Source organism: Mirounga leonina, unplaced genomic scaffold, assembly GCF_011800145.1.
Source record: "Mirounga leonina isolate KUSES-001 unplaced genomic scaffold, KU_Mleo_1.0 Mir_180, whole genome shotgun sequence".
Taxonomy (NCBI): domain Eukaryota; kingdom Metazoa; phylum Chordata; class Mammalia; order Carnivora; family Phocidae; genus Mirounga; species Mirounga leonina.
The window spans coordinates 4,515,966-4,577,806 of NW_023270469.1; the positions used below are offsets into that span (position 1 = coordinate 4,515,966).

Consider the following 61,841-nt stretch of genomic DNA (forward strand, 5'->3'; position numbering starts at 1 on the left):
CTTGTCAATGGGCTGGAGGGAGTAAGGATATTTAATCATTTTTCTTCTGCCTTTGTTTCCCACATGACTGGGAAAGGAAGGGACACAGGAGCCCCAATCACACCCAAGAAGGAACGCCCCCACACAACCACAGCCCTGCCCCAGGACCCACAGGGCCTCCCCTGGACCACTCAGGTGGGCTGGCGACACAATAAAGTCATTCTGTGTTTAAAAAAAACCCCACAGTCCCCAAATGGTGTCACTTAGACTGAGTTCCCAAAGCGGGGTTTAACACATAATATAATTGCAGTTTCAACCTCCCCAAAAGGGTAGTCTCAACCGGTCCATCAGAGATTTTTCACCTGGGTCTTCCCCACTCCCCGAAGATGAGCTGATCTGCACAAGACATTTTGCTTTTTCTCCAAGAAAACTCTGTGTCGAGAACAATTACTTTTTATTTATTTGAGGGTTTTTTTGCCAATAACTTTTTGCCCCCACCCTCCTAGAAAAACTTGCCATCTTGTTCCACTCCTGGGGACACCTCTCTGCAGGTAGGTGGAGCTGTCCCACTCATGAATCCTTCAAAAAAAGGGCTGCAGGCTCCCCGCTCCTCCCAAAAGAGCCAACAACACGTAGAAGCACCAAAAACTGCTCTTTATTCAAGTCCGAATGTGCAGCAAGCCACCCCCCCCAACGACATAAGCCCCTCCCTGCAACCCCAACCTTGCCCTGTGCATCTCCCATCCCCCTATGCGCCTCCCCACCCCTCTCCAGAAGCGACCCTCCTCCAGCAGGATCCAGCTCGGCTCAGGAGGTGGGCTTCAGTTTCTGAATTTGCCCACCAGTGGTTTCGAGGGCCAAGCCCCCAGGCCCTGCTGGTCCAGGAGGAGGGCCAGCTGCCTGCGAGCATCCTGGTAGGGTCCGGCCTAGGAAAGGACAGGAGGAGGGTGGAGAGCGCGTGCTTGCTGCGGGAGGACAGAGAGGGCTGGAGGGGTGGCCAAGCGCTGACCTTGGCTGCCTCGTAGGTCTTCAAGGCCAGGAGGCGGGGCTTCCCGAGAGCTCTGGCAGCCTGGCGGAAGGCCCGGAGAAAGGCTGCCTTGCAGAGGCGGGAGGGGGGCCCGAGGCCGGCACTGCGGATGGACAGAGAAGGCCGGGAGACTGAGCTAAGGGGCCCACACCATGCTGCTCACGCCATCTCCTTTCTGGCCATGCAATCTTGGGGGGACTCATGGGTGTCACAGGGTGAGTGACAGAAGCACCAGCCAGGGTTACAGGTCACAAAGCTAGGATCAGAACCCAAGCTGGGACCCAGATGCACCGTCCTGCCCCAAGGGCACGGAGCCACGGACCCCTCACCACCATGCTGCCCACGGGCCTTTCTTACTCAGCCTTCACACGCCCGGTGACCACGTCCACAACCTCGACATCGGTGTCCCCCAGGCTCCAGTTGAGGCTCAGGCCATGGCAGGTGTTGGGGGCAGGATCCAAGGGGGCCACGGGGGGCCCTGCAAACAGGTGCAGCGTGGTACGGGCATAGGGGGGTGGCAGGCACGGCCCCAAGACCCTGTCTAGGTCGGGCCGGGTGTGGATGGCCCTGCTCAGAGTTGGGGGGTCGTGGCAGGGGTCAGCTGGGGGGACAGAGGCACAAGACAAGGTCTGCGTCACCAACACCCTCTCCCACACACCACGCAGACGCCACCTTCCGCCCTCACCCCCAGAGCCCCCAGGGCCCTCACCCAGGACAAGGCTGGTGGCGTAGAGGGGAGGCAGGAAGTGGGCGAGCAGGGCACCACCCAGCCCCAGCACGGCCCAGCGAGCCAGCTTGTCACTGGCGGAGAGGCAGCCCACATGGGTGTCCCGGAGCGCGGGGGCCACGTAGCACACAGGCTTCAGCTCCCCGCGGACGTGGGCCTGCAGGGGGGAGGGCGGGCTGTGCAGGAGGCCGCCCTCAGAGCTTGGTGGGAGGCTGCAGAGGTGGGCAGAGGGAGCGAAGGCGTAGGACACAAGAGTGAGGCTGCTCTTCTGTCCCCCCCATACCGCCCTTCCCCACCCAGCTGAATGGAGGGCCCCGCCAGGGCTCCCCACATACTAGATGTCATGAGCGGCTCCCTTGGGGGTATTGCTGACATAGAGGTGCAGGAAGATCCGGGGCTTGAGGGCAAAGGGGGGCCCAGACCCAGGCTGGGGGGCCAGTACCGACCGTTCCTGGCCCTTGGGGCCACCCTGTGTCACCAACAGGAGCTGACGGAACAAGAACCTGGAGGAGGCAGGCGGAGGAGCGGTTCGGGCTGTGGGGTCCTGCGCGCTGCGGGTCCTGCAGCCAAGCGCCCGCCCGGCCCACCCCTCACCTGAGCAGGGCCCTGCGGGCTACCACCAGCCCGTGAAAGTCGTGGAGCTGCCGCCCGGAGAACTCCAGCCAGCCGGCGTAGGTGCTGCTGCCTGTGCCCAGCGCCACCAGCTCGTAGATCTCCTTGGCGTAGCCCCTGGCGCCTGGCACCTCTGTAAGGGAAGGGGGCAGAGCCACGCTGGCAAAGGCAAGGGGTCCGTGGGGTGGGGGTGGTCCCGAGGTGGGGGCAGGGCAAGCCCTACCTCTCTCCAAGATGACGGCAGCCACAGTCCCCTTACAGGCCCTGTATGGGGAGGTCTGGTCCACCAGGCGGTCAAAGCCAGCGCTGACCACGGCCGCACAGCGCTGCTCGTGGGTCAGGATGTTCTCTGCACGTTGGGGAGAAGGTGGAGGTGGGGACCCCACAGACTGTACCCCTCCCCTCACCACAGGGCTGGGGACAATGGGGGCCCACCTACCTACACTCAGAGGGGCGACTGGAGGCTTGCCTGGGGTCTTTGGGGGCTCTGGAAGAAAGACAAGGGGGTGGGTTACCATGGGTACCAGGGCCCGCCCACCTGTCCTTGGTCCTTCTGGAAGCCAAGACGTTCAATTGGTGGGAAAGAGGGGGAATCATCTTCCAGCAACCCCAAACTCCTGGGCTGCCCCTCTAGCAGTCCCTGCACCCCCAGGGTGGGCAGGCTTCAAAGGAATTAGGGCATCAGTCAGCTCATAGTCCCCTCTCCCCAGCTCCCTGCAGGCGAGGCCCTGATGCCCAGATGGTCTCCGTGACAACCCAGCCCGGCACACGCACCCACTTGGGTCACCTGTCCCCCTTACCTGGGCTCCCCAGCTGACTCCAGATGTAGTGGAGGGCAGAGAGCGCCGCCTGCTGCCTGGCCTCCGACCTGCTGTTGGCATTTCCCGCGGGGCAGAGCAGCCCATCCAGCTCGGCGCGCATAGAGAAGGGCAAGCAGGGGTCTGCGGAGGGAGGGGCCCTGAGGCAGCGCCCCGCACTCCATCCCCACCACGGGCCCACCTGAGCCACAGCCCCTCTCAGCCTGCTTCCTCCTGACCCCACCCCTACCTTCACCCCGAAACTACCGGCCATCAGGCAATTTTGCCATAAAAGAAAACCAGGAGAAATAAGAGGAGTATTCCTCTTATTTAGAACGGACGTGACGACGCATGAAATATGAATCACAAAATCAAAACGATGACCACAAAATACAAAATGTTTGAACGCGTTCAAAATGCGAAGCGTGGGCTCATGGCAATACTGCACGAAGAATGGGTTTCATTTTGTGGACTGGACCCCCGACGTCTTGTCTTCAAAGCTTCTCGTTCACACACAGCCTTAAACACGGCTCCTCGCTCGGCAGTGCGCTTTTGCTTTTTTTGATGAAATTTCTTTTTTCATTAAGAGAGGAATCCGTTTCCCAGTGCGGGACTGCGTATTTGTGACGGAGCTCTGGGTTGTGTTGTGGGAGTGTGTACGCTGTTGTTTGCTCAGGCATACTGTCCCCTGTGCGGGGACAGTCCAGAATTCTCAGGGATATGGGGCCTCAAACTCTGTATGGACCTCTGTGAGCGCTGAGATTTATACAATGTTAAAATGAGAGTTCTGGGTCAGTGGAGAAAGGAAACCCAACTGTCAAAACTATCAACGCCTTTTTTCTCTTTCACAGCAAAACATCTGTCCTGCACACAAAGGTGGGCCGAGGAACTGTGTCACGGGACAGGAGATTAGAGCCCTGCGCAGCTACAGAACAGCTCATGCTTGAGTGGAGGGGGAGGAGCAGATTCCCCTCAGAGCAAGGAGCCCAACCCGGGGCTCCATCCCAGGACCCAGGGATCATGCCCTGAGCCAAGGGCAGATGCCCAACTGACTGAGCCACCCAGGTGCCCCACAAACACACCTTTGATATAGAAACCAACACTCCAGGGGCACCTGGGGGGCTCTGTCGGTTGGCTGTCCAACTCTTGTTTTTGGCTCAGGGTCGCAGGTCTCTGGGTCGCAGGATTGAGTCCTTCATTGGGCTCCGAGCTCAGTGGGGAGTCTGCGAACCCTCTCCCTCTACCCCTCACCCCACTCGTGCATGGGCTTACTCTCAAATAGATAAAAAAAATCTTTAAAAAAGAAACGAAACCAACCGATCCAGAGCTCATACCCAGACCATAAACCCTAGATCACCCCAAGGCAGATACTGGGCAACTAGGGACACCCTCCTAACCCCAAACCTTATTTGGCGCCTTGTCTTACACAATCCTAAGCTTACCCAGCATACGTACCCTGCCTCAACCATTCCGTCCCGAGAAAACCCCAACAAAGGCTCTGCAGTTTTCTCTACCCACTCTTCTGCCTCCTGGCCAACCCTGGTCCTGTCCCCTGTGAACCTGCGTGGTGAGCGTGCCTCCCGTTCCTAGGGACCTGTCCTTAATTCTTTCCATCATGACAATCACCTCCGTGCCTGCTGTCTTACCGTCCCTGATTAAGACAAGTTCCAAGTACATTTTTAATGCATTACCTTTTTTTGAGCTGTTCATTTGGGGTTCTCCTAGGCAGTCTACAAATGTACCCAGCATCTGAACAGATTCTCTTACCATCTCCTTAGAAACTGGGAAGGCTCTGCCTTAAGGTTGGGAGCCTGAATGTAGGACCTGGGGTATTGCTGTGTGTGTCTGAGTCAGAGCTGGGGGGACACACGGAGGAAGAGGAGAGGACATGCGAGCGATCCCGTCTCCTCGCACTGTTGCCATTACCAAACTATGCTCGATAACATCTTTCGGTCAGGAGCTGGCCCTCACTTAGGGAGCTCCAGTGTTGGCGTGGCAACCTGGAATTTCAAGTAACTGGCCCTCAAAAAAACCCGGGCTGAAAGGCTGGGTAGTGAACCTCTCCAAGCTTCAGCTGGGGATGACGCTCCCCCTGCTGTGACCTCGCCAGTTAGATGTCTGGTGGAGCTGGTGCTCCCGGCAGGTCCGCCTCGCTGCAGGCCAGCTCGCGATCCCGCCTACTTCATGGGACGTTAGCCCAGGGAGCGCCGCGGTCGCACGCCACCGGGCCTCACCTGCGGTCTGGTCCTCTCGGAAGATCAGGGAGACGCCCAGACTGGCTGCATACTGCGTGAGCAGGGCCACGGCCTGGCCCTGCGGCGGGTCCTTGAGCTGCAGGCCCAGCTGCCTGACCGCCGTCGGGAGGTCCCCGGCAGGCCCTGCAGGCGGGACAGAGACCCTCGGGGACCTCCCCATCTGTCCCCCCGGTTCTTGCCGTGCCCCGGCTGCCCCCAGGTCCCCGAGTCCGGCCCCCTCCCCAGGCCCACCGTCCCCTGCTGCCGAGGCCTGGGGCTGCCCGCCCCCCTCGTCGTTCTCCGCGTTGGGGGTGACCGCGGGCTCCCGGGGATGTTGGCCCAGACTGGCCGTGGGCCGCCAGGAGCTGGGCCTGGGGTTGATCTGCAACGACGCCGCCAGACGGGGCTTCCTGCGGCCACCGTCATCCGCGCCTGAGGCCGTGCCGGCTGCCGAGGCCATGGCCGGACACGGGGCCCAGAGAGGACGACGGGACCGATCTCACGCCGCCTGCGCCCTTTTACACGGTGCGGCGCGGCTCCGCCTGAGGAGCACGTGGCTCGGCAGCCGGAGCAAGTCAAGCTCCGCCCCCGCCTCACTGCTGGCCAATGAGAGCCTGCAGAGCTGCGTCCGACGCTGTGCCCAGCCAATTGAAGGCCAGTCTCCTGAGCAGCCGCAGGAGCGGCGGCAGCCGGGACGCGGAGCACGGATTGAGCAGTGTGCGGGCTAACCTCCCGCTTCCAGGTGTTCAGGCCAGGGAGCGGGGAGGGGAGGAAGGCGGGTGCTCCCATGACCCTGTTCTCCAGCCTGGGGTGGTCCCGGAAGTGAAGACCTGGGAAGGGGTTTGGGGATGTGGGTCTAGGGCCTCCCCCTTGCTCTCGCCCCAGGATGCCCCAAACTGCACCCATCGCACCAGACCACCCCCAACCGCTAAACTTCGGCGGGAGGTAAATGTCTTTAGCTGATAAACGCAGGTATTCTCAATTGAGGCAGCCTCACGGCATCCGTAGGATCTACGTTTAAAAAGTGTCCACTTCCTGAAGCCTCTAGCCAAAGTTAACCATTTGGCACCCCCTTCCTTTTGTTGTTGTTGTTGTTGTTGTTGTTTCAGAAGGGATTTTAAGTTGGCTTATACAAATACCACAAAACAGCAGTTTTTTAAGGTGAGGGACTAGGAATGAAGGAAAAATAACAAAAACAAGATGAAGTTAGGAATGAAGACGATTGGCATCTAGCCTGCTAGGATGCAATACACTACAGTTTTAAGGGGCCACATGTTTAACGGAGTCTTAGAGAAGCCAATGAACAGGAAAATAGGACCAGTTTCTTGGTTCACAGTCTGAAGGTTTGTCACTGTTGCTCCTGCAGCTGGTGATCCCTACCTTTGGGTCATGACGATGCTAACCAGGTAGTGTGGATGCTTGGCCTATGAGAAGTTGGTGGAACCAGGAATATTTGACTTGGGAGGAGCGGGGCAGGGCAGATTCACCCTCTCAAACCTTTCAAGGAATGGCATCAGGAAGAACAATTCTGGTTTTGGGTATAGTCCAGAGAGTGGAAGCAGGCCTATGTAGATAGAAGGGACATCACAGCAGGTGCTCAGAAACAGAATGATGGCTGCATACAACCACAAAGAGACAAGAATGGGGTTACGAAGCTCAGAAACATCGCCCGCAGGAAATTGCATGGACAAATGGGCAAACAGTCATACGATAGACTGTAACCCAACAGTAAGAAACTACTGTTACATGCACAACATGGGCGAATCTCTTAGGCATTTGAGTGAAAGGAGCCAGGCTAAAAAGAACAACTTCAATATGATTATGTTGATACACATTCCGTGAAGTGGAAAAATTAGTCTATGGTGATAAAAGTCAGAGTTGTGGTTACTTCTTGAAGGGGATATTGACTGGGAAGTCGCACTGGGAAGGGGAATTCTCTAGAAGGGCAGAAATGTTCTCTGTCTTGATCTGGGTGGTGATTATGGGGAGATACATGTATGTAAAACTTGATAAGCTGGACACTTAAGACTTGTGCAGTTTACTGCACGATAAGTGTATGTCGGTAAAAAAAAAAAAGTAACAACTTGTTTAGGGAAAGAAAAGAAGGAAGGAAAAAATGGATTGGCCTCACAATGCAGAAGCTAGATGGGTATCTCTTAAGGGTGATACAGAATAGTGGTATGGTAGGCAAAATAACAGTCCCCCAAAGATGTCCGTGTCCTCATTCCCACCGCGTAGGATTATGTTACATCATATGGCAAGGGGAGCATTATGGTTACAGAGGGAACTAAGGTTTCTAATCAGCTGAGTTTAAGATAGGGAGATTGGGAGCACCTGGCTGACTTGGCACGTGCAGCATGCAGCTCGTGATCTCAGGGTTGTGAGTTCGAGCCCCACCTTGGGTGGAGAGATTACTTAAAAATAAAATCTTTTTTTTTTTTTTTAAGGGGAGATTGTTTTAGGGTAATCAATCACCAGGATCCTTAAATAGGGAAGGAGACACAGGCCGAATCGGAAAGTTGGCATCATGACAAAAACTCAACTGACCGTCGTTGCTGTGAAGATGGAAGGGGGCCAGGAGCTAAGGAATGCAGGCAGCTTTCAGAAGACAGAAAAGGCAAGAACCCAGATTCTCCCCTAGAGCCTCCAGAAAGGAACACAGCCCTGCTAAAATCTTGGTTTTAGCTCAGTGAGACCCATTATGAAATGAGTCTCACTGACCTCTAAACCTGTACAATATTATGTTGTCTTTTTTTTTTTTAAGATTCATTTATTTTACAGAGAGAGCATGGGGGGGGGGTGGGCAGAGGGAGAGGGAGAGAGAGAATCTCAAGCAGGCTGTGTGTGGAGCCTGACATGGGGCTCCATCCCAGGGTCCTGACATGGTGACCTGAGCCACCCAAGCACCCCCAATATTCTGTGGTCGTAAGCCACTGAGTTTGTGGCAATCTGCAGTAATAGGAAACAGCAGTTTACAGCAGTAATAGGAAACCAGTATAAACGGTCCTCAATTTTTTTTGCATATATAACCTTAAAACAATTTTGAAAAACTATACATCCCCAATTTTTTAGTCGCAAGTTTAAATAGTTGCAAAAGCAGCGATTTCTAATTTATTATATATTATAATTATCTTTCCAGTATGTTTCCACCAAAACCATGGAGATGCAGGCTTCACTTATTCCATTTATGAAAAACGCTCTCCAAGTGACCTCATTGGCAAAGCCTACCCTCATAATCAAACCAGTCAGCTAAAACAGAATTGCTGCCTATCAGAAACAGTCTGACTTCATTTTTTTCAGTTTAAATCAGAGTGCTGGGATTTTCTCAGGAGAACCATCTCATTTCATTCCTGCTTCCAATTATTCAAGTACTTACCAAGCGTCCACTCTCCCAGGTGTTTGGGGTACAGCAGTGACCAGCCCTGAAGAATTCCTGCCCTCATAGAGTGACTTCTGCCTTCTAAAACAGCTGAGAAGGCACATTGAGAAGTTTTAATGAGATAAAGCATCACATTTTCCTTTTTTTAAAAAAAGCTGCTTTATTGAAACATATCTCACGTACAGAGAAGTGTACAGATCATTTGATGAATTTTCACGCCCTGAACACATCCACGTAACCAGCACTGAGATGAACGTGGTATTGTCAGCTCCCAAAAGGCCCCTTCTGCATCCTTCCATCACTATTTCTTACTGAACCCACTTTTCTCAGTCTAATGGGGACTCTCTCCTGTAGGAACTCTGCTTTTCGGAATTTCCTGCTCGTTCGGCACCCATCTCAGGCAATACTCCACAGTGTGGAAAGGCAAGTGTCTGATCTCAAGCACCTCCCAGAGAAAAACTGTATAGATGGATGCTGAGATTTTGGAAATTGATTTTTTAAAAATAATGGTTCTCCAAGTGTGGTGCCTGGACCAGCAGCATCAGTAACACCTGGGAACTCATTAGAAATGCAAATTCTCGAATCACATCCCAGACTTACGGAACAGGAAACTCTGGGTGTGGGGCCCAGCAAACTAGTTTAATAAGCCCTCCGGGGCATACTGTTGCACACTCAAGTCTGAGAACTATTGGGTTAAGATAATGGTAAGATTTATGATTGCACGGTAGTTCTTAAAAGCGTGTCCCCCAGACAAGCACAATCAGCATCACCTGGGAATTTAGGAAGGCAAAATATCAGGTCCCACCCCACCCAGAAACTGTTTTACACCGCATTCAGGTGATGCGATGAAAGCTAGAATTTGAGAAGCATATGCCTAGAGCTATACTTTTTTTTTTTTTTAAAGATTTTATTTATTTATTTGAGAGAGAGAGAATGAGAGACAGAGAGCACGAGAGGGGAGAGGGCAGAGGGAGAAGCAGACTCCCCGCCGAGCAGGGAGCCCGATGCGGGACTCGATCCCGGGACTCCAGGATCATGACCTGAGCCGAAGGCAGTCGCTTAACCAACTGAGCCACCCAGGCGCTCTATACTTTTTTTTAAAATTTTATTTTATTATGTTATGTTAGTCACCATATGCCTAGAGCTATACTTGCTTGACCACTGGGAGCGCCTCATGCACTCCAGGGGTTACCGTACCCCTAGTTGTAAAGCCTGGCTTCATAGGGTATGAGAACAATTCACTGGATTTCTAGTCACTAATACAGTGCCTGGCTCATATTGGTGCTCAGTGAGTGTTTGTTGAATGAATTAACTTAATACTCAACAACAAGCCCTGAAACAGGAAGTCAAGCAGATACAGGATTCGAACCCGCGGCCACGCTGGCCTTACAACTGTACTTCCACTGCGCAAGGCGGCGCCTCCACTCCCATTCCCCCTCCGCCCGGGAGGTGGCGCTCTAGGGCGCCCGCGGAGGCCAGGCTAGGAGGCGGGACTTCCTGCCTTCGAGGGAGTACTTCCGGCCCGGCCCGGAAGACCGTTAATCTCCGCGGTGTTGCCGTTCCATCCCGGGCGTTGGAGTCGGGGTGTAGTTGGCCGGCTGCCTCGTGGCTCGTGGGTCGGCCGGGCGTCCCGCGCAGGTCCAAGTCCTCGACGAGCCCAGCGGGGCCTGGGCCACGTAAGCGCGCAAGCGGGGGGTGGGGTGGGGGGTGGGGTCCCCCGGCCGGGAGCGGAGCTCGGGCTTGGCCTTTGCGGGGTCCGCGGGCGCCACGCTGTGTGACTTTGGGACACATCGCCCCACAGCCGCCCGGCGGGTCGTCAGCTCCTACCTCACGGAGCGGGAGGACCCCACAAATGCAAAGCGTGGCGGCTGCTGTCCCGCACACGGAGCGGCTCCCGCGGGGCCTCTGCGGTGGCCGCGGGCTCCACCGGCGCCCTCTGCCTGCCCGGTTTTGTCTGAGGCTCATCCACTTCTGGGTTTGTTCTTTCAGTTTATATGTACTAGTTGTTGCACTGGAGCAAATACCGAGGCACTGGGAGGAAATGGAGTCCCTTTCCCGTGGGGACTGTTAGAGCAGTTGGAATCCGATAGTTTCGTCTTTAAATGTCTAATCACACACGTGCTCTGGGGGAGGGGTGCGGGTGTTGGGAGGCGAGGACCTGCGGGAGGCTTGCGGCCTGAAAATCTCAAGGATGAGTGGGGTTCTGTAGTTGCACGGGAAGGGCGCTGGCGTTCATTCTAAGCGGAGAGATGGTCTGCAGTGAAAAGTATGGTGAGGAAATCCCGAAGGAGGTCAGAGTGATTGGCGCTCAGGCGCGAGAGAGGAGCTGGAGGTGAGCTGGAGCCGCCTGTCTGGACACCTGCGCACGCTGGCTTATCAGGGACGCAGCCAGCGCTGGGAGGTGTGGGTGCCCCTAAGTGCAGTCAGCACCGCGCGTCCTGTGGTAGCCAGTGTTTCGCACAAGGATCCACCGAGCACTTCCTTGATTCGTGCCCCCTCCTGTTACGGGAAAGAGAGTGAGGGCTGCAGCCGGACGCCAGGAACTCAGGAATGAATCAGATCCAGCCCCTGCCTTAGGAGAGCTCCCAGTCTCAGGAAGGAGATAAGGCTGTACGTGGAGACCGCCATTAGAGTGAGGCTGCTGTGCCATAAGATACACCTGTTCGTTCACTGAGAAGCACTACTGGCTTTTACTGCATGGCGGGTGTTTTGCGCGGTGCTGAGAGTACGTGGATGTGTGCAGGTCACAGAATAAATCAGCCAAATGCAGTGGCAGTTCCAAGGGAAAAGATTTTTGTTTACCAAGGCTAATGCTGGTGTTGGCTCGTGGATGCCTGGGAGTGGAGTGGTGCAGAACTTGAGACTTTGAATTGGATGGGAGATCAGGCTGTTGGCCTTGGGGGCTTGCTGTTCCCCGAGCTTCAGTTTCCTGAACTCCAGAATAGGGAAAACAGACGAGTAAAAGAGCTAGCCCATCGCTCGCAGCTGCTGGTGTTCAGAAAGTGAACCCTGCTGTTACTTTTGTGGTTAATAAAAGAAGGGGGATGGTGTGGCTGCTTTTTTTTCTAGAGCAGTTTGAATTTGGCAAAACGCTTTGACGTAAATTTACTGTTATTCAGCACAGGGTCAGTTGCATTTTCCACAAGGTACTATGCTTGAAAGTGGGAAGACAGACGAATAAGACTCTGTCCTGGCTTTGGGGGAACTGCAGTTGGCCTTGAGAGTGTAACTTGGGGTGTAAGGTGCATGGTCTACCAACAAGTGATTGGAATTCGGGAGAGCTACGGTAGAAGCTGCCCCCTCACCACCTGTCTGACTTCATCCCTCTCCCATTCTCCTCCCCATTCATTCTGTGGCCTCCCAGCTGTTTCTCACACTTTCCTGCCCCAAGACTTCGGCACTTGCTGTTCGTTCTCCCGGGACCCCTCGTCCCAGTTGTCTGCATGGTTCTGTTCCTCATTAGGTTCAGGCCGTGCCAAATGCCCCCTTCTGAGCGAGGCTTTCCCTGGCTTCCGCTGCCCATCACCATTGCCATCCCCTGCCTCATGGTTGGTTGGTTGGTTGGTTGGTTGGTTTTAATATTAGTACTTATTAATATCTGGCAGTAGGCTGCATATCTATTCTTTATTATCTATCTTCTGAAATAAAATATGAGATATAGTCCTGTTAGGGCAGTTTTTACTCTCCCAGGAACCCTGGAAAGCATGCTCAGATTCAAGTTTCCGAGAAGGCGTGATGTGTGGTTCTTGTTTTCCAGGATGGACTTCCCCAGCTCCCTCCGACCCACGCTGTTCATGACTGGCCCCCTTGGTCTGAGTAATGTCCCTGACATGTCCTTCATGTGTAGCTGGAGAGACGCCCTGACCCTGCCAGAGTCACTGCCCGAGAACTCTAAGGTGAGCGCAGCGGGGAGAGCCCTGGCTGTGGCCCCTTCCTGGCCCCCCCTTCCCAGCACTCACACCAGGTGTCGGGCTCAGGTGGGGTGGCATTGGCACTAACCTGCCAAGACACAGGTGAGCCAGAATCTCCACTCGGGGTTGCCGGGGACGGCCGCTCTCCACAGAGGGTTTCCTGAGCACGGGCTGCCGCCCCTCCCTCCGTCTTCCTCTCCTGCCTTTGCTCAGCTGATGCCCACTGATGAGCCCCTGCAGTGCTCAGGGGGGCCTCATTAGGTCCCGGGAATCTAGCGTGAGGAAGTCAGAGGCATCCCCTGCCCTGTGGAACTTAGGGTTAGGGCCAGTGGGACCAAGCGACCAAAGGATAGAATCATCACCCTGTGTGATAACAGCTCAGCCTGAAACCCAGAGGATGCTCACATAGCACAGTGCAAATGAAGCCAGGGGAGGAGAGGCCTCCTGGGACAGGAAGGACAAGGGGCTTGCCCTGGAAGCCTAAGCCATCTGGCTCCCACTTGGAGACAGGCTGCTTAAGGATGATGTCAGGCAGATGGGGGGGGGGGGGGGGCGGGTCCCTGGCAAGGAAGGGCTTAATGTCCATTCAGTCCCCTCTGGGAGCCCAGCTTGCTCGCGCTTGTACCCCTGAGTGTTGGAGCTGAGTGGTCTTGGGCCGGCTCAGCCCTGGGGAGTGGAGTGGCCTGTGGGCTCCCCGAGTCAGCATGAGGTGTCCTGAGTGGAAGTGAGAATCAGGTGGCACAGGATCAGCCAGTAATGGCCCAGGGCTGGGGGCGAGGCGGGGGCGGGGGACGCAGCTCAGAGGCACGGGCTGGCCCCAGGCTCCCAGCCCTTCTCCTAACCCGCTATTGCCCAGGGCGAGCCTCCCCGTGCCTCCACTGCTTCACCCCAGTGACTGTTGTACCAACGAGTTAGTAAGACACATGCTTACAAATTAAAAAGAAATGAAGAGGCACCTGGCTGGCTCAGTTGGTAGAGGATGCAGCTCTTCATCTCAGGGTCGTGAGTTCAAGCCCCATGTTGGGCGTGAAGCCTACTTAAAACAAAAATTAAAAAACAAATAAAAAATTAAAAAAAAGACAACGTGCCAGCGCCCGCACCTGGCCTGGGACTGCACTCACTGTGTTCCTTTCGGGCTTGTGTTTCCTCAGAATGAGGCGCCACACTTGGCCACAGGCCTACTCTGGGAGCCAGAGACCCCCGGACCCCTTCCTTTGCTGCCTCCTGGTCCTGGTAAGGGTCTTGGGCCCTGGGGCTCCCTTCCAAGCCATTCCCCCTGTCACTTCTGTCCCCCACCTCCCACCCAAAGGCCTTCCCTCTCCCTGCTGGTGACCTCCAGTCATCTGGGATACCTGGCCCCACTTCTGGGCCATCTCTGGTTCCCGAACAAACGCCTTCTCCAGCCTCACTCTTCCCTCAGATCCCTGGGACCCTGGGGTGACTGCCCAGGACCTGCTTTTCCGGGGAGCTTTCCCGTTCCGAAGGAAGCCCCAAGCTGTGCTGGACGTTACCGAGCAGGTGAGTAGCCCCACAGTGGGCAGTGCTGAGTGGTGGGGGCTGTGCGCGGTGACCCAGCCTCCTCTCCTGTAGCTCAGCCGCTTCCTGTGGGACCATGGGGACATAGCCTTTGCACCCCTGGGGAAGCTGATGCTGGAGAATTTCAAACTGGAGGGAGCACGGGTGAGTAACCCTTGTCCAGCCAGGAGAGGGGGCTCCCTACTTGTTGTCGGGGTAACCTCGGTTGTGCGAACTTGACAAGGCCTTTCCACACAGAGCCGTTCTAAGAAGAAGACAGTGGTCAGTGTGAAGAGTCTACTCCAGGACCTCGGTGGACACCAGCCCTGGGGGCAAGTGGCTAGTGAGAAAGGACGGGCTGGGAAGGCCTAGCTGAGGTGATGAGGAAGCAGCCAGGGCACTGATCCAGGGTCCCCTCAGAGTTGTTTCCTCTGCCCCACGTGGTCAGGGGCCACAGTTCCTCACACCAAACTCCAGCTCTAAGTGGAAGGGGGAATTAGATTTATGGGCTGCAGGCATGGTTGCATCTAGGTGTTCACATAATGTTACTAGGGCTCTATCTCTTTATTTTCTCCTTCACTTGGCTTTGTTTGGCTTAATTCCTGGACATACTGTTCCTAAGTGGCAGTGAGATGGCTTATGATCTCAAGGAAGAAGCTAGTGTTTTTCCTGAGGCACCAGCAAAAGCCCTGGGAAGGGTGTGGTTGGTGTGGCCTTTGTGTCTGGCTCCTCCATGAGCCGATCACTGTGGCCAGAGGCAACCTATGACCACCCTAGCAGCAGGGACTAGGGTGGAATCATTTCCCAAAGGAAGAGATTCTAGGTTGATAAAAATATGCATCTACTGGCCTGGCCTCTCTTGGGATGGGACCTAGTCCTCCTCTCGGTCACCGTCACCGCCTGATCCTCCTGCCGTTCCCTCGTCCCCAGCTGCCCCTGGGCTTTCCTCAGCTACCGACAGCGCCGGTTCTCCATTGTCGGGGGCCCCGTCCTGGGCAAGTCAGTGGCCAGCCTCCTGGGGGAGCTGCTGCACGAGGAGCTGGCTATGCGGTGGGAGCAACTGCTCCTGGACGACACATTCACCGGGGGTGCTTTGGCCTGGGTGCCCGGGGGGACGCCGCAGGTGGGACAGTTGGTCTACCCTGCGGGAGGTGCTCTAGACACGCTCTGTATCCTTTGGTAGGGGGCAGGAGGGGGTGGAGGAGGCTCCCTCTGGTGGAGGAGGTGCTCTCGGCATGGTCCAGGAGAATGGCAGGATGTTGGGGGACTTGCAGTGACCGGAGCTCATAGACTTGTCCTTAGCCAGAGGCCCAGGTTTCCAAGAGGTCAGTCTGCCCCCAGGCGGTGACCCTCAGGCTCTCGGGGACCCTGGCCACATCCAGCTCCGAGGACCTGTCCGGCAGGTGGTGACCCGCACTGTGCAAGGGGAATGTGAGTCCCCTGGACGCCTCCCTCCCCCTCTGCCTCCCTCCCTCCCTGACTGACTTGCTACCTAACTCTGACCCTCTCCATCCCACAGCCCTGCTGGCTGTCCGCTCTGACTACCACTGTGCCCTGTGGAAGGTCAGCAAGCAGGGGCGGGTCGCCCCTCTCCAGGTGCTGCAGGTCGGGAAGGGGGCCACAGGGATCAGCCTCAGGTGAGGGGCTCAGTCAGGCTGGTGTGCGCGGAGCTGGGTGTGGGAACGGGGTGGGGGGGGTCCGCTGACCTTGCTTGTGCCCTGCAGCCCTCACCTGCCTGGGGAGCTGGCTGTCTGCAGCCGTTCCGGAGCCGTCTGTCTGTGGACCCCCCAGGATGGGTAATGCCCCTTTCCTGTGAAAATCCTCCACCGCTATAAACAGCTCGCCCCGAACCCCAGCCCGTGCTCCCCATGCAACATGTCCTGGACCCCGGCCCCCCGACATCAGCCCGACATGGCTGGCCTATCTCCCCAAGGCTGCAGCAAGTCTACAAGGACCCCGAGACCCTTGTGTTCTGTGACCCCTCTCCTTGGCGTTGGGCAGACTTCACCGCTCATCCCCGGGTGCTGACTGTGGGGGACCGCACTGGAGTGAAAATTATTGACACTCAGGTGAGTGGAGGGGACCGTCCTGGGCATAGCAGTGGGACAGAGCAGATACGGGGCCGGGGATCTTCCCCAGAGGGCATGGAGAGCGGCAGGGCCATGAGCCTTGCCCGCCTGGTGAGGGGACCGGCGGGGGTCTTGGCACAGCCCCGGGCTGAGGGAGGGCTGACCTGGGTTTCTCCCCCAGGGCCCACCCGGCTGTGGTCTGCTGCTTTTCCGTGGCGGGGCAGAAGCAGCCTGCCGGAAGGGGGAGCGGGTCCTGCTGAGCCAGTACCTGGGGGAGTGCGGCGCCGAGCCTCGACTGCCCACAGTCCAGCTCATCTGTACCCAGGTGAGCAGCGCCCTCCCCTCCTCTCCCCTGCGCACTGTCAGAGGGGACAACTCAGGCAAGACGGGCGTTGGGAGACTCTGAGGAGTCTGGGGTTGGACTGCGTAACGGGCAGGAGGTTAAGGCCGCACGGGGAGGGGCCGCTGAGCGGAGCTTTAAGGGGGCCCCACGGGGAAGGAGGAAAGGCATGGGGTGTCGGGCAGCGGGCCGTGCGACGTGGGCCAGTTGCCCTGTGCGCTGAGGAGAAGGGGAGGCGGTCTGAGGGTCTGTGCCCCCCGCCCCAGGAGCCTGGGGGTGTTGCCGGTGTGCCTCGGACACAGGTCCCAGGGTTGGACGGGTTCGGGGAAGGCCTGGGGCAGGCCAGGGGGGGGTTCTGTGCCACCAGACGGCTCTGTACCTCTCCTGAGGGTCCCTCCCATGGGGTGCTCTGGGGGATACACCGGGAAATGCCCCCCATGTGGTGCTACCTAGTGGGGACGGGGGTGGGGGCGTCAGGGGGGTCACGGGGCCGGGACGGCTCTGGGGCTTGAAGTCCCCTTGAGAGCCACACGGAGCAGCCTGTCCCATCGGACACTTTCCTCGTGCCTCAGTCACGGCCCCTTCGGTCATGGGTCCCCCCCCACACACACGCCCGTGCACCCGCCCTCATCGTGGCCTTCCTTGGTGGCTACAACCCCCGGTTTGTTCTCCCCTCGGTGCTGCCCCCCTCGGTCACAGCCCCCCCCCGGTCAGAGCCCCCCCCACAACTGCCCATTCAGCCCCATTGTAGCACCCTTCAGTCTGGCCTTGTCCCCGCCACACGTCTCCCCCTTCACAGCCCTCCCCCTGCCCTGTCTCGTCCCCCCGCCCCAGTCCGGTTCTTCCTCAGTCACAGCCCTGCGTCTTGCTTCTTGTCGTCTGTGTCCTGTCGCCCCCAGTTCTCGCTCTACCTGGTGGACGAGCGCCTCCCCTTGGTGCCCATGCTGAAGTGGGACCACAACCTCCCCTCGGCTCCCCTGTGGGCCCAGCTGCTGCCCCCGCCCTGCCCCGGCTACCCCCAGCCGCTGCTCCTGGGGGGCCAGGGCGGGCACCTGCAGCTGCTGCACCTCGCAGGTAAGAGTCGAGCAAGGGCGGGAGGCGGGCGGGAGGCGGGCGGGAGGCGGGCAGGGCCTCAGCCGTCTCTCCTTCCTCCAGGAGAGGGGGCCTCTGCACCCCGGCTGGCGGGGCCCCCCCAGTCTCTCCCTTCCAGCAGCGACTCCCTCTCCGCGTTCCCCCTGCTGGAGCCCAAGAGTCAGTGGCGCCTGCAGGAGCGTCTGAAAGCGCCAACTATAGGTGCGCTGGGGCCAGGGAAAGGAGTCGAGGGGGGCACTCCGCTGGGCCTTGGCGTCACCGTCACTCCCCTCTCCAGGGCTGGCTGCTACCATCCCATCGTCGGCTTCCAAGCCAGTCCTGTCGCTCTTCCAGCTCTCGGCGGCTGGGGATGTCTTCCACCAGCACCTCCGCCTCCAGGCAGACCCTGGGCCTCACTCGCGTGGCCCCGCAGCCTCCTGGACTCCCCAGGCCACTGCCTGCTGCAGCCGGTGGCTGAAGGCCCTGCTGGACGTGCCCCCGGCCCCGCCTGTGTGGGCAGCACCCACCTTCTCCCACCGCCGTCTGCTGGGCCGCATGGAACAGAGGAAGGTGGAGCAAAAGGGGCGGGAGGGTCTCCGAGCGGCCATGGCTGCAGGGCGGCTGCTGCGGCAGAAGGACCTGGGCTCGCTCCCCTCCGCGGGGCCGCCCCCCGCCCCCGAGCCGGGCCCTGAGGACGAGCTGAGTGCCCGCTTGGAGGCAGCCTGGGGAGGCCGCATGGCTGCCTGGTGGGATGGGCAGCAGGCCAGGAGCCCGGGGCCCGGCGGACGGCCCAAGCGGCGCAAGCGCCGGACTCCGCTGTCCAGTGCCTTCTCCTCGCTCAGCGGCCGCCTGGAGCTCTCAGACGCCACCAGCCCCCCTCACAGCCCAGACCGGGCGTCCCCTGAGGCCAGGCCTCGGCCACCGGCGACCCCGCCCTCCCAGGAGTCGACTCAGGAGCCGTGGGCTCGGGGGGTCCCCTCCGAGCGGCAGCAGACTCTCCGCGACTACATGGCCAGGCTGCCCCTCCGAGAGGCCCCCCCTCGAGGCGTCTGCTCCCCCCTGCCCGGGACCTCCAGCAGCCGGGCCACGCCCCCCCGGCCCCAGACCCTGCAGGATGGCACGGCCCAGCTGCCGCCAGGAAGGAACACCCGGGGAGGTGCCGCTGTGTCCTCCTCCCAGACCTCCAGGCAGCAGGCGCTGCGGAAGAAGCCCCGCATGGGCTTCTGAGGGCCCGGGGAAGCCGCTCCCCCGGCCCCCGGGAGCCCTTCGTCCTGGGCCTGCCGCGCCTTCCGTGCTTGGAAGCTGGGGAGTGAAAGGAGCGCAGGATGCAGGGCGCAGACCTTTCTGCTTCCGGCGCGGCGGGGACAGCAACACTTGTTTCTCCTACTTGCGCTTTTGCTAGAAGATCATTCCAGAGGGCACGTCGAGAAGGCCCCAGTGGGCCTGTCCTGAAGGTTCGTGTCCTTGGGATTCCCTCCAGGGGGCGGGGGGCCGCACCGCACAGGAGCCGGGCCTGCCGCGTCCCCCACCCGCCCTCCGGACGCCGGGGTGACGTAAGGGCGTCAGCCCCCCGCGCCCGCGGGCAGTCCGCAGCTGTTTGTGTTTGTTAAGCAGTTTCTGCCGTGATCCGGTGTTTTGTAGAGGGAGACGCTTTGGCCCCACGTTTCGGGAGTGAATAAACTTGGCAGCTGAACGGGGCTTGGCGTGATCGGTTTCTCGGGCCACAGCGCCCCCTCCTGCCGCTTGTGATGTGTGATGCCTGAATTCACTTCCCTGAGCGTGTGGCTCTGTGGAAGATTTTGCCCCCCTCCGGGGAAAACAGCCCCTCAGAATGTCACAGGACACCAGGATCTGATGTAGATTTCTCATCACACGGGAAGAGCGTACCTGGTTAAAGGAATCACATAGGACTCGCGGGGATGTGAAATAATCCAGTAACACTGACTCACTGTTAAATGTCTGTACTGGTCAGGACGCAGCCGAGGCCACAGAGCGGGGGAGGCCACGTCCTGCTTTGAGAGCAGGAGAACGGCCGGCGCACGGGGGCTGAGCGGCAGGTGCACGCGGCAGCCGAGGCGCCCGGCGCTCTCAGGAACTGCGACTCTTTGGAAGGAAGGGGAGCCCAGCCAGGGGGGTGACCTGTACCCACAGGGGGGCCCCAGCTGCCGGCTTGCTGTCCCCGTTAGCCTAGGGGCAGGAGGGCCACCCTGGGGTTCAATCCAAGCCAAATTCAATGTCCTCCTTGTCCTCTCCCGCCTCGGGTTCGGCAAGCTCCGTCTCAGGCCGCGCCTCATTCTCATCAGTGGCCTCACCTGAAGAGTTAGGAGAGAAGGTAGCTGTGTTCTTGGGACCTTTGTCAGCCCCTCACGTCCCCCTGCGTGCGGGCCTCGAGTCAGGCGCGCAAGCTGGTGTTGGGAAAGAAGCCTGGCTACTGGCTAGTGTCGCCTAGGAAGCGCCTGGGCTCATCAGAGGCCCAGAGACTAACTTGTCACCGCGCCCCACCCTGTTTGCTCGTTACCTGTGAACACTGCCCTGTTTCCCCCACACGTGCCTCTCCCTGGCCATGTGCGTGGCCCCCAGCACCAGGCCAGGCCGACCGGTCAGCTGGTGACTTGTCGCACCCAGCCAGGTGCTCTGGCCGCCCCCTGCCCAGTGGGCCTCCCCTTCCCGCCAGCAGCACCCCGCTCAGCATTCACCCCATCCTCCACCCTCAGGCCAGCAGTCACCCTCATTTTGTCCCACACTCCTGTCGTCGTGTCACCGGAGCTCACCCTTCCTCAGAAGCCTGGGTCTGGACAGGCTGAGGGTTGGGCAGTGTGGACTGGGGTGAGAACAGGTTCCCGAGCCCCGCCGAGACCCACATGGCCATCCTCGGCCCAGGTCAGCAAGCAGCCATGAGCAGGGACACGATCTACAGCGGTCTCCGTGGTCTGTTGTGAGTGGCCTCCAACCCGTCGGCTGCTACCCTGGGGTTGGATAGCGGCAGTTCCTTCCCCCCATCTAAGCCTGGACCCCTGTGGTCTCGAAAGTAGGGTCGTGATACCTGGGAGAGAGGCTGGAAGTAGGTCACTGTCCCCGTCTGCACTGGAAGGGGGTGGTGTGCCATCCTGTTGGCAGGTTGGGGGCATCGGTGGCTGGCCTGAAGCTTCCTCGCCGGGGAGCTCCTGGATCAGTGGGCGTGGGGACTTGATGTCTCCCCTTGGCGTTTCTGAGTCCCTCTCGGCTGCTGCTTTACATATGTCGGTGAAGGGTGTCTCGGCCTTCCTCGCCGGGTCCCTGGGGATTGCGAATATGTTCGAAAGGGCGTCTGGGATGTCTTCTGGCACTGGGAGTGAGGAGTAGTCCAGTTCAGGGTCACTGTCATCACTCAAGCTTGAGATGGTTATAATCTTTGGAAAGCGCATCTGTTAAGAGAAAAAAGATGTGTGAACGTTTCTGCTTTCACGGTAGTCACTGCAGAATGCCCTGTGCTGACACTGCTTTTTTATTGATCGTAAGATACTCTGCTGTCACATACAAGAAGGGCCTGAGGGAGCCCCGCACTCTGCCCTTGGGACGTGAGACCTCAGGACCGATGCCCCTTGGCCAAATTCCCGAGCCCCCGAAGGGGTGGTGAGCTCTCCCGCAGGGCTCCTCTCCGGCCCTCCGTCGGGGGTCCAGCCACACTCCCCTCGCCCGCTCTGCGCCCGCCGCCCCAGCACCCTCCTGGGCTTCCAGGTCTGCTCCGCTCGGAGCCTCGGCCTCCGGCTGGCAGGCGCCCCACCGGACGTAGCCCCCTTGCAGAGGAGCCCTCCACGGGAACTGTGGGCTCGTGCGTGCTTCCTTCCTTGGCGATGGGCTCGGGCCCAGAGATGGTGTCTTACACTGTCCTCGCAGTGCCGGTCCGTGTGGGAGAAGCCCCATCCTGCCTCGGACACTCTCCTCCCCTTCCCCGTCTGTGTGTCGCTATGGGACAGGCATTCCGAAAATGAACGCCTCCCACGTCAGAAGGACAGAAGGTTGTTCCCAGGCACTCATGTACGATGAGCAGGTGTTAAAAATCAGTGCCAGATGTGTGTTCTGGAAGACCCAAGGGCTTAACCGTAAGACCTGACGCGAGTGAGCAGCTGCACTTGCTTCGGAGAGGGGAGACCCGGGGGTGCGGGGGTGCGGGCCAGGGGCGCCTGACGTGCACGAAGGAGCCGTGCTTTGTGAGTAACAGGACCGGAGTGACAGTGACATAGGGCTGACTGTGGGGACGCGGGGCTGATGACCTCGTTCTGGCCTTCCGGAGGCTCGCCTGTGTCAGCGTCTTCCAAGTCGGGCAGGTCCTGCAAGAACAAACAAGCCCCTGTCACCCGGCGGCAGGCACAGGGTCGCGCAAGCGGGGGGCGTGTGCAAGCCGAGTGTGCAGGAAGGACCCGAAGCCGTCAGGCAGGCCGTGCGCGCTCACAGCGCACACGCAGCGCCAGCCCGGGTACCTGGACCTCAGCGATGACAGAGGTCGGCAGGAATGCCTTTGTCATCAAAGACCCAGCCAGCGCATGGGGGAGGGGGGGCGGGGGGGGGCAGACAATGGGGCCCAAGCCAGACGCGCGGCCTAGGACTCTGTGGTGTAATGGGAGTGTGGTTCGGGCCTCCCCACGGCCGGGGCGGGGCGCGGCGCGGGGGGCTCTCCTGTCGTGGGTTTGTGTCTTCACAGCCACCAGGCCAGGACGCGAGGCAGGCAGACAGCGTGCAGTTGGATGGAGGGGCCTGGGGCACGCTGCCTCGCTTGGCATTCCTGCCCCTCCAGGCTTGGCTGTGGAGCCCCGGGCAAGTTACTTCGCCTCTCTGTTCCTCAGTCTCGTCTGTGAAGTGGGGATGGCGACGGTACCTACCGCCTCTTAGACTTACTGGAAGGTTCAGTCAATCAAAACATGATCAGCCTAGAACAGTGCCAGGCAGAATGAGAACCGTAAGCTCTACCGGTCGTCCCGGACATAGCTGGTTCTCCCTCCCCAGTGTTTCTTACCACACGTGGGCTCCGAGAGCTAGGAGCCCGCTCTGAACACGGACTGCTCAGTGCGAGTCTTACTGAGCCGCGTGAAATCGCGCAGTTTACCAGGGAAGTGGGCAGCGGCAGGCAAAGCTGTGGGCCGTCCTTCCCGGAGCCCTGAGTGAGCCCCAGCTGCCCACTGGCCAGGAGGCTGGGGAGGTGACAGATGCCTCCCCACTCCTCGCCCCCCCAAGCACGCTTCCTGGGGGTGGCGAGGAAATGCGTGAACTCCCATGGTACCCACTCCTGCGACAGTTCCCAAATGGGAAGGGCTGGGAGGAGCGGAGGAAGCCCAAGCGGCAAGCGGCCAGACAGCTGGCCATGGTCCCATCCCGTTCTCAACAGTTCGGTAGAAGGCTCTCTGGACAGAGTTGCTTTGCCGTGTGACTTTGGGGAAAACGAATCCAGTTTTGCAGAGGGAGCTGGAGGGGGACACCGGGGCCAGCATCGCTCAGTCTCGAAGGTGCACGTTTATGAACACCCGGGGAGATCGTGTTACAGGGCCGGTCTGGCCTGAGGGTCTCGGGGATGCCAGGCCCGTTGACCACGGAGCACACTTTGGTTAGTGCGGATTTGGAGGGTTTCTGTGTGATCTGATACCAACTGTGAAGCAGACCCCTCTCTGCAGACGCAGCTATTTACGTACGTCGATGAAGAATTTCTCCTCCACCTCCAGTTTGATGGTCTCCAGATCTTCGTCGGCACCCAGTTCTGTGTCTGCTGCATCCCCCGCGGCCACAGTCTGGGGGGCCGGTTCTAAGACAACAACACAGAGTTATTCACCTTGGGGTGAGTTTTATGCGCAGTGGTCAGGCTGACAGGCCCAAGAGTGGAGGGAGGCCAGCCCCTGGGACAGAAGCCGGGAGAATCCCCCGGTTAGGACAGGGTTCTGTCTTAGAAGAAAGGAGAGGGGGAGGAGAGAGCCACCTTGTGGCTGGAACTTGGCTGTGACTCCGACAAGATGAAAGTACCAGCCAGGGAGCAGGTGGAATGCGCAGGTGCCAGGAAAAGGCCTGGTTCTTGGGCAAGGAAATAAAGCTCCCCTGGGGAGGTGGAGGGGAGGCAGGCTGGAGAGTCCAGGGTTGCAGCCTGGCCCAGGAGGGGCTGAGGCCACCACCCGCGGGGACCGCCTGTCCCTGGTGGTGGCGTGAGTGTCAGGGAGGCCCAGCAAATAACGAAGCGATGGGGCGCCTGGGTGGCTGAGTCGGTGAAGCATCTGCCTTGTCAAGGAAGTGGCTGGGTCCCTTTGTTCCCTAAAAACGATCTGCTTAGGCTTTGTTTTGGGAAAAGGTAAAGCAAGGAAGAGATGAACAATTATTGGGGGCATGGCTGACGTACGTCATTCAATCCATGGCAGAGACTTTCCATTTCACAGGGGCTGAAACAGGCTCCCAGAGGTTTTGGGGTTTGCCTGAGGTCACTCAGCTGATGGGAGGGGTTGGACGTGGCTTTGACCTCAGGGTATCTGTCTAGAACCCGCACTGCCTGGCCTCTCCACAGGGTGTCCTAGTGAGACACCTGTGTGGTTCTCAGACCATGTTGGGGACCACCAGACGGCAGCCAAAGGCCGCCTAGGGAGAGTGCAAAGAGGTGGGAGACACTGTGATTTCCACGATGGTGCACGCGCTCTCTCTGCCCTGAGATGCCAACTTCCGCACGGGGTTGGGGAGGTGACTCAGGCACCGAGTCCCAACTCGCTTCTCCGCCAGCTCGCACTGACTCCTGATTGCATGAGGAGGTCCCAGACTTTGCACAGAAAATGCAGAAGAGCTGCTCCCGTCGGTTAGCTCCTCGTTCCCCCCACCCCCCCACCTATGAGGAAAGACAGTCCAATGTGGGAAAGGCGAACGGAAAGTAATTTTTTAAACAGAAGGTTTTTATATGTAGATTCGCCTTTCTTGGGGCTGAGTCATTTGAATCAAAGTGGAAGAAGCTCAGTTCAGCCCCTCAGGCCCCCCGACACCCAGAGGGGTGAGCTCAGGAGGGGCAGAGGGCAGAGGCCGGGGTGGGCGGAGCGAGGATGAATGAGGGTGGTCTCTGCAGGCGGTGCTCTCCCCAGTGCCCCCCGTCCACCGTCCACCATGCGCTCGCTGTCCACTTGGAGCAAGTTACCTCACCCCTCTGAGCCTCTGTTTCCACTTGCATAAGATGGGGCCACACAAGACCAGCCTGGGAACCTCTGGTCATCACCACGCACCATGCATGTCAGGCACACAGAGCTGGCGGTGTCCCGCTCCAGACCGCCAGCTCCTCTTCAAAGGCGCCCTCCGTCCGTTCGGGACGGCAAAGGCTGCGGTCCCTCTCCGGCCACTCCGCTCCCGTGTCAGGGGCAGCTGCCAAGCAAGGGCTCCGGGGAGGGGCGAGCGTGCAGGGGAGTGCGCGGAGCCACCCGCTCCGCAGCGGCTCCCTACCTTCGTGGGCGGCCGGCCTCAGGGCCTCCTCCAGGCGCAGCCCCCCCGGCGCCGGACCTTCGCTCTCTCCGCTGACCTCCACCACCAGCTCCTCCTTGGCCTCGAAGCTCTCCCTGACAAACAGCTCCATTTTCTGTTGCCTCGCCCCCTCCTCACAAGGCTCTTCCTTCCCTGGCACGTTGGCATCCGCGTTCTCGCTCTCCTCCGGCGCCAGCTCCTCCCCTGAACAGGAGAAGTCCAAGGGTGAGCCAGGAAACGGTCTGGGAGGGCAGGGGGCTCAGGGCGTCTCTCAGGGACACGCAGCGAACTGCTGGGGGCGAGCTCGAGGACGCAGCCAAGGGGTCCGTCAAAGTGCGCGCTGAGCACTGAGGAAGGAGCGCTCAGTGTCCATGGGGCGGGGGGGGGGGTGGCTCAGCACATCCGTCTAGTAGCACAGGACACGCCTAAAGAGCGTGCAGGGGGCTCTTCGGAGATGTACACGGAAGCACTGGGCCTTATGGGCCTCGACGTCTACCTTGACTTTGAAGTGTCTTGGCAGAACAGGAGTGCGCATGTGTGTGCGTGTGTGTGTGTGTGTGAGAAAATGTTGAACACCATCCAATCTAAGCGGACACAATACAGCTGTTTGTTTTACTATGCTTTAAGCTTTTCTGAAACTTTGAAAAACACTAAAATAAAAAGCTTAGAACAGGAAAAATGCTATAGGAGAATGTCTACTTTATGGAAAATATATTATGCTAATTTAAAACAACAGGCAGAAAGCAATATGGTTATGCCATTGTTCTGTAAAATCCATAAATGTTACATGCATGGGAAAAAGCCAGAAAGCGCTCATACTAAATGCTGAGTGGTTCTTGCTGCCATTGTTATTACTGGTGCTTTCTCATTTTCTATGTGTGGTTACATTCACATTTTGTAATTAGGTCAGAAACACTAAATGTCATTTAAAAATACACATGGAGACTCCAGGTCCTCTACTGGGTATAAGATGAGGACGGGGGTTCTTATTAAGGTGGTCTGAGGACTGTCCCGAGGATCCTGTGCCGGGCTTGGACCAACGCAGACCCAGGATTCACTCTGTCCCTAGAAGCCTTTACCAAATGTCGGCCAGCGGCATCGGGTGTGGGCAGGTGCCTCTGAGTCCTGGATTTGGGGTAGTAGACTGGGGAGGCAGCGGGGGGGTCATTTACCCATACCCTGGGAGTAAACAGTCTTGAAACTGGGTGAGAGAGGGCAAGGCAGGGAGACAGCTTCTGAGATCCTGGAAGAGACCAGCTGGGCCGAGAGCATTTCCCAGGCCTCCCTGGTCCTGCCGAGCCAGGACTCGGGCGATCCGAACCTTTCGAGGGTTTGGCGGGTTCCATACAACTGCCCGGACGGTCAGCTCTAGTCGGAGCCAGCCAGAGGGAGCACCGTCTGTGCCAGAGAAGGTGTGCTACTGCCAACCCACGTTCACAGAACTGAGCTGCCGAGGGGTCATTAAAAGAAATGAAGGACTGATCATGTGATCACCTGGAGGAGCCCCAGAGCACCAGGCCAGGTGAGAGAAGCCAGACGCAAAAGGCCCCGTCTAGCGGAGAGCGCCGTGTATATGAAGCATCCAGAAACATGGGTGGTTGTCGGGGGCTGGGGGCGGACAGCGTGGGGGTCACTGCTCACCCGCACAGGGTTTTATTCTGGGCTGATGACAATGTTTGGAAGTAGACAGAGGCGCTGGTTGCTCCACGCGGTGATCATACCACAGCAAAAGGGCTAATTGTACGTTATGTGAATTTCATGTCAATTAAAAAAGCGGTCCAGGGCCTCCATGTTTCTCCACTGCGATTCTCCAGCACCAGGGCTACAGCAATCTGCCTGGCCCCCAGCATAGGCCACCTTGCCCCCACATGAGCCACCAAGCTCATGCCCCTAGCATCACTTCACGGCCCATGGCCTCCTGTCACCTGCCATGGCAGAGCTGGTTTTCAAGGCCCTTCTTGATGTGATGTCGTCCAACCCAGGAACCTTACTTGATTTCCCAGTTTACGATTGCATTCCAAACACGGGCATCTGGTTCTCCTCTGCACCTCCCCAGGGAAACTGCGGGCTCCTCAGAGGAGCGGAACCCTGCGCTCTCCCTGTTGGCGTGTGGGACAATGTCTGCGTGCTTGGTCCTCAGGCGAGGAAGGACGTGGGCCTGACGTGTGTGTGCCAAAACCTATTTCCTCATCCCCCCCCACCACCACCACCACATGGGCAGAGACAACTTTCTGTGTGCAGACAAATGGTGGGTTTAAAGGAGCAGTAGTAGGAACAGAAAACCTTAATAACCACGTGACTGAGATACGGGAGGAAGGCACAGACCGCGCCCCTGGTCTAGATGCTTGCTGGTGTTAGTCCCGTCGGTGGCCCTATGAGGGGTCAGCATGAAATCAGTACACCCCCACACTGCCTTGATAGGAATTCACAATATTCCTTTGTGGTAGATGGAATAATGGCCCCACAAAGGTGTCCGCATCCTAATCCCAGAACCTGTCAATATGTGACCTCACGTAGTAAAAGGCACTTTGCAGAAGAGATTAAGGACCCTGAGACGGGGCGATGATCCTAGATTATCCGGGTGGGCTCAGTGGCCCCACATGGATCCTTAAGAGAGCGGGGAGGGGCATCAGAGCTGGAGAGACATTTGAAGGTCCTGCAGAGGAAGGTGGAGGGGCCACAGGCCCAGGGACGTGGGCCCCTCTAGAAGCTCCCCGGGAGTTTCCAGAAGGAACACAACCCTGCCCATACCTTGATTTTAGCCCCGTGAGACCCACATCAGACTTTTGACCTACAAAACTGTGATGATAAATGTGTTGTTTTAAGCCCCTAAATTTACGGTAATTTGTTAGGATAGTCCTAGAAAACTAATACATCATTTATTTTGGAAAACTGAGGCTATTTGAACAGAACTGCGCTTCCATCCCTGAAAGTGGATTGAAACTGCCGATTAATGCTGGGGCTCTTCCCAACCCTTGGCAGGTGGGTGAGGCCGCATGCGCATGGATCCTCGCATGTGTGAATGAATGGTCAGAAATAAATCCCCGAGATGAAAGACCAAGTTCACCAGCCCAGATTTCTAGTCTAAACGGAGCCCTGGGTGCTGCTCCCATCCCGAGCGCCTACCTTCCTCCCGGCTGGCTTTCTGCCGCCTTCTCTCTTCCGCCCGCCGCTTGATCATCGCTAGGGCCTCGATGCTGTCCTTGATCTTCTTCCGCTCTCGGCTCTCCCACTGCTCTCTCTCCTCTTTCTCAGCTGCAAGCCCGCCCCTGGCCCAGGCCTCCGCACAGGCTCTGTGGATGAGGACAAAGAAACAGAAACTGGGGAGGTTTGAATGTTCACAGGTTAAAAGTAAATTCAAAACAGACGGTCTCACCAAACTCGCTCATTTCCCCCAAACCAAACTGAAGGCACACGGGACATGTGGCCACAAGGATACCGGTTAATACGTGCACACCTCCCCCCTCAATGGTTTGCGGAGCCTTCTCCACGTCATATCAGCCAACAGCACCAGCGATAAAAGGAAAAATAGAGAAGTCGGACTCCATCGAAACTAAAAATGTGTAACACAAAGAACACCATAAACAAAGTAAAAAGACAACCCACGGAATGTGGGAAAGTCTCTGCAGACCATACACCTACTGAGGGACGTGTATATAGAATACATAAAGAACTTCCATGACTCATGACTCCAAAGACAACACAATCTAAAAATGGAGGAAGTTTAAAAGAATGAAAGGAGAAACCACAGACTGGGAGAAAATATTTACAGGAAAGATAACTGATAAATGGTTTATATCCAAAACAAACAATTATGAAGTCTCAAAAAAAAAAGCCAAAAAACACACACACACACAATTAAAAAAAAAAAAAAGGCGGGAAATGACCTAGACCCCTCACCAAAGAAGACAGGCAGGTGGCAAAGCAGCTCGGCATGCTCTGACATGGGGGAACTGTGGGTTACAACAGTGAGGTACCACATCATGCCTGTTAGAACGGCTGAAATCCGAAACCCTGCCACCAGACGCTGGCGAGGACGTGGCCACTCCTCCTGCTGGGAACGCAGGCCGTGCAGCCAGCCGGGAAAGAGCCTAGCAGCTACGGAGCTACATGAAATCTTCCCCTTCCCAGCCGGTGTCGTGCTCCCACGTATCTGCTCAATGGAGCTGAAAACAAATGTTCACACAAAAGCCTGCACGTGAATATTCGTAGCAGCACCCTTCACAATGGCCCCAAAGTGGAAACGACCCCGGACTCCCATCAACTGACAGCTAAACAAAACTTGGGGTTTCCAAATGGAATATTCTTTTGGGACGTTATTTTGGAATGAGTTACTGATACACACAACGATGTGCGCGAACCTTGAAACTATCACGCTGAGTGAAAGAAGCCAATCACACAAGACCACATATTGTAGGATTCCATTGATAAGAAGCATCCAGAACAGAAACAAACCATAGAGATAGGGGCTGGCAGAGGGGGGAATGAGGAATATCAGCTAATGGGTAAGGGTTACTCTTTTGGGGCAATAAAAATATTTTAGAATTGATGTGGTGGTGGTTGCACAACTCTGTGAATATTCTAGAAACCACTGAGTTGCACACTTTAAGAGGGAACACTGTCCTAGGGGCTGGGGATACAGCAGGTAACGTAAGAGATGACAAAACTCGCTCTGTACGAGCTGCCTTTTTAGGGGGACAGGCAGACCCTAAAGAAGGAAACAACTATGTCAGAGGCTGATGTGTCCAAAGAAAAGAAATCCGGTTAAAGAGACACCAGGTGGAAAAGGTGCTCCTGAGTTAAGGGGTGGGTCAGGGAGGGCTCTGAGGTGACAGGTGCGTGGACACCTGCAAACACCTGTGAGGAGCTCCCCAGGCAGGGAGAACAGCGAGTGGCTGATGTGGGACAGCTAGGGATGGGAGGAACGAGAACTCAAAGCCAGGTGAGCCCGACCCCTGAAAGAGAGCAGCAGCGCCACGCAAGGGGCCCGGCTCCTAGCCCTGTTCCCACGTTCCTGCGGCTCAGCGCCGCCCCCGGATGAGGCTCAGAATCCTTGGCTGCAGCCCCTCCCACTGGCTCACTCCTGATCCCCGTACCTCTCAGATCCCACCCGCTACTCACAAGCACCCTGTGGTCATACTGTCCCCACTTTCCAGATGAGGAACGTGAGGCTGGGGAGGTTAGCGAGTCCATCCGAGGGAACAGAACTCAGGGCTGCAGGGCTGGCCTTCAAAGTCATCGCCTAGGCTCTGCTTGGTGTCCCCCCCTCACCCCCAGGGCTGGGTGCACCTCCCCCCACCCCAACTTCCTAGAAGCAGGTGGTCTTGTTTCCTCACCCGGTTGGAGTAGAGGCTCTCACTTCTCTTTGAAATATTTGTTAGTTTGATTTAACTTTCTGAATGCAGAAGCATATTACCAGCTACACTGCTTCTTTTTTAAAATTTATTTTTTTTTTAATTTTATTTATTTGACACAGAGAGAGATAGCGAGAGAGGGAACACAAGCAGGGGGAGTGGGAAAGGGAGAAGCGGGCTTCCTGCGGAGCAGGGAGCCCCATGTGGGGCTCGATCCCAGGATCCTGGGATCATGACCCGAGCCGAAGGCAGACGCTTAACGACTGAGCCACCCAGTGTAGCCCCAGCTACACTGCTTCTTAAATGCCGTGTGCTTTAAAGTTTACATTGCACTTCCCTTCAAGCAGCCCATTTACTGAGGTTTTATTCTAAGGTAGAAGGAACGGCGACCTAAATTAAAATACAGATAGAAACGTAGTGGCAATATGCAAGGCAGTCCCGGGTTCAATATTCTTAATAGAAAGAAGAGCTCCTACGAACCCATCACAAAAGGAAACTGGAAGGAAGTTCTAAATGGGGTCCTCACAGAGGAAGAGATCCACCTGCCCAACAAACATGGTAAGAGCCCCTGACCCCATCAGTTACCCCCAAAATAAGATGAGATACAATCTTCACTCATCAATTCACCTGGCAAAGATTTCTTTTACATGGCTATGTCTGGTGAAGTCATGAACCGTCACAAACTTTCTAGAAAACAATCAGAAAATATTTACAAGCACCTTTAAAAAGGCTCAAACCGCAGTCTTTAATCCAATAATACAACACTTAGAAGTCCACCCTAAGGAAATCAGCAGTGAGGTCAGAAACTTCTGTGCAAGGATAGTTATCAGACGATTATGAAAAAAAAATATGACTAAGTGCTCAAAAATAGGGAATTTCTTATAAACAATGATGTAACCATGAAACTTGTTTCCTAAGAACATTTAATGATGTGTGAAAATGCTCACAAGTCAGAAATGTGTACAAGTTTACTATTAAGCGTGCTCAACAATGACACGTGAAAATGCGATCCAAAGGCTTCTTTCCTCCTTACCTGTCCTTTGGGAAAACCGGTCTGTCATCCAGGTACGTTAAATGTTTTAGTCGAACGGTGACCGTCTTTCGATAATGAGCGATGTGCCTGATAACAGGGTTTCCCATCAAATTCAGTACGCGCTGGAAGCATACAGGCAGAACCAGACTGGTTAATAAAACATGGGTGTGATTCAAATAGTTTACATGTGCTGTGCTCTGGGAGTCCATAAAAAAGACACCTGTGACGACTTATCAGGGAAGCCAGAAGGTTCTGGCTCTTCACCTCCTGATGACTTATCAGGGAAGCCAGAAGGTTTTCCTTGCTTTCGTGCCATCAGACCTGTCCTGATAATGGAGCAGCCCTTTCTTGTACTTGAACTCCAGACCTGAAATCTCACTGTCCTTCCAGAACAATCTCAGAAAACACACCCGAAGTCCTGTCCAACTCAGCAAGGACATTATTTTGCTCACTCAAGCTCTTTTGCTGACATTAACCTCATTTTAATTGATTGTTTTCTCTCCTTCCCGGCCAGGACCCATTTTAAGAAAGCGTACACAGCCCCCGGGGGGACAGGAAGCAGGGATGGGGAAAGGATGGAAGGCACCCACTCGCCAGGCTCATGCATCTGCTGGATGTCGTTGGGACCCTTGTAGCATCCCCTGTCCTTAAACCCCGCCTCCTCCTTTCCCGCCTGTGACGCTCAGAAGTGGGCAGCCAAGGCGACATGTGGGAGACACATTTAAGACTAGTTTGCCTGAACTCATGAAAGAGTTTTGTGTCTAAAGTGGTCTGGAGAAAACAAATACACTGCAAACTAGTTTAGTTTAGCATTCCCCAAACTTCATTCTGGTGGTATTTTCCCTGCAGGGCTAGGGGAGTGGGGTGGGGGTGCACTATACACCCCAGGGCAGGCACTAAAAGACCAAAGGGCTGCATTGTGGGTGGAGGATTTAACAGCAATCACAAAACAGGGCGCCTGGGTGGCTCACTTGGTTAAGCGTCCAACTCCTGATTTTGGCTCAGGTGGTGATCTCAGCGTCATGGGATCAAGTCCCATATTGGGCTCCGTGCTCAGCGGGGAGTCTGCTGGGGATTCTCTCTCTCTCCCTCCGTCTAACCCTCCCCCTATTCTCTCTCTCTCAAATAAATAAATCTTCAAAAAAAAAAAAATGCAATCACCCAGGCACCTGGGTGGCTCAGTTGGTTAAGCGTCTGCCTTCGGCTCAGGTCATGATCCTGGAGTCCCAGGGTCGAGTCCTGCCTCGGGCTCCCTGCTCAGCAGGGAGTCTGCTTCTCCTTCTAACCCTCTCCCCTCTCATGCTGTCTCTCACTCTCTCTCTCAAATAAGTAAAATCTTAAAAAAAAAAAAAAAAGCAATCACAAAACAACTGTAAGGCAGACTGCTTTTGTCTTGGACTGAACTGTGTCCCCCTTCCCCAAATTCATATGTTTGATTTCTAACCCCAGCACCTCAGAATGTGGCTGCATTTGGAGACGGGGCCTTTAAAGAGGTGATTCAGATTACGTGCAGTCATCAGGATGGGCCCTGGTCCAGCCTGACTGGTGTCCTTAGAACACAGACACGCAGAGGAGACAATGAGAGGACACGGGACATGGGGAGAGGCTAGCCATCTGCAGGCCACAGAGAGGCGCCTCGGGAGAAACCAATCCCTGCCCCACCCCCGACACTGTGATCCTGAGCCACTTCTACCCTCTAGAATCATGAGAAAATAAATTTCTGTTGTTTAAGCCATCCAGTCTGTGGTACTTCATTACGGCAGTTAAGCGAAAAGAAAATAAAAAAGTATTGTATGATACAGCTTTATCTTATCGCCGTACGCTGGTAATTCTAAACTAGTCCTTGTTCCCAATCTATTCAGAACAGTATTCCTGAACTATGGTTTGCTTACTATTTTTCTTAAAATAGACTCACTTTTCCCTTACACATCCATACCCTAAGCAGTAAACAGTGAACTCGGGGTTTTGGGGTGCTATTTTGAATATGTTCCCCAGAGCACATGACAACACATGCACACAAGAAAGCAAGGAAGCCATCAAGGGCTACCGCAGTTGAGTCAAAGGGACACAGGAAGGGGTGGCCCGGAGGGGTTGGCACAGGCCGGAAGATGGGACCATCTGAATATCCAAAATTAAAATGACAGCAAGGGTTAAATCATATCAAATACTGCATACATACACCCACGAGTTCGTAATGACACAATGGAAGGAAAAACCGTCCCTTGTCACCATTAGCGGTTGCTAGGTTCTCGGCTCCTTTCTCTGAAAATCCAGGAATAAAAAAGAAAGAGCCAAACCATCATCATGGCCCTTGCTGTGTGAACTATATATTGGGGAACCACTAGGTGACGAGGGCGTTCCTCGTGGGAGAAGCGCTCCAGCTAATGAATGAGGCAGGAGCAGGAGGGCAGGACAGTGGCCACCGTGTGGCTCCTGAAGGAATGACTTATGAGGCGACTGCTCCAGGACTGGAGGGAGGGATGGGGCTCTGTCCTGGCTGCAGCAGGCGGACGACCCCGGGGCCCCATCACGCTGTCTTCAAGTCACAAACGAGGGAGGCAAGCAGACATCACAGGCCCTGCGACGAGACGCAGCAGCACCCCTCCCAGGAGAACACTGAACCTGGACGGGAGCAAGCCTCCACCTCCCCCGGCATCGTGCAAGAAACATGCGTCCAGCAGAACAGGTTACAGGACGCCTCGAGGATGCAGTCAACCAAATCCAACATGTGGCAGAGTCAGGGGAGGGGGGAACCATCAGGGGAAGAAGTGCTTATCTGCCTGAGGTCTGTGGGTGAAATGACACGGTGTCTGGCATTAAGGTACTCCAGCTAAAGACCCCAAGAGGACAGGCGGGATGAAGGACGAAGGCCGGAGGGAAGGAGGGGAGGGGGTGTGTGTGGGGGCGGGGGGCGGGGGAAGAGAAATTCATTCTCTAAAGAAGGCAGGTTTTACCAAATCAGGCATGCTCTCCAGGACGCTCAGGATTTCCGGATCACTCAGCTTATTGTGGGAAAGGTCAAGGACGCAAAGTTTCAAACACTCCTTTAGATGCTGAATGTCTTGCACGGTCTCTAAGTGATTGTGGGCCATCTGGAGCGTGTTCAGGACCGGCAGGCAGGCTGCAAGGTGGAGGTCAGCAGAAGTAAGTAACAAGGGTCTGAACACCTTTTAGGACCTCCCCTAGGGGAAAATGGTGGGCATAATGGCATCAAGACCCCTCGTGGGGCATCTTACAGAGGTTTTCAATGGTCTGGATGTAATTGTTGCTCAGGTTAAGAGCATCCAGTTTCTGCAGAGGTTCTAAGTTCTCGATTTTATGGAGCAAGTTCACTTGCAAGAAGAGACAGCGCAGTTCGGTTTGGGCCTCCAGGTTCTCGATCTTCTGTATTCCATTGCACTCCAGCCAGAGACAGCGCAGCCCCGTGTACTCTTCCAAGTTCTCGATGCGAGCAAAACCTGGGGAGAAGGGGGGCACCTGGGTGGCTCAGTCGTTGGGCGTCTGCCTTCGGCTCAGGTCATGATCCCAGCGTCCTGGGATCGAGCCCCACATCGGGCTCCCTGCTCAGTGTGAAGCCTGCTTCTCCCTCTCCCGCTCCCCCTGCTTGTGTTCCCTCTCTCGCTGTGTCTCTCTCTCTCAAATAAATAAATAAAAATCTTCAAAAAAAAAATACCTAGGGAGAAGGAAGGGGACATCGGATAAGCTCTTCCACACACATGAGGCTCGGGGTCACCCCTGCTGTTGACTACCTGCCGGCCAGCCACACCTCCTTCCTCTATCGACCCACTGCCACTTTTCTTTGATGAGCATTCCTCTGCTGACACTACCCCGCCCCCGACAAGGCTCCCCGGGCAGCCAAGCAGAGTCAGAGCAATCCACTCTGCACCGGTCACACTTAGTCAAGCGGGGCCAACTGTGATGAACCCTGGGAGGTTTTGCTGGCTTCACTGGAGAGAGGGAGTCTCTCTGCTGGAATGCCAGCCCTGTAGGGTGGAGCCTAGAGCTGCAGCGGCCACCTGCCCTTCATGGCTGGGAGTGGGTGGAGGTGAGGGGTGACCTGCCTCAAATGAACCAAAGGAAAGCAGGGCCAAGCCAAGGGAAGAGGCAGCCCAGTGAAGCAATGCCATGAGCATGGGGGTCTGGCTAAGCCTGAAGCGAGGGCAAACTGTGGTTTTTTTTGTTTTTTGTTTTAAGATTTTATTTGAATGAGAAAGAGAGAGAGAGAGAACACAAGCGGGGGGGGGGGTGGCAGAAGGAGAGGGAGAAGCAGGATCCCTGCTGAGCGGGGAGCCCGACCTGGGGGAGCCCGACCTGGGGCTCGATTCTAGGACCCCGGGGTCACAACAGACTTGAGCCGAAGGCAGACACTTAACTGCTGAGCCATCCAGGTGCCCTCAAACTGTGGGTTTTGTTCTATTTTTCAGTTTTAGGAGCCAAATTTAAGGTTAGGAAAACAAACGCTCTTTACTTTGGTAACTCATCATCAGTCTGTAATTCATGGTTCATCTGCTATTACCAAAGCCTTTGAAAAGTTATTTATTTTGTTACCTGAAAAAATTTTGATTAAAAAGTTACAGTATCCCTCTTGAGCCGGGATGACCCAGCTAAGCCATTCCCTGGGTCCCAGGCCTCAGAAACAGTACCAGATAATGAATTTGTTTTAGGTTGCTAGGTTTGGGGGCGATTTGGTCCGGTCTCCAGCAGGAGATTATATGGGCACATCTCCCTCCTAGCTCTTCTACCTTCTGATTCTCTCCACTAAGTCTGACTCGTGGGGTCCTCTTCTTCCCAACTCTTAAATATCAGGTCCCCTGGGATCCGCCCTGCTATGTCGTCCCAGGCACCACGACACTTCCCCGTTGGGTGCAGAATTTTGGAGGGGGCGACGTGGAGGCGAAGAGACCAGTTAGGAGTCCTTGCATTTCCTTAAGGTATGTGTGTTGCTGGTGCTCTTCGTGGGCCTCTGTGGCACAGCATGGCTCACAGTGGCTGCCCCAGCCCCCAGGACACCCACGACATCTTGACCATATGCGTCTCTGCATCTTCAGCACTATGCACAGAAGACATTTACTGACTAAATAAGGAACACACAGAGGACCTATGAAGCAGGTCAGCCACCCTGAACCCCGAGGAAGTGGAAGCTGTCCCTCCTCTTTGTCATTCCTGGAACTACCCGGGTCTACGAACCCCAGCTGAGATTTACATGTGACCCTGCACGCCAAAGCCCCGGCCCCCAAGGATGCCACTGTTCATGCTTCTCCAATCTGGGAGGCACCGACCACCCTCCTCTTTCAAGACATGTTCTGTCCAAGCAAAGTGTTCGCCGCTAGATTGCTGGCTTGAAAAATTTATAAGTCCTTCAGAAAATATAAATAAAGGATATCAACATGTTTCCTTGGTATCCGTATAGTCAGTGGCCCCCTTTATAAGCCCAGTCAGGGAAGACATGTCAAGGAAATATTATTGCTTTTCTACAAATCTTTACTAAACTCCAAAATTTCTCCTTAAATGTACTTTGAGAACTCCAGAGGATCCCAGCAAGAAATTTCTTACACTGCTAGAGGCTTCCCCCTGACGTGAGATACCTCTACCAGGTCCTTACCTTTAAAGTGTAAATACAGTGTGTCATTCAATGCTGGGGTAATATAAAGCTTGTGTTGCTTGCAGAGTTTTTGCAGAAAACTTTTAGTCATTCTGTTATGTGAACAAGAAATTTGTTGCAATTTGTCAGTTGTGAAATACATTCCAAAAATTCTTTGCCACAACCATTTCTTCCTCAAATTTCAAAATATCCTACATGACTGATAACTTTTCATTTTTTGCCTGATAAACTATTTTAAGTTCTTTTTTTGTATACCTTTCAGGGCCTCATCCAATACCATTACTTTCAGCATTCTTAAAAATTGCAATGTATGTTCTAACAAAAATTCTTTTAATAGTGTCATCAAGAACTACTGATGTTTCTCTCTCCAGGCCTGGCATTAAAGTTTAATACGTTGTGGTTACTTGCACCATAGAAGCAGCGCCGTTCTGACTCTGATGCTAATTCTCAGACACTGGGCCAACTATTTAACCTCTGTGAGCCTCAATCGCCTGATCTATACAAAAGGGCAATCCCACCATCTACCTTCCTTAGTAGATATGTACTATAATTGACAGCGGTGTGCCCACATACCTGGGGCCACGATCTTCCTTGTCATCTCTCTGGTGTGTGAAGCGACTGTCCGACCTGCTATCACCGCTCTGCTTCTGCTCACTTGGGTGGGATGTGACAGAAGGACCCACACATGTTTCCTTCGGATCATTAATTTCTATAAAAGAAGAGATTGGTTCTACAGAGATCAAGAGATCTATAAAAAGTTTGCCCAATTCCAACTTGATTAATAAGCGTCTGGTTTTAGTATGGAACATGAGTACTCTTGAAGTGCACGACAATTTGTAAAGCATTGATAAGGACCATGGAAAGTTCACGTCTAGGCGGGTCCTCTATAAAAGCTTTGGTACAGGTGCACAAGGACACGTGTACAAAGATATTCATTACGGCATTACTTTTAACAGCCAAAGACTGTCAACAATGCAAACGTCCACCCATTGTGGCTGGTTAGGTAAAACAATGGATTAGTAGTCTGCCTTGGAGAAGAATGCACTGGAGCTACATCAGTAAATATGGATCATTCTCAGAAACGTGTATGAGACGATAAAGCAAGTTTCATAATAAGCACAGGATATCACTTATGTAAGTTAAAAACATACAAACCGGGGCGCCTGGGTGGCTCAGTTGGTTAAGCAACTGCCTTTGGCTCAGGTCATGATTCTGGAGTCCCGGAATCGAGTCCCACATCGGGCTCCCTGCTCAGCAGGGAGTCTGCTTCTTCCTCTGACCCTCCCCCCTCTCATGCTCTCTCTCCCATTCTCTCTCTCAGATAAATAAAATCTTAAAAACAAACAAACAAACAAACAAAACCATACAAACCAATGCTATGTATTGTTTAAGGACAAAATTCTAGACAAGGGACGGGGAGAAGGGAATGGGACTGAGAATTGCAGGGAGGAGGGCAAGAGGAGCATCACCTTTATCTGAAATGTCTTATTTCTTTAATTAAAAAAAAGACTAAAGTAAAAATGATAAAATGTTCATCACTTTCAATTCTTAGTGATGATACAAGGGTGTTTGTTATAATGCTCCCTCTTCTTTTTTTAAAAAGTGCCCAAAATAAAAACCACAGGAAAAGAAACAAAAGTGGTGAAAATGTCTTTGGTAAAAAGAGAATGAGCACATTCAAAGTCACTTAATTTTTTCAAAGGTCAATCAAAACTGGCCAGTTCAGACGCACTTCATCTTTAAGAGCGGCTGGCTGTTGCGCTCTGTGTCCCTGCGTCTATCGACTAAATGCTCTGTGTGTGGGACTGTGTCTTTCACTCTCCCCCTTCCCACTGCACACAATGCCCAGCCACAAGAGGCACCAGGTAAGTGTCTGCGGAATAAATAAAGGAGAGGTGCTCAACATACACAATGATTATCTGAATAACAAGAGCTAGTGTTGATTAATGGCCCACTGCAACCCAGAAACCTAATTATAATTATCCCTGCCTACAGACGAGTAGACGGCCCCCAAAGAGAGGTTAAGCTCTGGGCTGACAGCCATAACCTGGCGAGTTGCAGAGCTGCAATCTGTACCCAGAGTCCGCGCCTGTCTCTTTCCAGAGAGCTGCACGGCTTCCCTACGGCTCTTCACACGGGATGCGCCTGGACAGTCAGTCACTGCTCCATGTTTGTTGACCGGGTTCAAAAAATGAAACACAAATCGAGTAGCTTATCTAGTCGTTAAGAGATCCCCCTTAGGGCCTCAAGCAAAGGGGGAGCAGAGGCTGAAGTCTGTCTGAGAAACCGGTGGGGAGTCACCCACTGGCCCCAGAAGCACCAGCTCCTCATTCACCCTCTACCGTGGGTCAGGCGCTGGACTGGACACTGTGAATTCAGTCAGGACGTCCTGCCCGGAGAGCCTTTGATCTCATATAGTGATAGCAACGAAGGGATACATTTAAAACATGTAACAGGTGGGCGATGGGGAGAAGGGTGTGCTGGGTAAGGGCTTGCGCTCCGGGGTCCGACTGACCCGCAGGTCTGTTCTGTCATGGACTGCACGAGGGTGATCTCTTTGCAGCAGGTTCCGTAACCTCTAGAAGTCTCAGTTTCTTCATCTGCATGAAATGGGGGGAGGCGTGCCTTCCGCAGCGGGCGGGAGCACGGCTCAAACGAGGTGAGCGCGGGGCACGCATCCTTTCAAAGGTGTGTGCCGCTCCCGTTATTATCACTGTTGTTATCGCTGGCAGGGAAGGTTAGGGGTGGTGCTGGGCGCAGCCCGCCGCCCCCCTCGGCTCCCTGGGGGCGGCGGTCTGCACCTTCCTTGCGGCCCCGCGGGCCCGCGTCCCCGTGGTCGCCCGCCGACTCCTCCACGCCCGGCTCCTGCGCGCAGCCCTGCTCCGCCGCCCCGTCCACCACGGGCTCCGAGGCCTCGGGGTGCATGCTTATTCCGGATACACCGAACACCCCGTTCCGCGGGGTCGCTAACCCGCCGCCCACCTGCGCCGGAGTCGTTGGCAGCCTAACGCTCGCCTGGTCGCCACAGCAACCGCCGCGCACGCGCACTCGGGGGGGCCGGCACGTCAGGACGCCGGGGGCGGGCCCCGCAACGGCTCCGCCCCCGGCGCGTGCGCGGGTCACGTGGGGCGCGGCTCGCGGCAACTGCGGCGGTGGTGGTGACAGGGGCGGCGGTGGTGGTGGTGGTGACGGTGAGCGGGGCGGCGGCCGCGCGGCTCTGGCGGGACCGGCTCGGAGACTGCGCAGCCTCTGCAGGTACCGCGCACCCCCCCGCCTCCCCGCGCCCGGCCCCGGCTCCCGGCCCCACTTGCTCGCCCTCGGCCCATCCCTCCGGGTGCTCCCCGCCACGCCCCCCGGGACCGTGCCCCTCGGCGCCATCGGCACCCCGGACCCCCGGAACCCCTTCGTCTCTCCGTTCCCTCGGACCCCGGCCTCGGCACCGCTCCTTCCAGACTCGTCCCCCAGCCCCACGGCGCCCCTTCCCAACTCCATCCCGGCGTTGCACCCCCGCAGGACCCCCTGTCCTGGGTCCGCCCCCTCCCCCAGGACCCGGCAGATAGGGGGCCCCACCCACCCGAGCGCGGCCCTTCCGGCCCCAGACTCTAGCCCGGGGGTCCCAGTGAGGCTCCGAGAGTCACCCCTTTGTCCGTGCTCCTTTATTCTCATTTCTAAAGGATTTGGTTGCAGTGGGATTTGTTGTTGTCTTTGTTCTGAATTAGGAGTAATTCGGAATCAGGGAGCTCTTGGAGAGAGGGCACCAGCGGCTCCCGAAGCGCGGTGGTTTGCTGGGGTTTGCTGGGCGCCGTCAGGTGCTGGAATGGAAGGGTTCCGGAGATGGATGAGGCTGTCCCTGGTTCGGAGGAGCGTGCCGCCCAGCAGACCCAAGCCCTGGAGCCTGCGCGGCGATGCCAGCAGGATGCCCGCCCGGGGGTCTCACAGTGGGGAGGCTAGCCAGGGCTCTGGACTTTGGGAGACCTTGACCCGAATTCCCGTGGGGTCTTGGCCATGTCACTTTAATCTCTGTCGGCCTCAGTTTCCCCATCTGTAAACGGGATGATTATAACTCTGCCTCCTAACGTTGGTGAGAGAACAGTGAGGGGTCAGGGGTAAAGCCCTTAGCGGTGTCTTTGGCTTAAAGCCAGCTCTGGGATCTAACCCTGACCCATGCAGATAGCCCCTAGCTAACGTTGAACACGGAGTTCCAGCAGCTAAGAGCTAAGGTTTATTGAGCACTGAAATTTGGGCACTGTTCTCAGTGCTCTGTATGTATGACTTCGTTTGATTCTTACGAAATCTTAGGCTGGAACTAGTATCTCCGTGTTTAGGTAACATAAGATAATGTAAGGAAAATGCAGAGGCGAAGTAACTTCACTTTCACCCAGCACAGCTCTTGGGGTGGGGGTGGGGGTGGGGGGCGCAGAGCCTTGATCTGACTCCAGGAGGTCTATTTTCAGAATCTGTGGTTTAGTCACTACAGTAATGAATATTCCAGGGGCGTAGAGTTCAACAAATCAGCATTTTTTTTAGTAGATTTTAAAAATTGACATAAAATTCATATAATGTAAAATTCATCCTCTTAGCCATTTAAAAGTGTGCTCTTCATAGCAGCCTCTTCACTGTGTGCAACTACCACCACTATTTATTTTTTTTATTTTTATTTTTATTTTTTTAAAGATTTTATTTATTTATTTGAGACAGAGAGAATGAGAGAGAGAGAGAGAGCACATGAGAGGGGGGAGGGTCAGAGGGAGAAGCAGACCCCCTGCCGAGCAGGGAGCCCGATGTGGGACTCAATCCCAGAACCCTGGGATCATGACCTGAGCCGAAGGCAGTCACTTAACCAACTGAGCCACCCAGGCGCCCCCTACCACCACTATTTAACCATCATCCCAGGAAAAAATCCTTCCCCATTAGCAGTCATTCCCCATTCCCGCTGCGCCTGTGCTCTGGAAACCCTAATCTCCTTTCTGTCTCTGGATTTGCCTTATCTGGACAGTTCATATAAATTGGATCATATGGTGTTTGGCTTCTTTCGCTGAGCGTAGTGTTTTCAGGGTTTGTCTGTGTAGCAGCATGCATCCTACTTCATTCTTTTTATTGCTGACTGATATTCTGGGATGTGGATAGATCACGTTTTGTTTATCTGTTTGTCTGTTGATAGACATTTGGGTTGTCCCCATGTTTTAGCTATTGTGAATAGTGCTGCTGGGAATGTGGTTCTACAAGTTTCTGTGTAAGTTGTCTTGGGTTGATATCTAGGAGTTGATGCCGTTGTTATTTTAATTCCAAATGGAGAAACCCAGGCCTATTGGATCTTGGATGAGAACTCCCATTTCTGCCCTTCCGCTGAGCTCCCCATGAATTCCGGTTAGCGGTATCCCAAAAATTGGCAAGGGAAGGAAAGAAATTCCAAAATGTCATGATACACCAATAATAACTTTGTCAAAGTGCTGACACACAATTTGAGAAGCTCCTTACATTTTTTTTCTCCTCAAGAGTGAAATTTGAGCTTTGAACACAAACCAGTATTTGCTTCTATTTATTACACAGATTTTTATACACAACCTTACTCCAGCTGCTGAGGAGGAATATTAAAGATGGGTGCGATCCTAGCCTCACACCATCACAGAGCCACAGGAGGGTTAAAGACTTAAATCTGAAACACAAAATTGTGAAAAGTTTGAGAAAATCATATTGGAAAATACCTTTATGTCCTGGGGCTAAGAGGGGATTTCTGAAGTGAAATGTAACAAAGCACAAAGCATACAGGAAAAAGATTAATCCATTTGACTGCATTACAATCAAGATGTTCAGTTCATCAAAAGCAGAGAGCAAACATAGAGAACCAGTATCCAGAATATAGAAAGAAAAGAAAGGCAACACAGTAGAAGTAAGAGCAAAAGCTAGGAACAGGCATTTCACAGACGAGGAGCCACACAAACAACACAGAAGCATCGTAAGGATGCAATCAACCTTATCCATAATCAGGAAATGTAAGTTAGAACCATAGTGAGCCCCCGTTTCAAGGCCACCCTGTGGGCGGAAGGTGAGCCTACGGGTGCCAGCTATTGGGGATGAGCACTGTGAACTCACACTGGCTGATGGTGGGCGTGGGGATCGGCCCAGCGGCTTGGGCAGTGCCTGCCTGAATGCACGGATGCCCTGTGGCACAGCAGTCTGACTCAGGTGTGTCCCTGTGCGCGGGTGATGTGAGTGAGTGTGCACAGAACCTCTGTTCATAACTGTAGAGTGAAAGCCAGAAAAAGCCCAACGCAAATGCAAATCAGCGATAGAATGGATGTGTGACTCCGGGTGTGTTTGTATCGTGACCAGTGTGCAGCAGTGAAAGTATATGACCTGCAGCTCCAGGAGCATGGACGAGTCTCGAAAACATCATTGACTGAAAGAAACGAGTCACCAAAAATACACGTGCTGTGATTCCTTTAGAGGAAGTTCAAAACCAGACAAAACCGAGCACTTTCTTTCAGAATCCCTGCTGGGGTAATCATACAACTGTTTTTTTTTTTAAAAAAAGGACAAGGGAACGGTGATGTCAGAATTGAGGAGGGTGGTAACCCCCAGGGTGGCGGAAGGTGATAATATGATCAGGGAAGAAGCTATGAGGCTTCTAAGTGGGGTGGCCGCGTGGGTGTTTGGTTATTCTTTGAACTACGCGTAATAGGTTTTACAACTTTTGTGCATATTTTTCAGTTTTTTCAAGTGACAGCAAAATTAGTTGTGGATACATCTGCCCTCGAGAGGCCTGTGCTCTAGTTGGGGAACCAAGAGATAAGGGAAACAGCTGAACGGAATACACAGTGGTGCGGGAAGGGCCGTGTGGGTAAGACAGACAGGAACTCGGGGGGCTCGGTGCAGTGGCCGATGAAGGAGAGGGAAGAGGCGCAGGGCTCCCCTTCATCCCAGGCCTTGTGTGTCGCTGGCACTTATCAGTGAGCACTGGCATTGAATGGGGGGTTGAGCTGGTCTTGGGAGGACAGACAGGATTTCAGTGCCGACAGCAAGACCGATGCAGAGTCTGTGTGAAAGAAGAGCTCTCTCTATGAAAAAACCTTAACGAAAATAAAGTCCACAGCCCTGGAGCCTTACTGAAAAGCTGGACAGTGCCAGTTGTGGATGAGGATGGGGAGGACTCCCTCAGGCCTGCCCCACTCGGGGGAAGATCATAGGAATCTCTGAGGCTGTTTCTGGCTCCTTCGAACACTAGAAGCTTTTGGATTAAGGGATGTGCAGGATTTGCAGCTTGTTTCTGTACTGTCTTAAAAACGAGGCTGACCGTCTCTTTCTGTCCTTCCATCCATTGATCCATCTTAATTTCCTATTGTTGCTGTACAAATTACCACAAACTTAGTGGTTTAAAACAGTGCAAATTTATTCTCTCACAGTTCTGGAGGTCAGACGTCTGAGATCAGCCTCAGTGGGCTAAAGTCAGGGTGTCAGCAAGCCTGTGTTACTCCTGGAGGCTCCGGGGAGAATATCTTTCCTGCCTTTGCCAGATGCTAGAGGTGCCTGCATTCTAGAGGGTAACCCCTCTCCCCATCCTCAAATCCCATGGCCTCCCGTCTTTTAATCCTGCCCGCTGCCTCTTTGACCTCCACTCCTTGATCACATCTCCTCTGACTCTGACCTGCCTCCCTCCTCCAAGGACACGTGTGATCACAGGGGCCCACCCGGATCATCCAGGATCATCTCCTGGTTTCAAGGTCCTTAGCTTAATCACATATGCAAAGTCCTCTTTGCCACGTAAGGTGGGGCATTCATGAGGTGGACATGTGAGGATCAGGACGGGGCCATCTCCCAGGGCCATTGTTCAGCCCACCAGGCTTGCTGCCTTTGTTTGGTGGTGCTTTAACTGTCTTCCCATCATGCTTGCTTCGTTTTCCTTGAAAACGTTGTGGCCAGTCTGTCTGATGTCCTTTTACCCTCAGGCCTCATGCGTTTAGATAACTTGGTGATGTCAGTGTTTGAGCCAAGACTTCTCCCCCAGAACTCTTGATTCATGAAGGTTTTGCATGAGGTTTGCCTGCCCTCATCCCTGCTAGGTTGAGCCCGCTAAACTCTGGGTCAGGAGAACGTTACGGGTCACAGCGGTACTTTGTTCTATTTATTTTATTATCTCTACACCCAACGTGGGGCTCGAACTCATGACGCACGACGCCGAGATCAAGAGTCGCACATCCTACAGACTGAGCCAGGAGGGCACCCCCATAGCCGTGCTTTGAAGAGGTGACTTTTCTCCTTGCAGTTTTGACCATAATTTTCCCGTGACACTTTTAGACTTCCAATATTACCTTTAGGGTTTGTTTGTTGTTTCCCACAGGATTTGTTTTAGGACTCTTTGGGAGCAGTTTTAGGTTTACCGTAAAATTGAGACAAAGGTACAGAGATGGCCCGTATACCCCCAGCTCCCACGCACATGGAGCATCCCCCCACTGTCAGCGTCACTCACCAGAATGGAACCTTTTTTTTTTTTTTTTTTAAATCAAGGATGAACCTATATGGACCCATCATCATCACCCAAAGTTTGTAGTTTACCTAGGATGTGTTCAATGCATTAGCCCTGATGAATATTGCCCTGTAGAAGTAGAAAGTGCCTAACAGACCATAGGGAATTGCTCTCTTCCTATTTTGGGGACAGCTCTGACTCTTTCCCTCCACCTGTTTTTCTCCTATTTTGGTGAAAAATGATGATTGAGTTTTCTGTAGAGGCAAGAAAACAAAGCTTTATAATAACTTTTACAAGCAGATTGGATAGGGGCCAGAAGTTTACTGTGTTTCAGTGTTGCTTTATAAAGGATTTCTCTAAGTTTTAGGCTAATACCTATCTGCAGAAAAATGAACTAGTCAAACCCTCATAGCAAGTTAAATGCAGCTAGGTATCTTGGTAGGCTTCTGGACTTAAATGTGTAATAAACTCCTTTGAACTTGGTTTCCGTGAGACTTCCTAGATCCTAATGGCTTTGGGGGAAGTCTTGATCTGTTCTTTCATTAGGAAGACATTATTTTCCATCATGTACTCAGGGGTGGGGAGAGGACTGAGAGGATGTCAGGAATGTCTAATGTCCTGTTATTTTCCATTTACGGTCGGTCCATCAGGGTATGAACGAAAGTAGGAAAACGTCTGGTGTGTCTGAGAAGCAGCGTGGAGTCATCACAAAGCCATGCGCTCTCCGTTCAGCCTTGCCTTGTCCCCATCTGGAAGGACGAGGGTCCCGGACCCCTCTCTCCCTGCACAGCCGGCCCCCGCCGCTGCCAGCCGCCTTTTACAACAAACCCGATCGGCTCCCTCCTTCGGCAGAAGGGACTTAGAGAGTCAGTCCGCACGCTTCTGTTTGTCATAAAGACCTTTTACAGTCTGGCCTTCCCTTCCAGCCCCCTAGCCACCCCTGGGTGCAGTTCCTGTGCTATGAGCCGGTTGAGTTTGTCAGCGGTTCCTGGCAGGCCGAACCTGTTGCAGTGAGGTGCCCTTGCTTCCTCTCTGCCCAGGAGGGCCTTATGCCCTGCAGCAGTACCCTCGCCACTTTGCACGGAGTTGCTCTGTTTATCTTGGTGAATTCCGTGCACAGCGACGCAGGGACTCCTGGCTTACTGGGGAAGGGTCCTCAGTGTCTGACACTTAGCTGTTCGTTGCTGTTGTAGTAGTTTGGTTTTCCAGGTGGACTTGCCTAGGCAGTGACCATGCGTGTTTAGACTTCTTGGCGGTATTGTTTATTGTTCCTAAATAAGTTGGTGTTGGAATGTCTCAGTCTTCTGTGAGTTTGGTGGCTGTCAGTCAGGTCTCCATCTTGAGCTGTGTCTGGGGAATGATGAGATGGCATGCTGTCTGTCGCTCAAGGCTGTAGACCAGGCCTAGAACACTGTCAGCCCTCTGATTCTCTGTGATTGAAAACAAATGTAGCCATGACAGTATATGTTTAAGGTGCTTGCCTGTGGTGGAACTGTGATGTTAAATGTCGCCCTGGTACCCTGTGACAGGACGGTGGAGGGCAGTGTGATGAGCAGAGCCAGGAAGCCAGGCCATGCCAGGTCCAAGGCCCTTGAAACTGCTGTTCTCAGAGCATCTCTGAAGTAGGTGCATCTTTCTGATGCACCTGAGCAGGAGGTTGCTGGTGGGTTTTACATATGCGGTTTTCCTGTCTGTAGAGGATCGGGAGAGGTTGGTGGTCCCCTTGCGAGCTGGTGAACAAGAAAGTGCAGGATGAGAGCTGACCTAGAGACCGGGTAGTGCTGAGCTCCTGCTTTGGGCCAAGGCCCGTGGAAGGGGCTAGAAGAACAGAGAGGAATAAGATTTGGCCTCAGCCGTGGAGCAACTCAGCCTGCAGGGGGTCTTCTAAAACCGAGTCTAGGGTGGAAAGAAGGGGAAAGGTGTGCCAGAGGTTCTTTTCCTTTGCGCATTCTGAAAGTGCTGGCCCCACTCACGGGCTGGAAGGGGCTGCTCCGAATACCGCAGGACACTTCTTCCCGCCACCTCTGCCAGCTGATTAGGCAAGTGCTGGATGCCGGGGCTCAGCGGCCGGCAGAATCTGCCAGGAATGTGGGATCGAGGTGCCAGGCCGCAGTAGTGGGGAAGCTCAGGGGTTCTGCAGGTGGAGCGTCAGAAGGCGGCTTGCAGGGAGAGGGCTGAGGCCCGCGGCGAGCCCAGGCAGGCATCGGGGAGTGAGAGTGGCCCAGCCTGCTCCCTTCCCTGCCCGCCTGCTCCGGGGCTTTGTGTCCTGAGCTCCCAGTGTCGTGCAGAGCACCACCTCTCTCCCAGCTATTGTAACTGGTTTTGTTCCGTTTAATGAAATGTTCCTTAAGAAAGAAGGCCCAGGGAAAAGCGGCACATTGCAGCTGGGTCTTTCTGCAGACGCTGTTGGTGCCTTCCTTTTTCTGAGATGAGGAGATGCTCTGCCGTCTGCACAGGGGATTCATGGTGTAAGAATTTGTGTTTCCTTAATTTTGAAGAACTTTGGTCTTATGTTTATATAAAGTTTTCCCAGCTGAGCTGTGAGGGCAAAAGAAAGGAGTTTGTTTCATGCTGTTTTTTGTTTGCAGGTTGGCCTTAAGACAGCAGCATTTTCCTGAAGACCCAGAACCGGCTGAGAGAAGGTGAGAGAAAAGCAAGGTAGTTAAGGACCACAGCAGAAAAATCGGGAATCTCCTCTGTAGTCAGGCCCCTTTCGATAGTTTTTCCTTCACCAATGTTCAAATTCTTGGAAAAAGTGGTGTTTGAGGGGAGAAGAAGTTCCCTTTACACAGCTTCGCATTAGTCTGAGCCATATCTGAGCTACTCCTTTTTAGCTAGAACCTTGTTGCAGACCCTGGGTGCAGTTAATTTTCCCACAAGTATTGCTTTGGTGACAACCCAGTAGATCTTGATACATAGGATATAAATTTTCATAGAAAACAGTGTTTCAGTATCTCAGATCTACACCCACCTGTTATTTTTTTTTTTTAAGATTTATTTATTTACTTACTTATTTGAGAGAGAAAGAGAGAGAGAGAGAGAGCTGGAGCAGGGGGGAGAATCAGGCTCCCCGCTGAGCAGGGAGCCCGATGATGCAGGGCTTGATCCCAGGACCCTGGGATCATGGCCTGAGCTGAAGGCAGATGCTTAACTGACTGAGCCACCCGGGCACCCCCACCCACCTGTTATTAGGAGAATAGATTTAATATTCCAAGAATCCAGATTTTTTTGCTGTAGTTTTGTTATTCCTAATTTTATTACATTGTGTTGGAAAAGTACTAGTACCTACAAATACTATTGTTTTGCATTTACTTTCCTTGTGGCTTCGTATTAGATTAGTTATGACAGAAGGCACGTATATGCTTTTAAGAAATTATTTCAGGGGTGCCTGGGTGGCTCAGTGGGTTAAGCGACTGCCTTCGGCTCAGGTCATGATCCTGGAGTCCCGGGATCGAGTCCCGCATCGGGCTCCCTGCTCAGCGGGGAGTCTGCTTCTCCCTCTGCCCCTCTCCCCTCTCATGCTCTCTCTCTCTCTCTCTCATTCTCTTTCTCAAATAAATAAAAAATCTTTAAAAAAAAAATTATTTCAGGAACTCCCCAAAGTGAAGGTTTAACATGGGATTTCGTTTTTATGTTCTTTCCTATGAGAAATTACTGTTTTATTCCTTTGTTTGGGAGTCTTGCCGTTATGATTATTGAGGGCCAGAGCCATGGCAAACACGGTGGTGGCATGCCAGATCAGGGGCTTGCTCAGTCCAGCTACCTCTGCAGGGACCTGGCTGTGTCCTGAGCTGCAGAACAAGGGCCCTTGAGAAGGGTGACGCGACACTCCCTTGTCTCTAGCATCTAGAAGCTTGGAGGGGCATTCCTGCACCGCAGGGAGAGAATGGACATATTTGAGACAGATGATCCTCACTGTGAATGTATTTCCAAGGATCTGGGAGCAACCCTCAGAGTGTTGTTGCCTTCTGAATGGCAGATTGATCAGGACTAGAAGGGCCTCTTCAGTCCAGACTTCGTTGATCTTGACACTTCAGATTTCAGAAAATCTCAGCTAGTGTGGTCCTTGAAGAAAAATTACCCCAAAGGAGCATTTCATTGTTCTTATATTATTAAGGATTTGGCTTGTGGAGTTAATACAGTTTACAGTTTTCTTTTCACGATCAGTTTTGGCATTCTTGTTGTGGGAGGTGCGTCTCTATGAACAGAACCCCAGGATATAGCACTTGCCAATAGGATATGAGATGGCCCAACTTCAGTTGTTTTCTCTGCCCTTTGGGGAAAACATTTCTTTAATGTAATGCCATGTCCACACAGTTAGTAATATGGTAGCCGTGTACAGCGTCCTGCCTGAGCAACTGTGTCCTTGTTGTGGGGCATTTGGGAACCCTGCGGCCTGCTCCTCTCCGCAGTTTTCTGTCCTGTTTCCTTGTATCCTTTGTTGGTTTGTAATTTGGATTACACATTCATATATGTATCAGCATATATATATATATATATATATATTCACATACCTGTCTCTCTCTATATTCAACAGGTTTTCCATTATTTTATGCCTTTTATCACAGGATGCTGCCAGTCTTAGAATGTGTTCCATTTCAGTGGCTAATTGGTTTTTCTCCTGCTTTGCTCGTTTTCACTCTGCAGAACTTGATTGGGCTCAGATTACACTGCAGTGGAGCATTCACTCATTCTTCCTTAAGCTTATGCCTATTTTTGCTACTATCGTTGGGAATTCTCTTGGTTTCACGAATTTTTTTTTTTTTTTTTTTTTCTATTTTAACAGGACTTCGAAAGAGAGGCCATTCCCAGAAGTGTTATATATATATTTTGGAGTAAAGTCATCTTTTCTTTTATGTAATAAATTCTATATCCTTGTGTTTGTGCACATCAGAGCTTGCTGTAATTTAACGGCAGGCTCTTGTGATCCCTTCCATAACTTGTCCCTCGCAGACAGCACACAGTTGGACCCAGCCTCTGCAGTTCCCAGGCCTCGTCTAGGACCAAGTTCATCAGCCTTGGTGGCGCCTGGTCTTTGCCTCTGCAGGGTCGTCTCGCACCACAGAGGCCCACAAAGCAGTTCATATGGCATTTAAAGTAGTTTTGTTAAGTGTCCTTCTGTTTTCCTAGGTGCAATTGTTTAACTCATCTTTGAATCCTTAGCATCCGTCACGGTCCATGGAACGTAGTAGGTGCTTTGGAAATGCTTGCCATGTGGATACTTATAGGAGTCGTACTGGACTCTTCCCTTAGATGTAAGGCACAGGGCAGAGTTAGGGGTGCCCACAACGGCAGTAAGACGGAGGAGTGCTTGCTCTCTTGTTTAAGAAAACCAGTTCCTTAAGCTTGGGGATTATCCCTTTGTAAATAAGCGTTTATGCATATTATGTATACATAATACAATTTATGGGAAAGTTTATTACAGCTTAGTTTTGTCTCAAATGGATTGTAAGCTCTTTTTGGCCAAGGTGGTATCTTAAGACCGCCGCTGTTCCTTCTACTTTGTCTCTGTGTGGGTGGTAGGCCCTCTGTGCTGGCTGATGATGAAGAAAGCAGAGAAGTAAACACACCTCTCAGCTGTTACATGAATTAAAAGTCTGTGTCTGTCACTGTGCTGGGCGAGGAGCTTTTTTAGGGCACAGAGCATATTGTGTTTATCTCTGTATCCACAACATGCAGCACAGTGCCTGAATTTCAGTAGGAATTTGATAGCTCTTGGTAGTTACATTGACTAATCTCCCTGGAAGAAAAGGACTTCATAAGCTGCAGATGTTAACGAGATTATACATTGAGTGGATCCATGGGTTACATGCATTTGAAGCGTTACTGTTATTTGAGTGCATAATTGATAAGCTCTGACATCCTTAGATGTCTTTCTTCATTCCCACTCTGCATGTTCCTTTAACGTAATTAAGCAAAGAACACCTCTCTCTTTCCCCTTCCCTGCAGGCTGCCATGGCTGCCGTTGACAGCTTCTACCTCTTGTATAGGGAGATCGCCAGGTCATGCAATTGCTACATGGAAGCTCTGGCCTTGGTCGGAGCCTGGTACACAGCCAGGAAGAGCATCACTGTCATCTGTGACTTCTACAGCCTGGTCAGACTGCATTTCATCCCACGCCTGGTGAGCAGAGCAGATCTGATCAAGCAGTATGGAAGATGGGCAGTCGTGAGTGGTAAGAGAGGAGATTTTAGTCCTTGCCTGATTTCAAAACAGTATTATCTCTTCTGTGTAAGCTCTGTTTTCAGTGGAGTGCCTTATTCGAGGAGCCATTGAATTCACTGTGATGTGTTCACGGGAACACAGTTCTGTTGTGATTCTGTCCACATTTTCTTAGTGCCCTCCTCTTGGAACGATTTTTGCCCTTCTTATTCTGTCCTCCTGTTCCCGGTCCTGCCTCAGCCCACCTTCCCACCTCTTGTTTTTCCTTTCGCTCCCTTTTGAGATTGTCCTTAGAAATTGTCACCACTGTCAGTTCCCTTCTTTTAAATTTCATTTTGATTTATCATTGTTTCCCAGGAAAGTACCTCCCTGGCACTCGTTCAAGCCAGATATAAGTTTGAAAACTGTTTCCTGCCGTATCTCACTACCAGCTCGGTGAACGTGAGACTGCCCTTCCTCTACTTGTCAGGGGGTCTGGAAGAGTGTTTGACTAAGGTGTCGTTCATCTTTGGATTCGACATTGTACTCGACATAGTGATCAGTATGAGAACTGGGTTTATTTCTAGTATGAACCCTTCTCAGCTTAAACCCAGAAATGGGGTATTTAAGGTTCGCTCTGAAGGTCACACCGTGCAACGAGCGTGCTCACATTCCCTGGCCTGTATTGTAGGTGCGACCGATGGGATCGGCAGAGCGTACGCGGAAGAGCTAGCAAGCCGTGGTCTCAGTATCATCCTGATTAGCCGCAATCAAGACAAGCTGCAGATGGTCGCTAAAGACATAGCTAACACCTACAAAGTGGAAACCGAAGTTATAGTTGCGGACTTCAGCCACGGCCGCGAGATCTACGACCCGATTCGAGAAGCCTTGAAGGACAAAGACATTGGCATCTTGGTGAATCACGTAGGCGTGTTTTATCCCTACCCCCAGTATTTTACTCAGGTCTCCGAGGACAAACTCTGGGACATCATAAACGTAAACATTGCTGCGGCTAGTTTGATGGTCCATATAGTGTTACCAGGGATGCTGGAGAGAAAGAAGGGTGCCATTGTAACCATCTCATCCGGCTCCTGCTGCAAACCCACTCCCCAGCTGGCTGCGTATTCTGCTTCTAAGGTAATGTGTTCCTGATTCGGACAGCAAAGTCATAAAGCAGGAGGACATTTATTATGTGGTTTGGTCCAGTTTGTTGAGCTCTTTGTCCCCAGCTCGTGTTAACTTACGCTGTACTTTCTCCCGAAATGGTCATAAGCCTGTTTTCTTCTGAATTTTCTTCCAAGTACCCCCCCCACCCCGCCCGTTAAGTCTTTACCCTTGTTCTGTTTTAACAGGCTTATTTAGACCACTTCAGCAGAGCACTGCAGTATGAATATGCTTCTAAAGGAATCTTTGTACAGAGTCTCATCCCATTCTACGTGGCCACCAACGTGACCACACCTGGCAGCTTTCTGCACAAGTGTCCGTGGTTGGTGCCTTCACCGAAAGTGTATGCACATCATGCTGTTTCTACCCTTGGCATTTCAAAAAGGACCACAGGATACTGGTCCCATTCTATCCAGGTAACAGTATGCGCTCAACTCTTGTAATTAGGTTAATGCATCCTAAACCTTTCTAAATGATACATGGCCATCCGATTGAAACCTACTGCTGAAACGTGAGAATTGCACATTCTGATTCTTAAACCTGACACTCGTAGTCGTTCTGGTTAAGTCCCTAAATTCTCTTCTGTGCAATTCTTACTGATAGTTTAATCTGTGTGGCACCTAAGAGATGAAGTATGCTGCTTTACTACAGGAAATGGCGGGAGTATAAAATACTCAGTATTCATGGGGATTCTTTGCATAAAGATTATTAAATTTGCCATCACCACATAAATAGATAAGAAAATCAACATTAGTTCTTACTTTTATTGAAAGATTTGGCTAAAAGTTTCTTTAGTCAGAAGGAGCTTTATTTATTCAATCCTCTGTCAATTTTTAACCCGTAAGGAGTTTCCTGGAGGAAGTTTGATGTGTCAAACACACCTTATAAAGCAATATCTGTGCTTATCCCGGTCAGTCTTCCACGTTAGGGCCTGAGTAAGAGTGATAGCCTGTGTTGGCTGTAGGGTCTTAGAAGTGCTCAATGCCTTGGATGAAGGCAGTTTTGGGAGCCTTTTAGGGAGCTGCGGATTGCAGTGAGTAGGTGAGTGTGGGGAGGGCCATGGCAACCTCCTGCTCCACAAATAAGGCTGTGCGGGCACGGCGGCAGGTGGATTTGGCCGGAGGAAGCCGTTGTGTTTGTTATTTCATTTCCGGCAGCAGAGATGTGGCTGGGAGTAAGTGCTGGTGGGAAGGGGTGTGTGGAGAAGAGCAGCCCGAAGATGCGGGGGCAGGGGGAGAAGGCATGGTTCCTGGCAGTGGGGCCGGACCCAGAGTGCAGTGGAGGGGACGAGCAGGGGCTGCTGACTGCTGGCTCCTGTGAGTGGGGGCTTGCAGAGTGGGGAGGTTTGAAGTGACAGTGTCGGGGGCAGAGAGCTGGGCGCTGCTCCTGTGTGAGGGACCCTGTGGGAGCCCCTGCCGGGATGGCCTCTATAGTGATTTCACAGCCTTTTACTGGTCATTGCTAAGTCTGCATAAACAGTTCTTTTTGATGAGCGTGCACAGAGGTTAGGGCGGTGTTCTCGCTCCTCGGCTGGCCCAGCCCTTACGGATGTCTGCAGGACACCATTTCTGCACAGGAGCTGTTTGGGAACTGGCCTCTGTTGCCCTCTTGGCATTCATGTAATCAGATGATGGTGTCTTCTTTGTGTTGTGCTAGTTGTCTTAACGATTTGCAAGCAGAAAATAGAAAAAATGATTTGAACTTAAAACAGCTATAAAGGAGTCAAATGTCTTGGCTTTGTTAACTAGTTATCCGTGTTGATTTGGGAGCCTTTCTTCTCGTTTTCAGAAGTGCACGAGGCAGGGTTGTCAGCTTCGGAACACAGAGTAAGGTGGAAAAGCTTGTAGCCTTCTGTTTGGGTTACTTGAGGTGAAGGCCAGAAGCACGTGGGTATGTATTAGGTTGAAAAAGCCATTAATTTGACAACTTGACCAGTAAGTGTCTTGCCTATTACTCTGGGGGCTGTGTTCCTGGTGTAGGAAGATAGAAAAAGCCACAGGGACTGGCAAGCGGGGGCATCTGAGCTCTCTGGATGGGCCTGCAGTCTGCTCTCAATTTCTACCCACTTTTGGTATATTTGTTTCCACGTAGTGCATGTGTGTTGCTATTGGAAAAAGAAGACGTGGTATTTAGAGGAGAGGGGAGCTGGTTGGCCTTGAGAAGGCTCTGGGGCTGCATATTGAGATGTGGGTGAGGGTCCAGGGGAGGCAGGCCAGCAGCCGTTTCAGAGGTCAGGGCCCCCCTGCCTAGCCTGAGTTCCCACACCCACTGCCAGCCAGGAAGGGAACTGGGAACCACACACCTTCACTGCAGCTTTGTTTCTACCTTTGGAAAAACTCTGGCTCGAGGATCCAGCCCAAGTTCTTTGGGATCTTTTCCTTCCTTTCCATCCCCATTTCTTACCTAGGTCCTAACCATTCCAGTCTCTGGGAAATAATGGCGTCGGCATTTTCATTGCCAATGCAGATTTCCAGCCAGCTGTACATGTGCATTTGCCATTGACTTCCTCCTCTGGCTCTGGCTCCCCCCAGGGGCTGTCAGTTACCGTTGGCTTTTGTCGCAGGGGAGGACAGCTCCTTTCCTAGGCCTAGACAGGTGGGTCAGGTCTCTGAACATGCACAGAGCCTTCCAGAGCCAAAGATCCAGTCCTCCCTCCCCTCCCCGCTCTCCTCCTGTAAACACATAGATGAGTCACCCCTTTAGTTTCTAATCTATCAGGACACAGAGGATGCAGTTCTCTCCTCTTCCATTAGCTCTTTCCATCCTGCTCCCCAGGGTGCTAAGACCCATTAGGATAAGTTGGAAATGGTGCCCCCGTGAGGGCTCTACACCTATTGTCGTAAGAAACGGCAAGGTGCATCCTGCTGCTGGTCCCCCGTGATAGACAGCGGCCGTATTGAACGGAAATTAAAAACAAACGGATTTCTAGGCGTTGATCCCGTCTCCATTAAATAAATGCTGAAAAAATGCATAGTAGTCCTCCTCCTATCAGCGGGGATATGTTCCAAGGCGCCCAGTGGACGCCCGAAGCCACAGATAGTGCCGAACCCTATGCAGACCGTGTTTTTTCCTGTCTGTGCGTGCTACCTGTGATGACGTTACTTTATAAAGGAGGCACAGTGAGCTGCTAACAACAATGACTAATAATAAGATGGAACAATTTTAACAATATCCTATAACAAAGGTTATGTGAAGGTGGTCTCTCCCAAAATACCTGTACGGTACGCAGCATTCCTGTTGTGCTGACATGACACGATAAATTGCCTGTGTGAGGAGAGGGAGTGAGGGGACGTCGCGTTAGGCTGCTGTTGACAGGGCGGTAAGTCGGGAGGATCATGTGCTTCTGGACCACGGTTGACCTTGACCATGGGAAACGGAAAGCATGGAAAGCAAAACCAGGACAGTGGGGGCACCACTGTACTTGGAAGAGGGGGTCCAGTTCTGTAGTCTGTCCCAGGTGCCTACGTGTTTGAGCGGATCCCTACTTCCAGGGTCCTCCTAAGGGACCTGAAGCTGACTTCTTTTATCTCCTTATGTTTGGAATCTTTCGCTTTAAAATAGTAGCTCCAAGGAGGAGTATCCCAGTATTTTATCCACAAAATCCTGGCTCTTTAAAGAGGTCCAGAGAGACCTTAGTTGTGTCCCCAGAAAGTTTCCCATGGCTCCTGGGCAAATACGGGGCTCCTGTCTCTGAGGTGGCGAGGTGGAGCTTCTCTGGGACCTGCAATGGACCGCTGCGGCTGTCCCTGACACCGGGACCCCCTCCTGTTCCGTGCGGCTTCCCTGGGTCTGGGGTGACCTCTGTTACTTTCTGTTCAAGGCTAGAATTTTAGCACTTGCCAGTGGCCTGTTCATCTCCCTTCCTTCCTTTTTTTTAAAAGTAAGCTCTAGGGGCACCTGGGTGGCTCAGTCGTTGAGCATCTGCCTTCGGCTCAGGTCATGATCCCAGGGTCCTGGGATCGAGCCCCGCATCGGGCTCCCTGCTCCGCGGGGAAGCCTGCTTCTCCCTCTCCCACTCACCCTGCTTGTGTTCCCTCTCTCGCTGTCTCTCTCTCTGTCAAATAAATAAATAAAATCTTTATAAAAAAAAAAAGTAAGCTCTATGCCCATGATGGGCTTGAACTCACAACCCTGGGATCAAGTGTTGTATGCTCCACCAACTGAGACGGGCCTCCCATTCATCTCCCTTCCTTACAGTAGCACAAGTTCTAATACAGCTCAGCTCAGTCTTGGACAAACGCATCCGCACAGTGCAGGGTTTCTCCCCATCAGCACTGTTGGCATTTGGTGTTGGATAATCCCTTGTGGCGAGGCTGTCCTGGGCACTGTAGACTGTTCAGCAGCATCCCTGACTTCTACCCACTGGCTGCCGGTAGCAACAGCACCCCAGGTGTGACGACCAGGAAGGTTTCTGGACATTGCCATATATCCCTCTTGTTTCATTTCACCCCAGCCTGCCCCTCACACAGTACTAATCACGGATGCATTTATCCATTTCAGCTGCCCTTTGTTCCTCGAGTGGTTTTGTCATTCTTAACCAAATGAATGTGTTATTGATACCAGGTTAAGTAAGAATGGGATTGTATTACTGCGTGTGAGTCTGTCCAGCCTCATTAGAGAAGGGGTGGGCAGGCAGTGGTCATGTGTGTTGTATTCCCAGGGAGTCTAGCATAGGTTCTTTTGCAAAAATAGGTGCTTGGGTACAAGAGCACCTAAGGGCTTTTCCTTTTTTTTTGTATTTACTTTGGTGATGTTTGTTGTATTAAGTCATATACTGACACTTAAGGGTCTGTGCTTTGGGTTCTAACCTTCTAACCTTTTTCTCTTTCATTTTTAGTTTCTTTTTGCACAGTATATGCCTGAATGGCTCTGGGTGTGGGGAGCAAATGTTCTCAATCGTTCTTTACGTAAGGAGGCCTTATCCTGCAAAGCATGAAACTGCATGATGGTTTGGGAAGTTTTGCCACCTCCTGGGAACCTGCAGTATTCTGACGTTTGGAAGGACACATTTAATTTATCTTCTGTATTTTCTTTTATTACTGGTTTTATTACTGGTTGATTTAGCATACTGTTGACTCATCATTTGCAAAGCACACATAATACTTTTAGAAAATGCTGTGGAAAAACCACAAGGGCCGCATCATGTGGATGGCACAGAGCACACAGTGACTGAGGCATAAGAACCTATTGAGGGAACCTAAATTGTAATGCTTCTCTTTTTTTTTCTCGAAGCTGTCCCAAAGCTGTGTGATTTATGTTGTTCTAGGAGCTATAGCAATCTGATATTAAAATATAATGACTTGTCAGCTCTCGTAGTTTCCAATGTTGTTTTTTAAGGGAAATCATTTTGGTACACGAATTATAGTATTGGTTTTCAAATGTTCATCAGGAAAGACTTTGAAAGTGTTATAAGTAAGATCGCTGGTGTAATTAGCAGTAGAAATCCCTGTATATCCTATTGTATAGCTCTGTTTGACTCTGTATGAAAATGCTGCTCTTCAAGCGATATTTCACTAGAGAACCATCTGTGTATATATGTTGTGTACATTCGGGCAACTTTATTTATGGGTAAGTTACTTTAAAAAAGAGGTCTTGCTAAGGTGGCTTAACGTGGAAACTTAACGGGGTCTTGAAATTCTAGGTTACTCCTTTTCGCACTAAACAAGCCTACCCAATTTTGTGCTATAGGTTTGCCATGTATAATATCATACATTATGTTGGTGGTTGTTTTTTTTTTTATCTGTGGAATTGATTCATTCTTAGATTTGAACCTATAATGGTTGACCCTCAGTTATCTCTTGATTTATAATTATTGTGGATAAGTAGTGATTTCTCAGCCTATGACCCATTTTATAACTGAAATTTAGCCCTTTAGAGCTTGTTATATCTGGTTTTCATACACTTTTCTATGTAATATTCTCTTATAGTAGCATTATTGGAGTAAACATCAATTACTTATGGAATAGTGGTTAAAATACGGACAAATTATGTGTGTGATATATAGTAATGTGTTAAAATAAGTTAGAAGCTCATTCTTGGTTCGTGTAACAAATTTACGCATTGCAGTGAACGCTTTTGTTGGTGTGACGATCATTGTGCGCAACCCCCCGTGATAGGGGTTAGCTTTGACACCTACTGTGAAATAAATGTTTTTTGGCTTGGATCTTATAAAGCCAGACATTTTGGGGGACCACTCTCTAGTGCTTCAGCAACTGTAAATCACTATATGAACGTGACAATGTATGCAAGTTAAGAATTTGGAGTTTATTACTGTGACACTGATGCAGAAACTAGTAAATTGGCTGAAATTAGGACTTGTATGGAGTTGTTTTCATCTGAGATGGTATTCCACTAGGAGTTAGGCCTGGCCATGCCTTTATGGCGCACCCACAGTTTTGTCAGTGCCGTTGCCTCACTGTTTCCAGATCGGACTTGGACTCGGAAGATCAGTGGTTGAGTTCAGAAGCTCTTCCAGGTATAGACCAGGCCTTCATTACACCAAAGAAGACCTTCAGATATGAAAACTTGCTAGCGGTGTTACACAGCACGGAAGGTGTTGATGGAGTCTGCTTGGAAGCCTTCGTTTTGTCACATTTGGCTATTTTCCCTCACCTAACAATTAACTTATGGTCATTAAGACTAGAGAAAATTTGACATCCTGCCACATCAACCTGAATTTTACTGACATGTAGTAAGAAGCAGCAACTGTATGTAAAAGCACCATATTTCTATCTCGGGAGTAACGTGGCACAGCAGTGTTTCTATTTATAGGTTACGGACTGAGTCACTGCCAAATGATGAGAAAAAGTAAATCATGTCAGTGATATTTGCAAATTCTCTACTTGGCAGGACCTGTGTAAGTAAGCTGACGGGTGCAAAGCTAGTGAAAGATCAAAACCAAGAATCTTCCTTAGGTTTCCCCTTTGATGAAATACTTTTTCCCAGGGCTCATCTGAGAATCATCATTGGGCCACTGTAGATGGGGTTTCTTACTAAGAATGTGGAAAATGAAGAACCTTTGAAACAACCTGTAAACTGAAAATTTAACAATAAAAACTGCTTCTGCTTCCTGTGGGAGAGGTTTTGCTCCATGTATTTGTATTTGGAATGAGAGAGAGAGAGCTTTTTCCCCATAGAAACAGTTACTTTAAAATTAATTTAATCTATGAACACTTATGGTACTAATTCCTTAAAAGCTGGTAATTCAGCAAGAAAATTGTGCATAACCATGTGTCTATTAAGTCTTTTGAAATAGACTAAGTAGATTTCTTGATCTCATTCTCCTGAGAGGTTGAGTAAATAGTTGAAGGTAGATTTTGATCGACTTTGGCAACGTGGAGATCACTGCTGGTTTTGCCATGAGCCATTTTTGTCGCATGGTGGGGATGAAGGGTAGATTGTAGTGGGTTCAAAAGAGTAGAAAGAGAAAGGGAGACAGCAAGGAGAGAGCGCTTTTGAGGAGTCTCGCTGTTTTAATGTCTGTTACTCAAAATCGTACCACATTTGGGAACCAGGGGGTTTAGGTGGTGTCGTCTGTCTTGACATCGTGTGCCCTCCTAAACCAAGTCCAGTCTGTTTGTGTGTCTGTCTCACTGCTGGCTCGGCTGTTACTCTTTAAAATCGTATTCAGTTTGAATAAAGATATACCTTCCCGTGGAATTTGCAGATTCCTTATTATACACATAAAGCATGAAGTTATTCTAGAACCTGGAGTGGTGGAAAACCGACAGACCAGGATCCTGTGGCTCTCATCCTTTCTTGGTAGATTTCCAAAACACCTCTCTCATACTCCCCCCTTCAGCTTATAGGGTTCTTGGAACCAGCAGCAGTGCCGGGTTCCCTACTTTGGGGCTTTGCGATCACACGACAAGGATTTTTGCAGCTCACTAGCCTTCCTCAGTTACTGACAGTTGGGTTGGGTATTCAATGGCACAGTGACCTCAAGGCCTGTTAAAAGAACCGTGGCCTAGACCAGTTCACCCCACATTAGAACACCACAGTGGAGCTTAAGCTCAAGTGCGTTATATGGTGGCAGCAGGCACTGCTTCACTTAGAGGACTTGCGAATGCGAAAGAGTCAAGAATTCTCTGGAAGTTCCTAACATGGATGCGATCTCAGAATGGGGAGAAGAACTTAATCAGGTGTAGGTGGGTCTAGATACTAAGCACCATTGTTTATGGACCATGGTGTTTCATTGAACCCTCATCCTGTGAGATACAAATACGTCTTTCGGGTAAGGAAGGTGAGGTACACTGAGCCGGGGCACAACTTGCCCAGGATCACAAATCTAGTGGGTGATGGTGCATTAACTTAGTATACTAGTTCGGTTAAAGAATGATGAAGGGAATACGAAGTGCTGTGCTTTCGTGTCCTGTTGGTGCCCGTCAGCACGATCAGCTGCTGTGGAAAGTCAAACAAGATAGAAACAGTTTTATCTGACTGTGCAGCACATCCCTTTTCTTTTTTTAAAGATTTTTATTTATTTATTTGAGAGAGAGCACATGAGAGGGGGCAGGGTCAGAGGGAGAAGCAGACTCCCCGCCGAGCAGGGAGCCCGATGCGGGACTCGATCCCGGGACTCCAGGATCATGACCTGAGCCGAAGGCAGTCGCTTAACCGACTGAGCCACCCAGGCGCCCAGCACATCCCTTTTCAAAAGCACTACCAAGAACGTGTTTCCGTCCTCCGCCTGTACCCAGCGCCGAGCGTGGGCCGGTTCCACGCGTGGGCAGAAAACAGCCCGCGATCCTAGTACCTAAACCACGCAGGCATTCCGGGGGAGGCCAGCGTTTCAGAGTTGAACGCACCGAGCCTTGTTCGTCAATGGGGTAACCACTGGGCATCAGTGGTCCCGGCGAAGTGGGGAGCAGACCGGAGCCGGGGCGGCAGTTTCGCCCGCCAGTGGGGGGTCCCCGGGCCCGGCCCCGCGGCCGCGTCGGACAAATGGGCAGAGGCTTGCAGAAGTGCGTGCCTGGG

General features: G+C 52.9%; 4 protein-coding genes across 11 annotated transcripts; 2 read left to right on the plus strand and 2 right to left on the minus strand.

The window, feature by feature from the left end:
- Positions 1–786: 786 nt before the first annotated feature.
- On the minus strand, positions 787–5,836 carry ADAD2 (adenosine deaminase domain containing 2). Its single transcript, XM_035025310.1, has 10 exons — positions 5,377–5,836; positions 3,146–3,286; positions 2,785–2,832; positions 2,569–2,694; positions 2,328–2,478; positions 2,069–2,236; positions 1,716–1,945; positions 1,364–1,607; positions 989–1,109; positions 787–905 (listed from the first exon to the last, which is right to left on the minus strand). Exons 1-10 carry the CDS (start codon positions 5,834–5,836, stop codon positions 801–803), a joined length of 1,794 nt encoding a protein of 597 aa, XP_034881201.1. The 3' UTR covers positions 787–800.
- Positions 5,837–10,288: 4,452 nt separating this feature from the next.
- TAF1C (TATA-box binding protein associated factor, RNA polymerase I subunit C) lies at positions 10,289–19,358 on the plus strand. 2 transcript variants are annotated; one of them, XM_035024680.1, is made up of 15 exons: positions 10,289–10,431; positions 12,513–12,651; positions 13,818–13,899; positions 14,087–14,184; positions 14,257–14,346; positions 14,440–14,513; positions 15,112–15,350; positions 15,496–15,612; positions 15,701–15,818; positions 15,906–15,977; positions 16,115–16,250; positions 16,432–16,575; positions 17,490–17,664; positions 17,746–17,883; positions 17,960–19,358. In XM_035024680.1, exons 2-15 carry the CDS (start codon positions 12,514–12,516, stop codon positions 18,886–18,888), a joined length of 2,550 nt encoding a protein of 849 aa, XP_034880571.1. In that variant the 5' UTR covers positions 10,289–10,431; position 12,513; the 3' UTR covers positions 18,889–19,358. The 2 variants fall into 2 exon arrangements, with proteins under 2 accessions (XP_034880571.1, XP_034880572.1); XM_035024681.1 differs by lacking the exons at positions 15,112–15,350; positions 15,496–15,612 and having other exon boundaries at positions 14,440–14,524.
- Positions 19,359–19,394: 36 nt separating this feature from the next.
- DNAAF1 (dynein axonemal assembly factor 1) lies at positions 19,395–40,100 on the minus strand. Of its 3 annotated transcripts, none has more exons than XM_035024685.1 (13): positions 39,612–39,883; positions 37,670–37,805; positions 37,097–37,188; positions 34,731–34,952; positions 34,449–34,615; positions 31,495–31,616; positions 31,089–31,148; positions 28,234–28,400; positions 25,090–25,311; positions 23,325–23,434; positions 21,915–21,971; positions 20,705–21,065; positions 19,395–19,973 (listed from the first exon to the last, which is right to left on the minus strand). In XM_035024685.1, the coding sequence occupies exons 3-13, from the start codon at positions 37,185–37,187 to the stop codon at positions 19,876–19,878; spliced, it is 1,677 nt and encodes a 558-aa protein (XP_034880576.1). In that variant the 5' UTR covers position 37,188; positions 37,670–37,805; positions 39,612–39,883; the 3' UTR covers positions 19,395–19,875. The 3 variants fall into 3 exon arrangements, with proteins under 3 accessions (XP_034880576.1, XP_034880573.1, XP_034880575.1); XM_035024684.1 differs by lacking the exon at positions 39,612–39,883 and adding an exon at positions 39,898–40,100 and having other exon boundaries at positions 19,403–19,973; XM_035024682.1 differs by lacking the exon at positions 39,612–39,883 and having other exon boundaries at positions 37,670–38,287.
- Positions 40,101–40,232: 132 nt separating this feature from the next.
- On the plus strand, positions 40,233–60,524 carry HSDL1 (hydroxysteroid dehydrogenase like 1). Of its 5 annotated transcripts, none has more exons than XM_035024687.1 (6): positions 40,233–40,351; positions 48,149–48,202; positions 51,510–51,735; positions 52,393–52,838; positions 53,054–53,281; positions 57,703–60,524. In XM_035024687.1, the coding sequence occupies exons 3-6, from the start codon at positions 51,516–51,518 to the stop codon at positions 57,799–57,801; spliced, it is 993 nt and encodes a 330-aa protein (XP_034880578.1). In that variant the 5' UTR covers positions 40,233–40,351; positions 48,149–48,202; positions 51,510–51,515; the 3' UTR covers positions 57,802–60,524. The 5 variants fall into 5 exon arrangements, with proteins under 5 accessions (XP_034880578.1, XP_034880580.1, XP_034880579.1 ...); XM_035024689.1 differs by having other exon boundaries at positions 40,239–40,351; positions 51,551–51,735; XM_035024688.1 differs by lacking the exon at positions 40,233–40,351 and adding an exon at positions 41,976–45,340.
- Positions 60,525–61,841: the final 1,317 nt, after the last annotated feature.

What these genes read in the sequence shown, in the direction of transcription:
- ADAD2 (XM_035025310.1), bottom strand. Translation starts at nt 5,836, where the DNA reads ATGGCCTCGGCAGCCGGCACGGCCTCAGGCGCGGATGACGGTGGCCGC. An exon ending in AGTCGCCCCTCTGAGTGTAG is followed by an intron (nt 2,695 to 2,784) that starts GTAGGTGGGCCC and finishes CCCAACGTGCAG; the next exon opens with AGAACATCCTGACCCACGAG. An exon ending in CGCCACCAGCCTTGTCCTGG is followed by an intron (nt 1,608 to 1,715) that starts GTGAGGGCCCTG and finishes CTGTCCCCCCAG; the next exon opens with CTGACCCCTGCCACGACCCC.
- TAF1C (XM_035024680.1), top strand. Translation starts at nt 12,514, where the DNA reads ATGGACTTCCCCAGCTCCCTCCGACCCACGCTGTTCATGACTGGCCCC. An exon ending in TCAAACTGGAGGGAGCACGG is followed by an intron (nt 14,347 to 14,439) that starts GTGAGTAACCCT and finishes CTTTCCACACAG; the next exon opens with AGCCGTTCTAAGAAGAAGAC. An exon ending in CCGCACTGTGCAAGGGGAAT is followed by an intron (nt 15,613 to 15,700) that starts GTGAGTCCCCTG and finishes TCCATCCCACAG; the next exon opens with CCCTGCTGGCTGTCCGCTCT.
- DNAAF1 (XM_035024682.1), bottom strand. Translation starts at nt 37,941, where the DNA reads ATGCTTTACAAATTGTCGTGCACTTCAAGAGTACTCATGTTCCATACT. An exon ending in GAAAGCCAGCCGGGAGGAAG is followed by an intron (nt 25,312 to 28,233) that starts GTAGGCGCTCGG and finishes TCTCCTGTTCAG; the next exon opens with GGGAGGAGCTGGCGCCGGAG. An exon ending in GAGGCCGGCCGCCCACGAAG is followed by an intron (nt 23,435 to 25,089) that starts GTAGGGAGCCGC and finishes TTGTTGTCTTAG; the next exon opens with AACCGGCCCCCCAGACTGTG.
- HSDL1 (XM_035024686.1), top strand. Translation starts at nt 48,129, where the DNA reads ATGCTGTTTTTTGTTTGCAGGTTGGCCTTAAGACAGCAGCATTTTCCT. An exon ending in CCAGAACCGGCTGAGAGAAG is followed by an intron (nt 48,203 to 51,550) that starts GTGAGAGAAAAG and finishes CCTCTTGTATAG; the next exon opens with GGAGATCGCCAGGTCATGCA. An exon ending in CTGCGTATTCTGCTTCTAAG is followed by an intron (nt 52,839 to 53,053) that starts GTAATGTGTTCC and finishes CTGTTTTAACAG; the next exon opens with GCTTATTTAGACCACTTCAG.